Genomic DNA, 72089 nt, shown 5'->3' on the forward strand with positions numbered 1-72089 from the left:
TTAAAAAATATATATATTAATTTTGCATGCAGATCTGAATTGTGAAACGACACTACTTTGTACTGTTAACGAATTGTCGGCTTCGAGTCCCCTCTCCCTTTTCTTTACTTCCAATCATTTCACATTCACATTTCCCACTAAACTATCACAATGTATTCCAATTAATTATGAAAGATCCGATCCATTCTCTTTTTTTATTTATTAACCTATATTATATATATAATAACTTACACTTACATACACCATTCTTAATATGGTTTAGTGCTCATATATAAAATTAATCCTCATAACTACACATCTCTACTCTCTCATTTTATAACTCTTAATAATATTAATTCTGTCGTTGCCAAAAATAAGATAGTACAAATGTTATTAATATTCACGTGACAACCCTAGGACATACAAAACAAAGAAAATTTGTTCAGATTCCAAATTCGTAAATGAAAAACTGTATAATGAAGATGAAATCAAAAATTTAAGTTACCTCATATGAAGTTATAATGATATCTTTATAGAAAATTTGACATATGGTTCATTTTTATCCTCTTAGGATTAGAATACAAGTTTTCTTAATTATGACTGGTTAAGACTAAATCTTAATTAGCCTAATGATTACTTCGTTTTGGACTAATTTGAGCCCAAGTTGAAGGATAATTGAATTGGGTAGTATTTTTAGAGATAATAATTGAGTGTGTGACAACATTTTTAAAGAATTTCAAATATAGAAAAATCTAAATTTTACTATATCTACAATTTTTTTGGTATTGTGCTATATCTGCAAATATTTATGACATGATTGCTATATTTACAACTACTCCTATATTGAACTTATTTTCTCTAGCGTTTTTTTTTTCTTATGACTTTTGACCTATTTCATCAGGCCTAAATTTACCCCTAACAAATTCTATCTTGGTAAAAAAGGAAAAAAAAAAAAAAAAAACAATGAGTACATGTCCAAATATGTTTTAAGAAAATAATTCATTGTCATATTCAAACCTTTTAATTTCTGGATCCATTATAATTTTTTTTTTCTGACTTCAGAATTTTGCAGCTTAAAATCCAACTTTGTATTCAAATTTGATCTTTTTATTTATTTATTTAAAAGATAAAACTTAATATCTCTCTTTATTTTAAAATAACAGCGTAAAAAATTGATAAAAATAACTAAAAAGCTATCATTTATGGAAGTTTGTGAACTAAGATATTCGACAGTATAAAAAATCCGAAAGTAAACAAGTCCAAGAATCGATGAAGTAAAATAAAATTTAAATCAGAGAATAATGAGTGGCAATAATGTGTACAATGATGATAATAATAAATAAATGAGGTTGGGACTGCCCAATAATTATAAATATTTAGAAATTAGAAGAGTTTGACTTTTTTTGTAATGGAATAATGGTAGAGAAATGACATACAGTTGTCAAAATTAAAAACGAAAATATTTTTTTTTAAAAAAAACGAGATCTAACCAGATTTAATTACCCGATTAATAATATTATTTTTACAGTTCATTAATTTGAATGAGAAATCCTCAATGGGCATGCAGACATTATTAAATTACATGAATTATGGGAGATTCGTATGATTACATCAATAAGAAATATTACTTCATTAACGAGTAAAATAAAAAATAAAAAATAAAAAATAAAAGTTTTTTTTTTCTTTTCCCCTACACTTCATTTAAATATCTAATCCACGGCACAAGGTTCCATGTCACACCTAATTAAGTAGGCTTAATTATGTAAGTAAGGACATAAGTAAGTTTATAAAAAAAATAATCACATTTAGATTTTGAATGATATGCAAGTTGATACATATGTACAATTTGCAAAACCGATTAGTTTGTATACAAAAACCAGCCAGCTGAATATAAAACGCCGTTGATTTATTAACATCAATCACATACTGGTTTATAGACATTGACTTTTGTCAATTAGATTGAATATTTTATTTTCTTTTGTTGTCAATAATGAATAAAAAGTGTTTTTATTTTTACACTGTCTTAGGTGCTATCTAGTTAAAGAGTGTGTAATTCCATCAAAATGATTTAATGATTAAAAAAGTCAAACAATTAAGCAAAAATCAGCTTAGGTAAGGCCTTAATAATCTCTCTTAAATTTGAAAATATAAAATAGTTTTACTAATTTAAAAAAAAAAAAAAACAAAAGAAATGGAAAAACAGATCATAAACTTAGCTTACATTACATATAAGCTGTTATTTAGAGTAGATTTAATTAAAGTTTTAATTTAGTAAAACACAGACAATGATAAAAGTTATTAATTGCTGATGTGGGACATTTCAATGTAACCAAAAGTACTTATTAAATTTGTTTGTATGAATAGATATCATATGGATAAGATGGAGCCACGTGTACGTTGATGCGACGTCTCTTTTACAAATTATATGTAGAATCCGCAAAACGTATATATGGGAAGGTAGCATGACAGATAATACACAAGTAAATATATATTTAAATGCATGCATGCCAGCACCAGCATTTTCTTTTATTATTTTGTTGGGATTTTATATCTTTTTTATTATTATTATTATTTTTTTCCTAAGTTTTTGTTTCACATTTTGGACTTCTATGTGACTTCTGTATTTTTTTTTAAAAAAAATTCTTTAATTTCATTTTTTAATCAATAGCATACAAAATATAAAAATTTTCCTCTTATTTACGTATACGGAATTATCTAAAATAGAGAGACAATTTAATATGAAGATTTCAGAGATGATACACACCTATAAAATTCAATTTATTAAGCAACAAACCTCATCAAATCAATTGAATGAATACGAATCTTAACAAGCCATGAATCAAAATATTTGATGGATTTTTAAAAATCTTTTCATAATGAATAATATAGTAACAGTCAATATTTATCCGTCTAAACTCTTAACGAGATGTTTGGATATTTAATTGACTATTATAGTCAATGAGTTAAAATAGTATATATTTGGGGTACAGACTATTTAATATAAATAGAAAATAATAAACACTTTAATAGAGATAGAGATGATAGGTAAAAAATATTAAATACGGTAAGAAAGAGAGATTTCAAATAATATTACTATAGCTAATTATGGATTATATGAATTTGAGACACAAACTATTATATTGGAAGACCAAACACTGAGTGCCGACTCCACCAATTAAAGTTGGGGCCTAAACAGACTCCTAGAGAAAATTATAGCTTAAATAATATGAAATTAATAAACATATATATGGTTGATGTCACAAAATAGTGAGCAACTAGTAAATTTGTGATTTAGAGAGAAAAACCATCAATTGCCCTATCAGTGTGGTATGCATCGACACTCTGATGCTCGAGCCATTTATTGGTTAAGATGAGTGAAAGTAGTAGAAAATAGTCGTCAATGTTTTTCAGCATAGTTTTGACAAATATGACTTCAACCACTTATATAAATTTAGTAAAGTGTAACCGATACAGATTCATAATGTCCTCCACCTCCCCCGATTAATTCGTGAAGTCACCGAGTTGTTATGCTTCTTGGGTGGTTACAATACCACTACCCGTAACCGCCGTTGTGCCTCAACTACCTAACTTTCCACTAGCTCCCTTAAGTCTAATGGCAATGTTATGTAATTGATCTTTCATAGTACTAGTAGGCAACCTATGATACTACCTAGGTGTTGGGTTTTATGTCCTAAAACTCGTGGTTTGTGAACAATGGAACTTATTCTGAAAGTTCAATAAGGTGTTATTAAATAGATGTTTTGCTTGATAGAAATCCAATAAACCTAAAAGCCTCTTGACTATTGGATGAGTACTTAAACTTTATGTGGAGACATAAAGGTGGATCAAGTTCGAGTAAATAGTCAAAATGATCGATAGTATATGAATAAGGTTAGGTACCTTATTCTGGTAACACTATTGGATGCGGCCTGCTTTGTAGTTGTTACAAAGAGTTGTAAAGTGTTACAAACGAAGTGATCCTAATTCGTTTATGTTGGGACATGAGGAGTGGGGGTGTCCTTGTGCAAAAGGGTTTGTACAAGATCAGAGCCACGAAATCAGTCACTCTTCACTTTATAACGGTTGTTATTGTTTAAGCAGACTGTACCATATATTTCAAAGCAGATGACCTAGGTACACTCTTTGAACTCTTAATCCTGAAGCTAACTTAATGAACTCCTGTTTTAGTTGTGGAATTATCCTTTAGCACTTGTGCATAAGGTGAGGGTTGGCTCAAAAACAATGCTGGCTCAATAAACCTCCATTTTCAGGGGTAAGACTTGGATAGTATTGTGGAGGACACAGGGTTCATAGATTAAATTCGCATCACATATGCCCTCTACGAATTATCTATGTTTAGTGGTTCCAATAGTTTGTCTAGAATCTTTCTATAAGTTGTGATTTCTAAATGGGTTATTTGTAACAAGGAGGACTTCAAGCCTCTCAATGTTCGACTTTTGGTCCGAGAGGGACTCAATTTTGTTGATTGGATCATAAAACAATTGTTCATTAGGGGATCAGTGGGGACTTAAAGAACAAGAGGTAATTTCGGAGGTAAAACGGAGATTTGACCCAACCGTTATTACGAACAACCTATGAAGGGTTAACTTACTAATCATGGTTATATCGAGTGGACATAATATATCTACAGTGAGGGGAGTTCAACTATGGGTTTTAGTGGAGTGACCATTAGTTAACAAATGGGGTTTAGATCGGTCTAATGAGTTTAGCCGATTAATCTCGGATAGTTGGAACCCATGATCTGTAGGTCCACGAGGTCCCCTACTAGCTCGAAAATGGATTAGCTCTAGAGTAGCGTGATAAATAATTTGAAACATTCAAATTAGAATCAAAACGGAATTGGAGAATATATTTAAATATCATTAAAATCTATGAAGATGATTTGTATAAAATTAATTTAATATTATATATTAAATTGTTTAAATAAATTATTTATTAATTTTATTAGAAAATTAATTTGTTAAATAATAAATTTTTAATTTTAGAAATCAATTATGATTTTAAAATCAAAATTGGTTTTTTCAACTTCATCCTTCAACTAGCTCACAAAGAACGCATTATCTTCAACCTTCGTAACTCCAAGCATGAGTTGCATCCCATGCAGGCATGATAGTCTACAATATATTGAAGAGATTGGAGTGATTTTGGAAGATGGTAACCGAAAGAATTTTGGCTAAAAATTCGGGTAGAAAAAGGTGTTCTTCATTGGGTTGCTGCTGTGAGCATTCTCCAAGTTCCCTTTGATTCTAGTTTATTTTGAGTCCCACAACTCAATCTTGAGCACCAAGAGAATAGTAAGGAAGATCTTGTGATGGTCTGTATAAAGATTTGGAGGATTTAGTAGCTGGAAATCGAGATTTCAACGGTTCTTCAAAGGTATGTCTTGAAACCCATTAAATTTTGTTTAAGCATGTTTTCGTTTCTGCCAAAATTAATCAATTAGAGTGCTTATTGATCATCGTCGCCTCCACTGCGTGCTAGTACCATCCCAACACTAGGACCTCCAATTGTATCACTACGCACTACTGCCTAGAACCTTAATGGTACCATTACCAAAGTCCTACACATTACTAAACCTAAACTCCCCCAAGTATCCTTTGAGCTACTTTGAAGCTCCTCGTGGATTCTTTGAGCTACCACTAAACTCCCTTATGGGTTCTTTGAACCATCATTTGAGGCTCCCCATGGATTCTCTAAGCTACCATTAGGCTTCCTCATGGATCATTTGAGCTACCTCTAAGCCTCCACAAGTTTTTTGAACTACCACTAGGCTTCCTAATGGGTTCTCTAAGCTATCTCTAAAACTTCTCATGTATCTTTTGAGTTATCACTAGGCTCCTTATAAGTCCTTTGAATTACCATTAAGCTCTCTCATAGATTCTTTGAGCCACCATTAAGATTACTCATGGATTCTCTAAGCTACATCTAAGCTCCTTTATGGATCCGATCAATTCACTCGAATTGATCTCCTAAAGCCATAAGTGACTATTAGCCAGGTGTGGTCCCATCGGCCTTGTTTTACCATCTCGGACATCTATCTATGTCTAAAGGTTTCTTATCCCTTTAGACTCTCAGTCGCGACTAATCTCAATCTATCCCAAACATATAGCTTCTAATATAACATAAAGTTTGAAATTTAAAAAATATGATGTACTCATCATCAAACTCAAATAGGAAAAAAAACCCATACAAGAAAAAAATGAAAAGTTGTGACATGTAAGATTCTTAAAATGGGTGTGAATTAATTATATAGTTTCAGACATTCCTACCATTTAAAATTTTGAAAATCATATTATCGTATTATATATTTAGTCTTAAGGAAACTTGATATGAAGCCATGTGTGCTAATTCTTTTAACAACAACGGAACAGTTGGAGTATAATTTTTTTAAATTTTCACTTAAAAAAAAAGGAAGAAGATTTGAAGAGGATGAGTCAAATCTTTGTTGGTGGGAAAATTAGGAGAGAAATAGAAAGGAAACTTCGAGTGCTTTTCACAATCAAAGAAAAAGGCTAAAAAAATTAATTAATATTCTTAAAAAAAAAAAAAAAAAAAAAAGCATATCCATCCAAAGCCTCCAGCTCTGCAAATATATAATCCAGACTCCATTTTGACTTTAATGCACCAAAGATTTTCAATCATATTTAATGGAAATTTTAAGGAAGAAGTGTTTAGGTTTCGAAAAAGAAGGGACAAAACTTATATTTTTTTTTTAAAAAAAGTGAATTTGCCATATAACAAATAATGATGAAACAATTTGTCTAAATGCAAAAAATACTCAAATTTTAAGTTAATATGGTTTGGTTTTAGGAATATAAATGAGAGTCAGTGACATAAGCAGTGGCGATTGTGGTTTACGAAGAAGTCTTTTTCTTTTATCTGTTTTCTTTGGAGGACCCAACGGAGAAAAACATTAAGAAATACTTGAAAATGACTTTCCCAATAAATTTGAAATTGTCACACAAGTTTTTATTTTTTTTTCTTTCAATTTTCCTACGAAATTCATCTTAACTTCACCTGCAAGCTTCCCTCTTATTAATTTCTCCAATTCATGTTTATTACCTCATTAGGTCTTTAAAAATTGTTTAAAAATACATTTATTTATTTAATTTTTTAATATATATATAGATAGATAGAAAATCAGACTACTTGAAAGTTAAGCACTATACCAATTAAACTATACTTCTTTTGACTGACATTTGATTTAATTGATTTATATACATTTAGTAAATTTTTGTCGATTTAATATTCTTTTTGTATATAAAAAATTAACATGTTTTTACATATTCACAAGCGTATTGAATAGAGAATTGAAAAAATTGAGGGACTTATTAAATGTTTTTTACGTTAAAAAACCTCTTAAGCGCAACTTCAAGGGGACGTTTAGGATAAGAAGTTGGTTTTTATAATTCTAGATTATTATAATTGAGTAATAATTTAAATTTGGAGTTTAGATTATTTAAGTTTGAGTTATAATAGTATGTGTTTGAGATGTAAAATATTTTAGTTTGAGAAGAAAATAGTTAACTCTGTAACAAATAATGAAAAAATAATTAATGTAAAATAGTAAAAGGAAAATTATTTCAGATGGTAAAACTGCTGAAAATATTTACAAGATATAGCAAAATTTTAGAACTATCAATAATAGACGTTGATAGACACTGATAGAAGTCTATCGATGTCTATCGATATCTATCAATATCACTGATAGTACTATCAACATTCATCATTGATAGCTCTAAAATTTTGTTATATTTTATAAATATTTTGATTCATTTTTCTATATTTAAAAACAACCTAGAGTAAAAATTGTAGCAAATAAGAGTTTTGAAATAGTGTTAACTATAGTTAATTGGAGAATATAAAATAATATTTAAGGTAGAAATGTGGTTATTATAGTTTCAGGATAGTCCTTCCCCAAACACAACCTAAAAATTTAAAACGTATTTGTTTCTTTTTAAATTATAATTACTCACAAATCTTGAAGTCAGCAAGCTAACATTAAGGTTGTTTTTTTTTTTTTTTTTTTTTTTAATTAAAAAAAACTAAGATAAACTTAAGTTTATGTCAAAATGGTGTTTTAACTTTGAAAGATATTTAATAAATATTTAAATTTTATGTCTAATAATTCATAAAATTTCAAGATATATGTTAAGACCATTGAAACTTTCAAAATTATATCTAATAGTTTCCCGACATATGTGAACTATAATGAAATTAACTAACGAGGACATACAAAGTTTGATAAACTTTTCAAACACAAAATAGAAAAATAGAAAGTCCAATAACTTACCAAATAAACCTTATAAACCTTAAAAACTAAAATAACATAAAACCGAACATTGTTTATACAAAATTTACCATTTAACCTAAAAATAAAACAACAATAGCAACCAAATAACTCAACAACGTTAAACTTTGACTAACCTATAATATCTAAGGTGTTGTGTTGGTTAACATACAACAAATTTTGAAAGAGACTAACGAAAAAAGTAACGACTTTTTTTATATATAAATAATTCAATCCTGAACGATCAAAAATAATAATTAATGGAGAGATTCTAGTTTGAATTTGAAAATTTGTGCTACAAATCCAAATGTTTGTGAATTTAATAGCGAATTGTTAGCCTGTTTCCCAGGAAAATTGTGAATGTAAAATTGAAAAAAGAAAAAAAGAATTGAAAGTGAAAAAAAAGAGTAGGAAGTCAAAGTACACATGGTTGGAATGGAATTGAAAAGTTATGGCGATTATAAATATTGGTAGTGGTGTACGCAGTCCTATATAAACCCCCAAAAGCTTAGAATTATTGTCATTTCAGATACCGCTTTCTCCATTATTTTCTCTCTAATTTGAGATTCAAAGTTTCATTGCACTTTTTTTTAACCAGACCCCACAAACAACAAACCGGAAATCAACAATTCCGACGCCGGAAAACTGTACCCATTTCCGTTAATCGTCAAGCTCCAGTTCCTCATCGCTTTCGTTTTCAAGGTCAGTACTGAACATTACTGTTTGAAATTATTGTTGTTGTTGTTTTTCTTGGGTTCCTTTCTGTTGTTCAAATTGGTTGTGTTCATTTGCGTTTGTGGAATAGAATTTCTCTGTCTGTTTCTTTGTATTTAGCGAAAGTGGTAGTTTACTCTGTGTTTTGGAATTTATGATGAGTTTCAATGAAATGGGATTTGGGGCTGCCATCTTGATTGCTTCACAGCGGCGGCGGCGGCTGGAAGGAGTTTAAAAAAGAGATGAAGAGAGATAGAATAATGGTACTGCTTGGTTAGGCAGATCTATGGTGGTAGTGGAATAGGCATTGAATTTTATTATATCTGGATCTCTTTTGCTTTGCTTTTTGTGAGCAACTGGAGCCACTTTCTTTGAACCGGATAATTTGTCACTTTTCATTAGCTATTATTAGTTAATAGAGTTACCCACAGAGATCATTTTTCAACTTGATAATGCTAGTGCCATTTGTTTTAGTAGCTTGCTGTAGCCTATAGACTATAGATAGACATCTCTTCTGATTCAACATCTTGTTCTTACAGGTTATTAAAGGATCTTGTTATGCCATATGGGTATATCTAGTTCCTGTCCATTTGCAGAGTATATTGATTTGGGGAATAGTTTAGAATCTATTCTGATAAAATCCACAAGTTTTGGAGATGAAGAAAAAACTCTACTGCGGTCCATCAGTTTCACAAGCAGAGATTCAGAATCTAAAGTGTTGAAATCAGCAAGTTCTCAAAATGTATCTTTGGAAGGATCTATTAGCTTCAAAGGGAGAGATTTGGAGAATCTGTCCTCAACGGAGGCTTCTTCATTAGAAACAGGAAATGATATAGGTGTTGCGTCCATCAGCCCAAAGAGTGAAGAGTTTGACAATCAATCTCTAACTTCGGATAATGATACAGATAGATTCCAGATGTTACCAGTTTTGGATCCAACCAATCCAAAACATGCTGCTGCTCTAAAATTGCAGAAGGTGTATAAAAGCTTCCGCACCAGAAGAAAGCTAGCAGATTGTGCTGTTCTTGTTGAACAGAGCTGGTAATTTTCTTCCCTTCTCTTTTTCTAGGAAATGATAGTCATGCTGCATTTTTTGTATAGGTTATCTTTTTCTTATATCATTGTTTGTTAAACTGGCAATATCTGTAGGTGGAAACTCTTAGACTTTGCTGAACTCAAGCGAAGTTCTATATCATTCTTTGACATGCAAAAACGTGAGTCTGCCATTTCACGCTGGTCAAGAGCGAGAACTAGAGCAGCTAAGGTGAATTCAGAGAAATTCCTAAATAAAACTTGTGAACAATATTTGACCGTATTTTTGTTTTAGAAATCTAACCAGTCTTTTGTTATTATAGGTTGGAAAAGGCTTATCCAAGAATGCTAAAGCTCGAAAGCTTTCTTTGCAGCATTGGCTTGAGGCGGTAAGTAAATTTGCTTTTAACCAAGTATTTTTAATATATTAACGTCATTTTGTACTGATGTAATGATTTATTGTTTATACATACAGATTGATCCGCGACATCGCTATGGCCACAACTTACATTTTTATTACATGAAATGGCTTCACAGCCAGAGTAAAGAACCCTTCTTCTACTGGTAAAATATCCTTCTTGCAGCACAATATGTTTTTTACTATTTTTTCTGCATATTTTTCTTCCTTCACAGAATTTGGAAACATCATGCTTAGACCTTGGACTCAAATAAAATCTCCCGTCTCTGAATTCAGGTTGGATATAGGAGAAGGGAAGGAAGTAAATCTAGTCGAAAAATGCCCGCGATGGAAACTCCAACAGCAGTGCATCAAGTATTTGGGTCCTGTAAGTATATACTTCTTGATCCAATCATCCTTAACTTCCATATTTTTAACTTTAGCACATTGAACTAAATTTGTCTCTGCTTTATTTTAGATGGAAAGGCTTGCATATGAAGTAATTATGGAAGATGGGAAACTCGTATACAAACAATCAGGGAAACTTGTCCACACAATTGAAGAAGCTAAAAATACAAAATGGATTTTTGTCCTAAGTACGTCAAAGACCATGTATGTTGGGAAGAAGAAGAAAGGTACATTCCAGCACTCGAGCTTCTTGGCTGGAGGAGCTACAACTGCTGCTGGGAGATTGGTTGTGGACAATGGTGTTCTGAAGGTACCAGCTCTACAGCATAAAATCCTGAACTGTTTTCACCCTCCAACTACTGATCCAATTATCTATTATCCATTATCTATTACTTATCATCGTGTTTCTTTGACAGGCTGTTTGGCCTCATAGCGGACATTATCGACCCACGGAAGAAAACTTTAAGGACCTAATGTCATTCCTTAAAGAAAACAATGTGGATCTTACTGATGTGAAGGTAATCTTGCTTGAAAAATGTACTGGGCTTTTACGTTTTCCCCTCTGATATCATTTTTGGAATTTCAATTGTTTTAAATATCGCCTGAAATCTATCTTTTATCCCATTCAGACAAGTCCTGTTGATGAGGGGGATGATTATCTGGACAACCAAAAGAGTAGCCGCCACATTAGGAACAACTCATCAGAGGAGGACTTCATAGAAAAGCTGAACGGCTTCGAGAGTGAAGAGAACAATATTGAAGAATCCACTGAAGGAAAATCTGATTCATTTGAGCAAAGACAGTCATCCATTGAAATATCTGATTTAAAACGTCACAACATTGGGAAAAAGTTGAGCAGTCTTGAGATACCAAACAGGGCTGAAGTGATTGCGATGTTTGAGAAGGAACAACAAGATGTGGAAACCAGTGGTAATAATGGTTTTCTATTGGAATCCCCTGTTGTTGATAGTTACCAGTATACAGAAAATTATTTCTCTCCAAAGCCAAACGTCTCTGGTGAAGATCAAGGGAATACTGAAGTGAAGATCATTCCTGAGGAGTCAGTCCTTAGAAGGTTAAATTCACATAAAGAAGCCAATTCATACCAACTAGGGAAACAGTTGTCCTGCAGATGGACAACAGGAGCCGGTCCCCGCATAGGCTGCGTACGAGATTATCCATCAGAACTTCAACTACGAGCACTGGAGCAAGTGAGTTTATCACCAAGATGCACCGTACATTCTAGGCATCACTGCTATCCTTACATCGCCATTGAGATGAGCCCGAGGTCAGTAATACCGCCAACTTCACAGGCCAGTTAACAGGAAACATAAGAAGATGATTGACCATTCCTAGACATGATCCTCTTGTTTTTTTGTCTTTCAGAGGAACATCAATGAATGGAGCAGATAGTACACCGGAATGGCTATAGATTACTTATATGTTCATTCTTTTGTATATACACAAAAAGATGATGTAGGAACTCTTCACTGATTTTTTCCTACTAACCTATTTTTTCCTTTTACAATTTTTGTGTAACAAAGGGAAACTGCACACATCTTTTCCCATTCCATTTCTTCTTATAATGAATAGAAGCAGAAATTTTGGAGTTTCATGAATTTATGGCTTTTCTGGTGTGCTATTCTACTCTTTCTGTTCTCTATGGTCAACATTTCCTCGTCCTCAACAGCCTGCCGGTGAACCCCACTTCAATAATCAGGATTAAATTTGAAGTCACGTCAAACAGATATGAGATATGAATCATTGAATGTGCAACCAGTTTGCGCTTGTTCGAATGAGCTGTCTAATAATTTGTTGGTGCAACTTTAAAATTGCTGTACTGGTTTGCAAGAACTGAAGAATGACCTCAGTTCGGTTTAATGAGCGTGAATTCTTGAGAATATATAGGAGATATTAGATCAGACAAATATGAAAAGAATATATATATAGTACAACAATTTGCCTTTGAAGTATAAAGACTTCTAATTAAATGCTTATTAGTATGAGAATAGTGAATTACACATTGTTTTCCAGTAAAATATCATCTGAATGTCAAATATTTACAGTATCATATCTAATTAAAACTTAAGTGATGTTACTTCAAGAAAGAAATTATACTATATTCTATAACGCGAACCTCTCTCTGTCTCTCTATCTCTTAATAACAAAATCAACCCCTTTCTTATTCTCACAGTTCTCTCTACATTTTTATGATATTATAAGAATTGATAGCTCTCCAAATAAATTACTACATTCATTTTTTTTTAATTATTTACTCTAGTAAATGGCAATCTGGGATGGAAGATTTTTTTTTCAGACAATGGATAAAAATTATTTATGAATAGGGTAAGACAAATATGTTATATTAAAAACATCAACTCACAAGTTTTAAAATACTGAAGCATTATTATTTATTTAACTTCAACAATGTTAAATAGAAATTTAATTTTAAAAAATTGAGATATCGGAGATAAAGTTGGAAATTTCTTGAATGTTTATCATAAAAAGAAAAGTTCAAGAGTGGAAGGATATATGTAATCGAAAATAATTGGCAATAGAGAACCAAGACATCATGCAATTGCAAGGCTGCCACAGACTGTTAGAAAACAATGAAATATTATATTATGGGGAAAATGGATTGACAAGATGTAGAAAGAAAAGAAAAAGGAGAAAGACAAATGATGAATTATGCAATATCTTTTTAAGGCGGCCTTTGACGATGCTGATCGAGGAATGAGGTAAGCGAGTTCGTAAACTAAAACTCAGCAACCAACCTGTTTATTTGGAAATACAAATCGAATTAAAAGTCCATATATAAGATTAAATTGTAAATTTGAGCTGTTTAGTTCCTCAAATTCTGAAATTTCAAATTTTGAAAGTTTTAGATTTCGTTAAACATACAATTCCAAAAAAAATAATTGCAATTAATAACACCTTTAAGACTAATAATTATATATATAATGAATTTTGTAAAGAATTACAAATATGACAAAATTTATCCGTTAGAGACTATTATAATATACTCCTATTAAAGACAAACACTATCTGATAAACTTCAAGAGCTATATCAAAATTTTGCTACATCTACACATTCTTTTATATTGTGTTATATCTGCTAAAGTATTAAATGTTATATTTGTAACTGTTTCAATTCAAAATTATATCTAATAAATCGATTATTTTTTTTTTTTTAAAAAGAAATCTGGAATTTGTGTCTCAAAGTTAAAGAAATATACTTTATTTAACTATACATTAGTGAAAAGAAAACCAAAGACAGGTCTTCTACGACACACATCATTCGGGACAGAAACCATATCAACTTTCAACGTTCTTTTTGGGTTTGGAAATGTCAAACTTAGTCTCCGATGAAAACCCATTACTTATTTGATGATTCTCAAGTCCAATTCAACAAGTAACAAAAAGTGTCTTTTAGAATATTTATGTTTGACTACGAATTCCAAGTTATTGAGATGAAAGGGGGAAAGAAAAGGTCCACAATCTATTTGAGATAAGTTTGGAATTGGAAATCTGGAATGACTTTTGCAGAAGATGTACAATGGCATGATGAAAAGCTGGAAACTAAACAGATATTAATCAACTACCAGACCACAAAACCAATTCCAGTCTATGTTTCTCTAATTACATGTACAAATCAGGAGGGGCAACTACTCAAAAGTTACCATTAGAGCGAAGTTCTTCACAGCATAAAACTTGCCATGTCATCTAAAACCCAACATTATCTATTTACATCCCTAAATTTTCACACCAATTTTCATTAATATTTCAATGAGTGGATCGGTGTCGTGTATTTCCATTCACACATTAACACAGCATACTTTCAAGATCCAATGAGGACCAAGTGCCTCCTCCAGGGATCTTTAACCACCTATGAATACCAATAGCAATCTTATCTCTCCAAATATTATATTTTGTAAACGAGTCGGTCAATGAAAAAGTGGAAGTTTGAATAGAAAAATCTAACCTTAGTTGTGACTTTGGTCCTGCTCAATAAAGTTTAGAGCTTCTTCCTTGGTGACAACATTGACACGGCTCACCCTATTTTTATGGGTTACACCATAAATCTTGTCGGCAACCTTCACAAGCTCTGGCCTAAATGTGGTTGTTATAAATTGAGTATTCGCCATGTCTGCTAGCCGGCGAACCATATCTAGAAAGTAATTAAGAACATCAAAACAGGAATTATGATTAAAATAAAAGGGAATATATGACATAGTGCATAGTCAACAACAAACATAATAGCAGCCACCCTTTAGAGGGGAAAAAAGGAAACGTGTTTGATATCTCTCGGAGGAAGCCATGACAAGACAAACAAATCATAAGTATAATGTGAAGGATACTTCCAACTGCAGTTCTATATTGAGGATCCAATGCTGCATCTATCTCATCAAACAGGTAAAATGGAGCAGGATCACATCGTTGTATGGCAAAGATAAGGGTTAGAGCAACAACAGTTTTTTGTCCCCCAGACAACTGCTTCATAGACTGTGTCTCTCCTTGCCCAGTAAAAGAAACCTGTAACAAACACCATTTTATTTAAGAACTCGGGATAGGGCATCTTGTTGAACAAAATAGAGATGCTTGTACATGCCTTCACTTTCACTCCAATGTATTTCTCAACCCTGCCTCCAGTATCTGCTTCTGGAGGCCCAGCTTCATCAGGATCATCATCAGCATGATCTCCATCCTGTGCGAATGAAGGAATTTTTCAAAAAAAAAAAAAAAAAAAAGAAAAGAACTCTTGATGCTGCAATAATTCATAATTATCTAGCCATGGTCCCAAAACGCCATTCTAACGCATAAATGTGAATTAAACCACAGATAGGACAGTATCATACAAGTCTTAGAAGTGTTGTTGGCACAATATCATACAAGTCTGGTTCGTTCTAGCTATAGGTCCTTCAAGATATTATAGTGATAATATCACCTGAGTAGGTTTTTCAACAATTCAGCTTCCTTAGTTGTTGGTAAGAAAATGCATGTTTAGACCTGTTAATGACTAACAAAACCACAGACGAGAGTTCTCAACTACTCATGTCTAATGTGGGCTTTAGACATTTTGAAAGGTGGATTAGATGATCCAATTTCCCCATTCAGTTATAATTATCCTCATTAGCTTAGAACCATTTCTGGCTGTTCAGCTGTGCAAAATTCCATACAAGAAATACAGAAGATTATTGTAAACAGAGCATCGGAATTTGGGGGGAAGAACCTCCAGATGTAGGCTAACATTTCCCCAAGTATAAGGTTAATGTGATTGGAAGGTTCTCAGAATTGTATGGAACTCGACTCCTCAACTAGGGGTGTTCACAGTTTGATTTGGTAGCCAAACTGAATTGAACCGAACCGTAAATATTTGGTTCGTTTTTCGGTTTTATATATATATATATATATATAGCTCAGTTTTCTTATTATTTTAAACTGACCCAAACCGAATTTTTAGTAAAAACCAAATTTTCTGTTCAGTTCAGTCCAGTCGGTTTTAGTTTTCACCCCTACTCAAGAGAAATAGATTGTAAGGGAGAAAAAGGGACCGAACGTCCTCCCAAGAATTGTCAATCCCTTGAAAAAGTATATCATTCCTCCAAAGCCAAATACCCCATAAAACAACACAAAACTCAGACTGCAAAAAAGGAAGGAAGAAGAAGAACCCTCATTACAAAAGGGTGAATAGAGAAGAAACTCCTCCATAGAGCTATAATCTCTAGAACAAACCAAGTGAACACCAACCGTTTAAAGAAAAAGTCCCGCACCACAAAAGCAAACAGACAGAAAGAAGAAGATCCATATTCCCAGCCAAAATAATACAACACCGCAACCCAACTACAACTAGAAAGCAAAACTTGCTCTTGATGATGGAAGACACCTACCCATTCAGTCATGTCTTAGAACAGAGATCTTGAAGAAATTGTCTCTATTAAAGCTAGTCTCAAGATTACCCATAAGTCAGTCTAATCATTCGACTCAGTAAGGTTTCTTCTATCCTCAACATTCCAGGCATCTTATCAAGCAGAATGGGAAGGTCGGATCAGCTCTTCCTTTTTTGCCCTGCTTACTCGAAGCTGTAGAGGATGTTCCTTGACATATTTAGTCAGTTCCTAACCTCCTTCAGAATTATTTCAAAACTTCTCGAGTATTCTTGGTGGGGATTAGCTCGAGAACAAAACTCAAGTCCAATGGTTTAATGCTCTAAAATCTTTTCTGTTAAAAGTTTGGTTGGATAGAAATAGAAAACCGTACTCAGGAGTGGAAAATACTTAAGTTTCTTCTTTCTGGACTTCCACTGAACATTTTTGTAAAATGGTCTGACAAAGAATACAAACTTTGATATTTTCTATGCATCGGTAAAAAGAAAACCTTTTCTTAATGAAAAAAATCAAGGTCCACAAAATGGCAACCAAGCGAACCACCTGATCAAAATGACTTGTCATACCGCAAACTCAACCATTCGTCAGCATAATACCCCACAAGGTCCATAGGCCACAAATATACAATATGAGTGATAAAAAATGCAGCCAACACAAACAGGAATGCATGCAATACAATCACAACTATACCTTTTTCTTCATCATAACTAGATATCCATGGCCACCTTGAACAAGCTCTGAGAAAACTTCTCGAAAGTGCTTTGCAACTCCTTTGAATGTACGTTCAATTGATTCATCTTTCCTCTGATCTAATACTCCTATGAGCTCTTGAATTTTCTACAAAATCCAGAAGAATCATTGCTTGGAAAGAGTTTGACACCCAAATTACAAACAAAACAATCTGAATTGAATCCAATTTAATTTCGCAATACCTCATCACCTGCATCCAATTCAGCTTGCCTTTTCTGAAGCTCTTCCCTTTGTTCTGTGAAATTCACATACTGATCCAATGCTTTCTTATTAACATGGCTGAATTGCTGCAGTTGTTCATTGCATCTATGCAACATTTTATACAGTTCCTTGATGTTCCTCCTCTTATACCTAAAATTTGCAACAGGAAAGAAAACCCAACAAGGATCAGACAGCTACCAAGAAAATGAACCACAAACAATAGATTAAGGTACTGAAGAAAAGTATTGTCAAATAATCTCAACTATGATCACCAATCATTTGTCAAGGACAAATAAAAATCAGACTGAAATCCTAATTCAAAGAAAAAGTTACGTTTCAAATGCATCAGATGACAGTAGCCCCAGATCTGTAATTTTCTTTGAATACTCTTCTTCTTTGGCAAGAAGCACACTTCTTTTGCTTAATAGTTGCTCCAGTTCTTTAGCTTCGTCCTGAAGTGTCCTCTCGTAGTTGTCCTCTAAAGTCTGCATTGACATGGGATCAACCAAGGAGCATGGAGTTGACAAGCCTAATCCGTGGTTAACGTGTAAAAACGAAATACCTTTAGTTTATTCTTTTCATCTTTAATCTTTTTGACTTCCTTAGATCTGTCGTCCATATTTTCAGAAACTCCTGAGAAATCACAACTTCAAATCAGTATAAAATAAAATTTAAAAATAAATAATTAAAAAAATTAATAACTAAATAAATAATTTTTTTTTTTTTTTTAAAAAAAACTAAAACTAAAACTATAATGAACTCCGAAGAAATTTGGAAGTTTCTGAATCAAAAGTCTCACTTTTAAGCTGTTGTTTTGCTTCTTCGACTAATAATTTGGCATCTTTCAGTTCCTGTCTCTTCAATTCTGCTTCTCCCAGTAAAGAGTCTGCTTCTGCAGATGATATTATAGCTTCTAACTCTTGTTTCCGCCGCTTGAGGTTAGTTGTTAAATTTGTATCAAGCTCTGCTTTCCTTGTTTCAGTCTACCCAATAGCAAAATGCAAGCACAAGGACAAAAGTTAATGATATATAATACCAACATATGCACACACCAACATACTAACCTCAATGCGTTCTGTCTTGCATGCAATAAGCTTCTCTTTCAGCTCTGATATTTCAGGGTTCAATCGTGATAGAAGATTTTTCTCCTCTGGTGTCAAATGATCGATAAGATCTGTGCCCATTTCAGCTTGTTTCATGGCCATATTACCCCGAAGCTGGTCAATCTGACTCCGAACATCAGCAAGTGATTTTTCCTATTTATACAGGAATAAGAGATATCAATAGAAAGAACTATATTTCTTAACTAACTAAGGTGGACCAATAAGTTATCTAGAACTAGTCCTGATGATACCTTATTCAAACGAGCCTTGGATATTGATTGTTTCTGCTTTTGAGCATTAGCAATGTCCTGCTTAAGCTGTTCCAATTCTGATTTATCATGACCCTGCTTGGCATCAATTTTCTGCTGCTCTGAAACAAGTTCAGTGATTTTCCTGTCTATCTGTAAGATAGATTAAGCAAAAGAAGACAATTCTATAGACAAAAACGTAGTGGGTGACTGATCGTGATAACAAAGAACACACAAAGTGGAGTAAGATTGTCAAATTTTGATAATTGACACGTTTTCAGGATAATCAGTCTGCATTGAATAATAGGTTTTGCACAATATTTTTTTTTAGAAAAAGAATGAATTTGTAAATATCAGACTTTTTTTTATGCCAAAAAAACATTGTTATTGCCCATGTCCATGAATATGAGTTTCTAATCCTCATCTAGAAGTTGATATACTAAAGAATTCAATCAGGATATGAATGAAGATCTACTATTCTTTTTCCAATTATAATCTGAAGAAATACAAAAAACTTTAGATTGACATTGAATTATTATTTTCAACAGAGATTCCTTTTTCAGTAGTTAACAAAACTTTTAATTGAGAACTTATAATAAAGGTACAGATGGAGCAACATCATGGTCTTTCATTCTAACCGTACAAAGGGAGCTGCATAAAATACCAAGCTGAATCAAACATCTGTATTAGCAAAAACTATAAATCTTGTCTAACAGTGGATAAGAAGGTGTATAAGGTCAGTATATGGATGTTCTTCCCCCTTTCTCGTGACAGGATATGAGGTAACCTTTCATTAAAACAGCCAACAAAATGCATGGAATTTAGTCTACTGCTTTACTATGTATGTTATTTGGGCTCAATCAAATTGAACTTAATCCATGGAATTTAAATCCCTTGCTTATCGTAAGTGTACACGTTGGAGGAAACAACAAAAAGGATATCTTGAAGTGCTGATCTAACTTTTGCCAGGTCATCTTCCTTCGTGTTAATGGCTTTGGTATTTTGCATAATTATATTCATAAACTTCAATTTTGAACGTCGGTGATCATAAAATCCCCCTGTCATACCACCTTTTTTGCTAACTTGGTCACCTATTGTAGAGTCAAACGGAACTTGTCAAAAAAAAAAAAAAACAACATGCACGTTAAAGCAATAAAAAATTGGCAAAGATAACTGCAACACTCACCCTCTAAAGTTATACAGTCCAAACCATCCATACGAGCAACTTTTGTGGCCACATCTAAATCTCGACAAATCACCGTTCTAGCAAATACCTGGTAAAACGTATAAGAATGAAAGTACAGGAAAATAAGCACGTCCATAAAATATATATATATATATATATATATATTGCACATCCATAAAAAAATATTGCAGGTATTTGCTTATTTGCATCAAGCTAAAATGAGAAGCCTACTAGTTGAATATTTCTCTCATTTTCTACCTATTTATGCAACTTTAAATAACTAGGTGTAAATCCCAAATACAATTCATCTTCAATTGCTAGGTGTAATTATTATATATATGAATTATTGCTTCAATTATTGGGGTTTCCCATTGGAGGAAAGCATGGTGTGGCAGTGGCTTGGGAAGCTCTTAAGGAGAAATTCAACATGAAGATTGACAAGTGGTGTGGTTTGTCTCTCTTGAAAGGAGGTCGTCTAACTCTTGCTCAGTCGATTCTCAACAGCCTGCCTTGTTACTTTTCTCTTTTGCAAGCTCCGGATAGAATTATTAATTGTTTGGAGAAGATTGTTAGAGACTTCATGTGGGATGGGAGTTTTCCAGTCCAGCTACCCATCTTGTTAATTGGAACCGTACCTCTTCCAACTATATATGGAGATCATTGTATTAGCTCTCTTCGTTCAAAAAAAAAAAAACATTGCTATGTTGATGAGATGGTTGTGGAGATTTTGACACAAGGAGAATGCCCTTGGAGACGTGTCACAAGCAACATTTATGGTGCTGACAACCGAGGTTGGACCTCTAGTATGCCAAGAGATAAAACCAAGTTCAGATTGTGAGCTGGAATTATGAAGCGTAAGGTGCAATTCTTTAAGTTCACTGAGTTTGTTGTAGAAGATGGGAGGAAAATCAAATTTTGGGATGATTGTTGGTGTGCCTCTCAACCTCTTGCACAGAAGTATCTGTACATTTATACTATATCCACTAAAAAAGTGGTGATTGCAGATTGTTGGTATGACTCCAACCAAACTTGGGATTTGGGCTTTAGAAGAAGACTCTTTGATAGAGAGATGAAATGCTCGTGTGTTCTTGCCCAATTGCTGAACTCGTGGGTGGTGAATGAAGACCGAGATAATTTGCGTTGGAAGATTGACCCCTTGGAAAGGTTCTATTACCAACTCTACATTTTTAAACCTATCTAAGAGGGCTACGGAAATTGCTTTCCTTATGGTTAGGCTCATTTGGAGGCTCAAGATTCCCAAAATAGTTAAGGTCTTCCTGTGGTCTCTTGATTACAGGGGCCTAAATACTCATGAGAAGCTTCAAAAGGAAGTTTCCAAATTGGGTCCTTTCTCCTTCTATTTGTTGTCTTTGTTATAGAGAGGTGGATCATTTGTTCTTGCACTGTGAGTTTGCTTCTAAAGGGTGGGATATTCTATTTAATATCTTTGGGGTGGCTGGGTGCCTTCCTAAGAAGGTTGATGAGTGGATGATTGAATTATCGGAAGTGTAACAATTTGTTAAAAACATTTCTAATCAGGTGAACAAAAGAAAAAAAAAAAAAAAAAAAAAATTTAGGCAGTCCCTGCACAATGACTAAGCTCGATTCTTCAGCATTCTTACATCCAAAGGTCTCTGCCTCTGTATCTCATTAAAATTTTACTTGGTGTTCTTAATCAGAATATTACCATTTTCTTAAATTTTATGTCATTTGGAGACCTCTGGCTTTCTCACCGGTTCTAGCTTTTGTACGAGATTTATGCCCTAGTAGCAAGGGACCTTTTCTTTCTTCTTCATTTCTCTTTGAAAAATTCCCCTCCTACAAGTAATTCATGATATGGATGGACAAAATAAAGGAAATACTAGAATATTTTGGAAGAGAGAGGAATCTTCAACTGACATGGTGAAGTGGAGTAGAATTTAAATCGTTTTTGTTATTGTTTTCGTTTTTTTTCCCCCTTTTATTCAGGGTCCCAATAACAATAATCAGTGGAACATCTATTTTCAATTAAAAAGCATTGGAACTGTTTTCCGTAGGACCAGACTCCTGGTTGTGATTTTTTTTTTCTTTTAATAGCAATGAAATTGACTAATATAAGAACATATGAATTGCAAGCCACTCCTGGAGGCTGGAAATATACAATGGTACTTGAAACTACCTGAGAAAAAGCTGGTGTGTAATTGGGAGAGAATTTTAATTTCTTCAACAACGGTATCACATCAGAACTCTGTGGATAAGTAATTTGTGGGGCTTTCACCCTGTTAAGTGGTATAAAAGTAACCCTTCCGCCTTTCAATGAATTAAGGTGTCGTATGATCTGGGTTGATATTTCATCATTTTCCACCACCACATGAAATAAGCTGATAAGAAAATGAAGGATATCAATCAAATCTTGATCTTTATCAAGGTGCACAACCCACAACAATGACACGATTTCTATATGTCAGCTGACAGCTAACCAGTTCAACAGAAAAACTGACCTAATGAAACCTTAAAGTCAGAATATAACAAAAGAATATTCATTCACCTGTTTCCAGCCGTAACTTCAACAGCAGTAAAAAATTTATCATCACAATCGAGCAACTCAATAATTGGACCATGCACCCCAGAAATTTTGTACTCTTTACAGATCCTCCGAACAGAATTTAGTCCCCTTCTTACATCCTAATAATATGTCAAACAGAACATTGAAGAACTTGGATCAGAAATACAATCCAGTCATTGACTAACCATACATTCAGCATATCTAATAGACAGAAGGAGAAAAGAGTGAAACAAAAAAAGACAAAATAATAACCAAACTACAGAAAACAAAACAAGAACCGATTGCCTGTGCCAGTGCTGGAAATCATGAACTTGATTATCTTCCTGGCCCATTGTAATTTAGTTCCATTGTGTGTCTGAATTATTCGCATAAATCCTAAATCTAAATATGCATATGAGAGAAAAGGGAAGAGGAATGAAAAAGGAATGTTGTATTAAGTACAGCAGTTAGGCGTTATTTTGACCCATGAGTGAGAGAAACGGAGAGCTACAAAGTTACTTGATTTGAGAACGAACTGACTAATTGGAAAGAGTGTTCTGGTGGTGGGCAGATAACGCTCAAATTCTCCCTCACTCTTTCTTTATTCATTGAACTACCAGTCTGAATTCTATTATAGCCTTATTAAAGCAGCTGGATCCTTGGGGGACGGTGGCATACAAAAAGATGGATCATTTGGAATCTCTGGGAGGAATTTACTTTAAAGGAACGAATGAAGATACATTTAGGAAATGAACCAATCAACATAATGCGACATAGGAATGTATGGAAAAGAAGGGGAGAACATGTTCCATCACGCATGATCAGTTGCTCGTACAAGACCTGGTAGAGAGGACAAAGTCAAGAACTATCGGAACATCTTTTCCTGGCACCAACTGCAATGGCAGAAAATGAAGGTTGGAGATGCCAATTTTTCAATGAGCAGGAACCTAATGAATGGTTGTTACAAGAAAGTAGCTGAGGACCAAAAGGCTTGAGATAGGGCATACCTTCTGAAAGAGGATTTAGCTCTAATGAAACTACTAGGGCAGTTTCATCGGTACTAACTAATAAGCAATGTTAATAAGTGAAATAATTGCAGTTGAGGTAAGTTCTCTCTTCTCTCTCCTCCCTCTTTCTTCTCTCTCTCCTCCTTCTCATCGTCTTCCCGTCACATTTTCTCCGGCAACTCTTTTCCGGTCAACATCCCGGCGTGTTTTCCTCCGGTGATTCCCCTTCCTCCTGAGGACTCTTCCCGATTGTTCGCAAGCATGGAAATTCAAAGTTGCAAGGTGAATGGGTCTTATTATTGCATCTGACACGACTCCGACAGATTCTTTGTGGAGGACATGGACGTCAGCAAGGTTCTCCCTCTGGCATTGCCTCATCTACAATGGTGTGTGGAACGACTTTTAGAGCTAATTCAGGGATTGTGTAACCGGTTCTTCCTTCATAGATTTAAAGACGACTACGGGGTTATAAAACTTTCTAAGTTAAAAGGCTCCAACGGCTGGTTTTTGAGATGCGTAGTTTGGCCTGCGACCCGTGGTCAGTTCGTCATACACATCTCTGTGGGCCCTCTACAACAAGGATGGCTTTCTTTCATTTGAATGTTGAAAAGCTTTCTTCATAAGATCGTTAGTGATGTTCAACATAAGTCTTCAGTTTCAAAACCGAGTATTTTCCAAAGCAATGTGATTCCACCTACAATTCCCCCTTCAAAACTCAAAGAAATATGTAGATGTTTTAAAAAGGAAAAAGATTGACCAGCCCTCTGCAACTCCTTCGCCATATAATGAGTGTTCATCCCCTGTTTTTGCATCGATGAAATAGAGTCGTGCGTCTTTCTAGGTAAAGAAGAATCACGAAGTGTACGGCGAGGATTTTAGCAATCTTTCCATTGTTTCAAGGCTATTTGCGTTTAATGATTGGAATGAAATAGCTAAATCGTTGGAGGATTTCTTCCAAACCAAAGTTATAATTAATCCCCGGTTTATTGACAATGCTCTGATCAAATTAAAACAAGGAACTTTGGAAGATCTGATAGAGTCTCTAGAGAAATGGCAGTCGATCGGTCGTTTCCATATTTTATTTGAAAAATGGAATAGTATGAAACATAACAAACCTACATGGATTTCTCTTAAAAACCTCCCATTGGATTATTGGAGTAGAAGGACATTTGAAGCTATTGGTGCCTACTTTGGAGGTCTTGAAAGCATTGCACTTGAGACACTGAATTTTCTAAATTGCCCGGAAGCCAAAATTCAGGTAAGGAAAAATCTTTGTGGACTCATGCTGGCTACGGTTGAAATCAAAGATGAATATTGTGAGAATTTCTTTTTAAATTTTGAAGATTTTGAACAACTTGAAGAGCCTAAATTTGTTCATGGTAATCTTTTTCTTAAGGATTTTTCAAATCCAATTGACTTAGTCAAATTAAATCAAGTTTCAACAGATGAAGGCTATAAGCTTAATGTTATGAATTCGACCGGATGTTCCTAACTTCTCCTCAGTCGAAGCCGGATATATCAAGGAATCCTTTTGCAGCCCTCAAGAAAGAATCTCACGAGAAAACGGCCGGAAGTACTGATACTACTCCTCGAACTATTCACTCTAGGAAAGTTGTGTTGGAGAAGACAAACCGGATTGGTGTGAACAAGCCAGAGGAAATCGAAGAGGCACCTTTAATGAGGAAAGAGACTGTTGCGGCTACTTTTTCGTTCGCGCCCAATGAAATATCAAATAATATCTCTCTCAATAAAGACATCTTAATTAATTCTCAACCACAACCAAATGATTCCCAACCAAAAATGCCTGTAACGGCTTCGGAGGCAGCCCAAAAGTCACCTGGTCACACTTCCGCCGATTCATCTTATTCTACCAATAGCTTACTGCACCTCGTTTCTTCAAGAAAGTTGGTTCCTCTCTCCACTAACGCTTCAGTATCTAGAACTAGCCTCTCCATACAAAACAACAATGGCGACTCGATTAACCACTTGATTTCCTCATCAGTTGAAGCTTCCTTATTTGCAGCCAACAAAATCTCTTCAAAGGTAAGAAAAATAAGAACTTCTTCCCATCTTTTTAAGCCATTCCCCAAGCACTTTGCCAGAAAAAAGAGTTCAAAGCTTTTCTTTAAGAAAAAGCTATACATCAGAAAGAGAGTGTTGGAAAGCAACCCGAATCAAATTGAAGAAAGTTGCACCCGTGTTCAAGCCCCTGTTCTCTCTACCAGGCAATCTTTCTCTCACTCTATAAAATTTGATCACTCGACTTTCACCTTGCCCAACTCTAAGGTAAAATTTTTTAGAGGAACCCTAAGTTTTTCCCCATTCCCTACTCTAAACAAGAAAGGTGTTGAAGAAGTTGACTCTCCCTTTAATGTCAGTAGTGAAGAAGCCGAGCAACGTGAGAATGGGGAAGACCAAGTTGATATTGCACAAAAGGATTCCTTTGAGACAAATCTTGTTAATCTATTCCAGACTGAAGAAGACCAGATTGCAAATGTAAAAACCATTGTTAGCTTGCTACCAATTATGCCTTTAGAAATCCCAAGTCACCTACAAGCTATTGTTGCAAATTGTGGATTAACTTTGGGTTGATCATTTTCTTCTAGTCACTTTGGGAGTCTCCATATCAGTAATTGTGATGAAAATAGTGTTGTGGAATACAAGAGGGTTAAAGGATGTAAATAAGAGGCAGATCTTAAAATAATTCTTGAAAAAGCATAATCTGGACCTTGTTTTGATCCAGGAATCAAAGAAAGATGATTTTGATGTTGCTTTTATTAAAACAGTATGGAGCTCTAAGGATATTGCCTGACAATTTGTGGAATCCTTTGGTAAATCAGGTGGCATCTTGACAATGTGGGATATGAGCAAGCTTCATGTTGTTGAAACGAAACTCTCAAAGGTGGTTACTCGTTATCAGTTAAATGTATAACTATTTGCAAAAAGACATGTTGGGTTACAAATGTCTATGGTCCAAATGATTATAAAGAGAGGAAATATGTTTGGCCTGAGCTACTCTCCCTTTTAGCCTATTATACAAAAGTTTGGTGTATAGGAGGAGATTTCAACATTACTAGATGGGCACATGAACGTTTTCCCTTTGGAAGAACCACAAAAGGCATGCATCTCTTTAATACCTTTATTGATCAAGCTAACCTTTTGGAAGTTCCTCTTTCAATGGTAGGTACACTTGGTCCCGAGAAGGTAATTCAATTGCAAGATCACTTATTGATCGGTTTTTCATTACTAAAGCTTGGGATGATGAGTTTGAAAACACTACCGTCAAGCACGTTTATTCTCGTATCATTTTCCTCTTGTTCTTGAAGCTGGTTCCTTCAACTAGGGACCATCCCCTTTTCGTTTTTGTAATAGTTGGCTGCAAAACAAGGAATGTTCCAAGATCATTGGAAGAGCTTGGAAAAGTTGTCGACCCTCTGGATGGCCTGGTTTTGTCCTAAGCATTAAATTGAGAAAGGTGAAAACGGCAATTAAAGCTTGGCATGTGATTTATTAGGAGAGGCAAAATAGAATAGAGGAATTGTTAAAAGAAATTAATAATTGGGATGTCTTGGTTGATTCACTTCAGTTATCTGACTCTGATAAGGATTTTCAAAATTTTCTGAAGACTGAATTGTTGGCTTTTTACAGGTTAGAGAAGGTAAATTTAATCCAAAAAAGTAAGCTAAATTGGATAAGGCTGCGTGATGAAAATACTAGTTTTTTTCACCGGTTTCTTGCAGCTAAAAAGGGGAGAAATCTAATTCCTAAGTTGGTAAATAATTAAGGAGTGCCAACCAATTCATTTCGAGAAATTGAAAGCTTAATCCTGGGCTTCTATGAGAAGTTGTTCACTAGAATGCCCGGGATATCCCTTTGAACTTTGTGTGGCCATGTGTTTCTCCAAATCAGAATGCCATCCTTAAAGCTAAATTTTTAGAGGTAGAAATTAAACAATCGTTGATGGCTCTTGGTAAGAATAAAGCCCCAAGTCCAGATGGTTTTACAGTTGAATTTCTACTAAAGTTTTGGGACTTAGTGAAGCTGAATTTCCAATCTTTATTCGAAGATTTTTATAAGAATGGAAGATTAAATGCATGTGTTCAGGAAAATTTCATTTGTTTAATATAAAAGAAGGAAAACTCCATTGTTGTTAAAGATTTTTGACCAATCAGCCTCACTACCTTAACTTATAAGCTTATTGCCAAGGTCCTTGCAGAAAGATTGAAGAAAGTCATGCCTTCTATTATTGCCCCAACCTAATGAAATTTCATAGAAGGTAGACAAATTTTAGACCCAATCTTGATAGCTAATGAAGTGGTGGACTATCGAGTTAATAAGAAATGTTGGATTCTTAAATTAGATCTTGAAAAAACCTTTGATCATGTTGATTGGAGTTTTCTAGAGAAGGTGTTATTGAGTAAAAATTTTGACCAAAAGTGGATTAAGTGGACTATGGGGTGTGTTAAGAACCCTAGATACTCAGTCTTCATTAATGGGAGACCAATAGGAAGAATTTTTGCATCAAGGGGAATTACACAAAGTGATCCCCTTTCACCTTTCCTTTTTCTTCTAGTTAGTGAAGTCTTGGGAGGCTCTTATGGATAAGCTTTATGAAAATGGACTTTTCGAAGGCTTTGTAGTGGGAAAAGAGAAAATCCATGTTTCCATCCTTCAATTTGCAAACGATACTTTGATTTTTTTGTAAGTATGACAATAATATGCAGTAAAACTAAAGGAATCGATCGATTTGTTTGAATGGTGCTCAGGTCAGAAGATTAATTGGGAAAAATCTGCCTTGTGTGGTGTGAATATGGAAGTGAAATGAGTTGCAGTACACTGCTACTAGTTTGAATTGTGAAACTGTCCATTTGCCTTTTCTCTACCTCGGTTTACCTTTGGGAGGCTACCCTAAACAAGTCTCTTTTTGGCAGCCGGTAATAGATAAAATTCATGTCAAATTAGATAAATGGAGGAGATTTAATATGTCTAGAGGAGGAAGAGCCACTTGATGTAATCCAATACTTCCTAATCTTCCAATGTAGTACATGTCAACCTTCTTGATGTCGGATACTGTAATTTCAAAGTTAGAAAGAACTTTGCATAATTTCTTTTGAGGAGGTCACAATGGTAGCAAGGTCAACCATTTAGTGAAATGGAGCTTTGCTAATAGATCTCTAGCAGAGGAGGTCTTGGTTTGAGAGGCTTCAATTCAAAAAACTTGGCTCTTCTAGCAAAGGGGGGATGGAGATATTTGGAAGAAGAAAATTCACTTTGGCACCAAGTTGTTAGAAGCATCCATGGTCAAGATTCTTATAATTGGCACACGGCCGGTAAAGTTGGAAGAAGTTTGAGAGGTCCGTGGATAAGCATTTCTAGGACTTGGCAGAAAATGGATGTTCTAGCTAAGTATAACCTTGGAAATGGCAGCCGTATTGCTTTTTGGGAGGATGCTTGGGATGGTGTGGTTCCTTTCAGCATTCTGTTTCAAGACTCTTTAAAACAGCCTTGTTTCCAAAAGGTTCGGTTGCTGATCATTGGGATTACTCTTTGACCTCTTGGTCTATGACTTTTCGCCGTTTGCTTAAAGAGGAGGAAATTATTGAGTATCAGAATTTGCTCGGGCAAATCTCAACTAGAAAAGTGACAGAGAACTTTGATAAAAGATCTTGGTCACTAGAAGGGAGTGGGATCTTTTCTGTAAAATCTCTCTCGGCTCACCTTTCTCCTTCTTCCCCTTTGGACAAATTGTTATATCATGCATTATGGATGTCAAATTGTCCAAGATGTGTCAACATCCTTATATGGATAATGGTCTTTGGTTCACTAAACGTCTCCTCAATTATTGCAACGTAAGATGCATTTAAGTTGCTTGGTTCCTTCCATGTGCTTTCTTTGTAAACAGAATGGAAAGGATTTACAGCATCTATTCTTCAATTGCAATTATTTAGTTAAGTGTTGGTGGGAATTATTTAACATCTTCAATACCTCATGGGTGTTTAGCAATGATTTTAGAGATAATGTACAGCAGATTTTAATTGGTCCTCATTTAAAGAAAAAGCCTCATTTGATTTGGATCAATGCGGTCAAGGCTTTGGCTGAATTGTGGTTTGTGAGAAACCAAAGGGTGTTCCATGGTAAATTCCTTGGTTGGTCAGACTGCTTTGAAGTTGCCCATCGAAATGCTTCTTTGTGGTGCACTCAATCCAAGCATTTCGAGGCATTTTCTATTCAAGATCTTTGCTCAAGCTGGCGGGCATTTATCTTTACTACTTAATTTGCTCTTGTTTATGTCCATATTGCTAATTGTTCTAGTGTACTTTTTGTTTGGATGGAAACTGCCTTTTTGTAATATTTCATCGATTATTGTAAGAGAAGTGATTTTATATTGAGATTAAATTGTAGGAAATGATGTGGGCGCTAAGGGGTATCAACCTAGTTGAGATATCCGGGTGCGCCTCCTAATCCATAGGTCTTCTGTCGTTTGCTCTTTGTATAACTTTTTTGTACTTCAAGCATTTGTCTCATTTTTATTAATGAAGAGACTTGTTTCCATTTAAAAAAAAAAAAAAACTAATCAGCAGTGTTCCAGTCAAGGGTTGGGACTCCTCAAGTCTCCCTTTCTTCTCTTTAACTTTTTATATAACAAACTAGCACTGAGTTCTATCAATTTTCTCCAAAAATATAATTAATTTAGGCACAGTAAAACCATATAAATGTCCTGAGGTTGATCAAAATTAAAACAGAAAGAAACGAGGACAATGAAAATCCTCACACCCTAAAGCTAAAACCAGATGGAAAAGACACCATTCATTTTGAATGTTTTATTGACAAAAGTGCTCTATAATTGTGAAGTTCTAACAGTTTATGCAGAAGTAAAAACACTATCAAGAAGGGTTATATTAACAAAACGCTGAAGGGAACATAGATGCATTTCATCCAGAATTTAACCAGCAACATTTTCTGTACTGTTATCATATTGATACCAGTATGTTTGAATTTCATTCTACAACGGGAAAAGAGGGGAGGGGAAAAAATAATAATACCTTTAAAATTGAGACAATTTATGAACTAAAATTACACAAAATTAGTTCTTCACCTGAAGTGGCGGGCTAAAAGTTACAACCAAGAACAGACAACCTGTTATATTTGACAACCAGCTGATACTAAGATGGTTTAGTCATGAACTGTTGTAACTTATCATTCATTTCAGAGGCTTTACAGCATAATATGGTGCTATCCCACAGCATTATTTTATCCGTGTCATGTAGATATGGTTTTCATAAGTACTATCGAAAAAAAGATATGGTTTTCATAAGTAAAATGAATAAGGTGATTCTATCAAACAACAATTAAGTAGCTAAACAAATTATAGACCAATTACTTACACCAGGAGTAGCATGATCAAGACTTTTTTCTGCCTTCTCAACTTCAGCTTTCAACCTATCAATTTCAGCCACAAGTTCACTTTCCTTGCTCCACAGCGACCTATACATTGATCAAAACACTGAGAAAAAGCTGGAAGATTGAGCAATTAATTGCGCTTTCCAGATACAAATAGTTGTTAACTTTCAAAAAATGGACATATGAGGACATACTTCCTCTCATCCTGTAGTTTGTCTCTCTGTGCTCTAAAGGCATTAAACCCATGGGACGACTCAGTTATGTGGGACTGTAAAGTTGCGATGTCCATTTTGCGACTCTCAATAAAGGCATCTCGCTCAAGTAACTCAGCATTAAGCTTATCAATTTCATCCTGAAGCTTCTGTTCCTGTTGTCCAAGAAGATGAAAACCCTTAAGCAAATTACCAGAAATCCAAAGGCAAGGAAGTGAGCAATGAACCACACTAACTCCCAAGATTCAACCATAACCTGAAACACCTTTATATTCCTCTACAACCAAATATTTTCCAGATGGTAAAGAAATTTACTGGCAACAATAGCCTACCTTTCTCATGGAAAGCCACAAAGATACCTTGAACAAGCCATAACAACTCCAAACCACAATAAACATCTATACAATAAAGGGCCTCTGGATGAATCCAGGGAATGTGCCTCTGAGGATACAGAACAATTGAGGTGGAAATTCAAGATGTTATTATTCAATCCCAACCAAACAATTTATTTTCCTTCAAAATCTTAACATTCTATAATTTGGAAGCAAAAACCAAGTGAGAGAACAAGGGTTTACAAGAAAGGGTTACTAAGGACTCAGTATCCAACTTCACCGATCCTTGACAATAAGAGACGATGGAACCCATGTAAACATGAAAGCAATGAAACTAACTGAACGCCTCCTATCATTTGACATTAATGCTAAAAAATATAATAACCTTCCAGAGAAGAGAGAAACGGGAGAGAAAAAAAACAAAAACAAAAACAAAGAAACAAAAGAAGACAATATTATTGATATACAAAGAAGAGAAGACACCAAAAAGCAAACACTTAAAATCTAACAAAGCAATTCTAGAAAAGAACAAAGCTAGAGAATGCATAAACTTTAAAGCCAAGGCCAATTGAAGATCATAGACAAAACGTCAAAAGAGAGCCTAAAGTCCTTGGGGATGAGAAGTCCCTACGCCTGAGGAGGAGGAGTATTCAAAAGAGGCCTCCAATCTATGTTAATGAGAAGAAAGGGAATATAACAAAAGGATTTGCGGGTCACACTCCAAGTGGAACCCATATACTGTACATAAACACAAAAAGGGTCAATAAGGGTGAACTTATCCGAGAAAATTCTCAAATTCCTCTCTTTCCAAGTTTTAAAGTTTACATTTAGAAGTTTTAAAATATTTAAAAAAAAAAACGCAATGAGGAACTCCTCGCAGGAAACAAATGATGCAGATGAGCGAAGTAGGCCATTATTGACCAATGGTCCTCCAAGAAACAGAAATCCACACAAGGAAATGGATTTCCAAGGACTTTGAAAATGCTGTTGTTGACAATGTAAAGTTCCATCTATTGGAATGAGTACCATACTCAAAATGACCAAATGCAACAAAAAAATTGACTCTAACAAGAAGTGTCATAACCATCTAAACATAAGTGCAAGATTTACATTTTTACAACCTAAACACAAACCCTAGAACGCCCTCTTGAGTTCTCCATTGGCATCAAGACTCGAGAAAAATATCTTTAATCAAAGAGAGAGACAAAAAGGAAGAAAAACGTTTTTGTTGGGTAATAAATGTCAGGTACCAATAGACAACATTACTCAAAGGGTCCAAATAATCTTAATATCTTTAAATAAAGAGAGACACAAAAAGGAAGAAAAATGTTTTTGTTGGGTAATAAATGTCAAGTACCAATAGACAACATTACTCAAAGGGTCCAAATAATCTTACATTCTAGAATGTTTTAAGCGAAATGCTTAGAGGATATTTTCTTTCTCAAACTGCACTGTCCCACTCTATTTAAAGTTTCCAATTCTTTCACTTCAAATGAAAACTCCTTCTCACCCACCCTCTTTAAGAACTTAAACTTATTCAGACTACATTAGTTTTACAAAAATTGAGCTGAAAAGTGACTCTGGTTTCTCAATATGCAAAGTAGTTCCAATTTTCAATTGTAATGAGATGTCTGTTGGGATATATATATATATATATATTTTTGGCAAGATGTGGAGATTATTTTGATGGAGGGGGATGGGCTCCTACGTTATAAAAGGAGCCTACCTCCTTTGTTTTTAAATGTTCCAATTAGAGATACTTAGAGTTTATGTGTACTTATCTAATTAAAAATTTTGCATTCTCTAGTTTGAGAGTAGGAAAAAGGATGTGAGTAGTCAAAAGCTTTGAAGAGAGTGATTTTGTAACTAGGGTTGGGGAGAGATCTCTGTGTGATTGTAACAATTTTTCACATAGTAGATTTTTCTGGTCCGTGGTTTTTCTCCGAGTTGAGAGTCTTACATGTAAATTCTTGTGTTCTTAATTTTTATTGCTTTCTTTTAATTTCTCTGTTATTTTCTACTTATTCTTGTGGTAGAAGTGGGAGGCTCTTTCCCAACAAATGGTATCAGAGCATTAGATTCTTAGTTCCTTGAATTTCTAAATCTCTATGGTTGCAGCATTGTCTAACCTTCCACATCAAAAAAGAATTCTTGAAACAGGCTACAGTATTGTGAATAGTGTGGGTTGTTCACTATTTGCTGTTTTGTTAGGAAAAGAAGCATATATGTCAAGCTTTATGAGTTCAGTAAAGTTTGATGTGGAGAAATTTGATGGAAGGATCAACTTCGGCTTGTGGTAAGTGAAAGTCAAGGACGTGCTGATACAAGTTGGGTTTCACAAAGCCTTGAAAGGAAGACCAAACAGTGGTACTTCTAAAGAGTTAAGTGGTGATGGTGGTTTAGGAGAGTCCAGTGGCGATTCCAGTAAAGATTCTAAGAAGTCCAGTATGAGCGATGAAGATTGGGAGGAAATGGATTTGAGAGCTGCAAGTGCAATCATGCTAAATTTGGCTAAAAATGTTCTTACAAATGTGCATGGAATTTCAGCTGCCAAAGAGCTTCTGGGAGAAGCTTGAAGCAATATATCAAGCAAAAAGCATCTTAAATCAGTTATACCCGAAGGAGTAGTTTCACACATTACGAATGGTGAGGTACAAAAATCTCAGATCATGTGGGTATTCTCAATGGCATCATTTTTCAGCTGAAGATGATAGGAATGAAGATAGAAGATGAAGGTAAGACACTCCAACTCATCTGGTCACTTCCTCCCTCCTATGGACAGATGCAGAAAAGAAACTTTTGATTTTGTTGAGGTTACTAGTAAACTTCTGTCAGAGGAAAAAAGACTAAAGAGTGAAGGGCATACTTCACAAGAGAGTTTAGTACTAGTAGCTGCCAAGTGCAAGAAGAAAGAGTTCGTGCAGAGAAAAGATTTTTTGGGAATGTGGACAATCTGAACACAAGAAAAAGGATTGTCTTAACAAAGCAGATTTGTCAAAAGGCTCTGAGTCTGATGCTAATGTCATCTCCATCGTCACGAATAATGAAAATCTACTCTCCTGAAGAGAGATGAAATTCATCCTCTTGGTATATATGCTTTACCATGATAGTGGATGTGATGTTAGCGGTTCCACAGGTTTGCACATGAGGCATTGACTTCGCGGTTATGCAAGATGTGTGGTGGTAGTTATGTTGATGGTTGAAGGACTTTGAGGTGAGCCAAGTAGGTGGAAGTTGCACCATACATATCTGAAAGATTTATCGACATGTGACAAAAAGAAAATTCTTGAAAGATGGTATTCCAAATGGTCTACTCCTTATGGTGGTGTAATTTATAATTCTCTGTGTAGGAAATCAAGCTAATTATGCATTTGTAAATTAGAGAATTAATTTAGATTATTTCCTTATACCTTGTAATTTTATTCTTTCCTTATAGGTGTAAATTGCCAGCTTAATTTCAACACACTAATTGATAATCCTCTTGAATATATCGAATCTTTCTCAATCACTCAAATATAAGAAAAACATATCTTTTTTCTATACCTAACTTCATGGTATCAGAGCCACACAAATTTTAGAAGTCTCAAAAACCCTAATTTTAAAAGAAAAGAAAAACCCAGCCACATCTTCTTCTTTTCTGGCCAAGCATCTCGTGCCATCTCTACAACCGCTGCATCAAACTCCGATCAAAAACCTTCTATCGCCGTCATTCGCGCCATCGATCTACTCGTTCCGCTCAGCCAACCGCGTCATCAATCGAAGCACCTGTCCGTCTGATCGACCACACCTGCTCCTCGTTCACAGTTGTTGCATCAACAATCTTCTATCTCCGCTTCTGTCTGATCAGCATGGTGTGGATTTCTATCCAGTCAGCCTTCTGCCCACGTCTGCTTGAGCCTCCGTTCACTGTTGCCTCTGTACCTCAGCTCTGGAGCCGCTGTTGTTTTCTAAACTAATATTTTTTTCTCTTTCCCTCGTTTCAATGGCAGGGGAAGAACCTCGAGTTATCAGCTTCACTGAGCACGACAATACTCAAAATAACATGTCACAAACTCAAGGGCCCTAATTATCTCCAATGGTCCCAATCCGTGATGATGTTTATATATGGTCGTGGACGAGAAGACTATATCACAGGAAAGGTAACTTCACCCAACTCCGAAGATCCAACGTTTTGCATATGGAGGGCTAAAAACAATCAAGTTATGAGTTGGTTAATCAACTCCATGACTACTGAAATTGGAGAGAATTTTCTCTTATGTTCAACCGCCAAAGAAATTTGGGATGCTGCTCGAGATACCTTCTCAAATCAAGAGAACACTACTGAACTTTTCCAAATCGAGACCACTCTTCAAGATCTTAAACAAGGTGACTTATCGGTTACAACTTATTACACCACTTTATCTCGCTATTGGCAACAGTTGGATTTATTCGAAAATCATGAACGGAAATGTTCTACTGATGGAATTCTATTTTGGAAAATTGTGGAGACAAAAAGGATTTTTCAAGTTCCTTATGGGTCTTTAATAAATCTCTGGATGAAGTTCGTGGTCGAATCCTCATACTAAGCCATTACCTAGTCTTCGAGAAGTTTTTTCTAAAGTTTGTAGAGAAGAGAGTCAAAAGCAAGTAATGATGGGCCCAACTGAACATTCTCTTACTCCAAGTAGATCTGCTCTTATTTCCCAACAAGATCATGATCCACTTGCTCTTGTTGCTCGAGGTGATAGTCGACAGCACAAAGGACGTCCATAGTGTGACCATTGTAATAAATTGGGACATGTCAAAGACACTTGTTGGAAACTACATGGAAAACCCACAAATTGGAAGCCAAATGTCATAAGATCAGATCGCGAAACTAGGGCCAAAGCTACTGTCTCTAAAACTTCAAACCAACAACCACTGACGAAAGATTTGTTGGACATGCTTCAACAATTGCTGAATAAAACAAATCAACCTTCAGTAAGTGGTTCTAAGACTGGGCAACTACAAGGTAACCAAAAGCCTCATGCTCTTCATACTCAAAACCCTTCCATCCGAATGGATAGTGGACTCTGGAGCATCAGATCATATGATAGGCTATAGATCTTTATTTTCATCTTTCTCTCCCCATACGGGAAACCTCTCCGTTCGAATTATTGATGGTACACCTGCTAAAGTAATTGGGATTGGCAATATTCAAATTTCAAGCTCCATAATCCTTAAATCGGTATTATTTGCACCATAATTGGAGTATAATTTGTTATCTGTGAGTAAGTTGAATAAGGACTTGTATTGTGCAACTAAATTCATTGGCAACTCTTGTATTTTTCAGGACCTGGGATCGGGGAAGATGATTGGCAATGCTGAATTATGTGTCGGATTGTATCTTCTCAAATGAATGATTTTCCCACCAACAACGAAATGCAGTAAACTTGCAGTTCAATCTAATAATTAGTTTGCGTGTGTTTCTGAGTCTTTAAATAAAGAGAGTCTTATCATGATGTTACACTATCGTCTTGGTCATCCCAACTTTGTCTATCTCAAGAGTTTATTTCCAAGTTTATTTCTCAATAAAAAGAGTCTTTCCAATGTGAAATTTGTCAACTCTCCAAACATATACGTGCTCACACCTCATACTTACTGCCCATCTCAACCATTATCTCTCATCCATGGAGACATATGGGGATCTTCAAAGGTAAAAAATATCAATGGGGCACGTTGGTTTCTTCTTTATGTTGATGATCACACGCGTTTAAGTTGGACATTTCTAATGAAAGAGAAATCTGAGACTAGCCAACTGTTCATAATTTTTCATAAAATGATCCGAACTCAGTTTCAAACTATTGAAAGTAAAGGAGAAAAGAGATAACACAAGGTTTACGTGGAAAACCCTAATTCAGGAAGAAAAAACCACGATATAGAAGTTTTTATTATTTTAATGTCATACATACAAGAGAGCCCAAACTCAGATTAAATAGAATGAGGCAAACCCTAAATTTGGTAGGCATAAAAGGAAATGATAAATATGCCCTAAGGGCTAATGCACCATATTTCAACACTCTCCCTCAAGTTGGGTCGTAGATATCAACAAGACCCAACTTGCTAACACAAGCTTCAAACGTCTATCTTGGTAATCCTTTGGTAAGAACATCTGCAACCTGTTAGACTGAAGAGACATAGGGAATACAGATAACCCCGTGATCTAACTTCTCTTTAATAAAGTGTCTGCCAATTTCAACGTGTTTGGTTCTATCATGTTGTACTGGATTGTTGGCAATACTGATGGCAGCCTTGTTATCACAATAAGGCTTCATGGGACCCGGACTCTGTCGATTTCAACGTGTTTGGTTCTATCATGTTGTACTAGATTGTTGGCAATATTGATGGCAGCCTTATTATCACAATACAGCTTCATGGGACCCGAACTGTCCTTGTGAAGATTAGCCAAAACTTTCTGTAACCATATTTCTTCACACACTCCCAGGCTCATAGCTCTATACTCTGCCACAGCACTGTTTCTAGCAACTACACCCTGTTTTTTACTCCGCCAGGTCACCAAATTTCCCCATACAAAAGTACAATATCCCGAGATTGACTTTCTATCTGTCTCTGAAGCTGCCCAATCTGAGTCAGTATATGCTTCAATGTTCCGTGTGTCATATTTTCTGAAAACTAAGTCCTTCTCTAGGGTAGACTTTAGATATCTCAAAATTCGAGTCACTGCTTCCATGTGTTCCTCATACGGATTCTGCATGAACTGACTTACCACACTCACAGAATATGAGATGTCGGGCCTAGTATGAGACAAGTAAATCAGTTTTCCTACAAGGCGTTGATACCTCTCCTTATTTACAGGCACTTCTTCCGTAATGTTATTCAGTTTGCCATTGACCTAAATAGGAGTGTCAATGGGTTTGCATCCAGTCATTCTTGTTTCCTTTAACAAGTCCAGAGTGTACTTTCGTTAAGACACTGATATTCTTGCTTTCGATTTTGTCACTTCCATCCCGAGAAAATAATCTCAAATTCGCCTACCATTCTTTGTTTTAGTTTAACAATTTCTGCCGTATCATCCCCTGATAAAATGATATCATCGACATAAACTACCAAAACAGCAATCTTCCCTGAAAGTGATTTTTAATGAACAATGTATGATCAGAATGCCCTTGAACAAACCCTTGGGATTTAACAAACACTGTGAACCTATCAAACCATGCTCTCGAAGACTGCTTCAACCCATATAAGGACTTTTTGAGTCTGCAGACATGGTTTCCAAATTTAGCTTCGAAACCTGGAGGGGGACTCATGTAAACCTCTTCTTCTAACTCACCATTCAGGAAGGCACTTTTAAGCTTCCAATGATGTGAGAGCCAGTCCCTCTATTCACTGCAACAGACAGAAGAACCGGATCATGTTGAGCTTAGCCATGGGAAAAAAGTTTCTGAATAATCTAATTCCCATAGCGTTTGAACTTGAACCCTTTAGCAACTAACCTAACCTTATATCTCTCGAGCATATTCCGTCAGACTGTATACTTCCAGCTGTGAACACCAGCATTTGCACACCACTAGGTCTTGTGAGCCCTCTAGAGAGAGCCACTAAACTCCCAAGTCCCAGTTCGCCTCGAGAGCTCTCATTTCTTCCATTACTGTTGCACGTCTCACTCGAGAACTCCATGGCGTGCCATGCAACACTGGTAGGGCTATTTTGCTAGGGGCATCCAGTTAAGTAGTGAAAGCTTCTTAAAACAAGAGACAAGTTACTAATAGGATCAGTAAAACTGCTTTGCATGGGATTTAACAAAACACTGCTTAAACCTTGGGATGTTAAACAAACACGGTGAACCCTATCAAACCAGCTTCTCGAAGACTGCTTCAACCCATATACGGATCTTTCTGAGTCTGCAGACTATGGTTTCCAATTTAGCTTCGAAACTCTGGACGGGACTCGGCATAGTAAACCTTCTTCTTCTAACTCACCATGTCAGGAAGGCACTTTTAACTTCCAATTGATGTAGTAGGCCAATCCTATTCACTGGCAAGCAGACAGAGAAGAAACTCGGATCACTGTTGAGCTTAGCCATCGGGAAAAAAGTTTCTGAATTAATCAATCCCATACGTCTTGACTGAACCCTTAAACAACTAACACTAACTCTTATATCTCTCGAGCGTTCCGTCAGACTGTTTATTTACTTCAACTGTGAACGAAGCCATTTGCAAAACCAACTGTCTTGTGACCTCTTAAGAGAGCCACTAATCCCAAGTTCAGTTTCGCGCTCGAGAGCTCTCTTTTCTTCCATTACTTGCTCTCACTCGAGAACTGTCCAATGGCTGCATGTCACACGATGGTAGGTATTGCTAGGGCATGCCAGTTAACGTAGTGAAAGCCTTTAAAAACAAGAGTACAAGTTATATAGGTCAGAAAACTTGTTGTATAGAGGATTTAACAAACACTGTTAAACCCTTGGGCATTTAACAAACCACTGTGAACATCTATCAAACCATGCTCTCGAAGACGTGCTTCAACCTCATATCAAGGGACTTTCTGAAGTCTGCAAGACATGGTTTCCAAATTTAGCTTCGAAACCTGGAGGGGGACATCATGTATACCTCTTTCTTTCTTAACTCCACCATTCAGTGAAGGCACTTTATTAAACTTCCCAATTGATTGTAGAGGCCCAAATCCTTATTCACTGCAAACAGACAGAAGAAACTTCGGATCATGTTGATGGCTTAGCCAATCGGGAAAAAATTTCTGAATAAATCACAGTCCAATACGTTTTGACTGAACCCTTTACAACTAATCGCTAACCTTATAATCTTCGAGCGCCGTCGAGACTTATTACTTCACTGAACACCTCATTGCAACCAACTGCTCTTGTGACCTGCTAGAGAGAAGCCACTAAATCGCAAGTCCATGTTCGCCTCGAGAGCTCTTCAATTTCTTCCAATTACTGTTGCTCTCCACTCGAGAACTTCCCATGGTGCCATGCACACTGGTAGGTTTGCTAGGCATCCAGTTTAAGTAGTTGAAAGCCTTAAAAACAAAGAGACAAGTTATCTATAGGTCAGAACACTGTGCATAGGGTACCTTTGTACATAACCTGGTCCCTTTCCCGCAGAGAGAATTGACATATCCAAGAGTGGTATCATCAATAACTGCCTAGTTTTCGTTGGCCTCTCTACAATTATCAAACTTTTTGAGACAATTTTTCGACACTTCCCATTAAGTCTTCCAACACCTTCATTACCGTCTGCTAATTTCAACCTTCTCTCGAGTCCCGATCTCACCACTTTCTATGCATCCAGCACTTCTTTTGCAAGAAATCTTAATCCTTAAATACAACAGGATACTTGAACTTGAAGCTTGGTTCCGATGCTTGGACACTTTCTGATGGAACAACAGGAATTTTCTGGGTTCCCTTTCTGAGATTACTTCCTATATGTAGTATGTTTATCCAGGGCATTTGTGCTAGTGGGCGAGTGACAACAGCTGGAATATGCAGGGACATGAGGTTCGGACAAGGTTAGGCTGAGATTTCAGGAACAAGTTCCGGACTAGGTAGACTGGTTCAGGAACAGTAGGACTAGGGCTCAAGACTATGAAGCTAATAGGTGAGGAGTACGGGAGACTGTGAGTCTCTTCACCTCGTGGTCTCCCCCTGAAGAGACTAACCGCGCGGGAAATTTCCGATATGTCCGATCCTTTATAGGATGTATACATCCATGTTGACTACAAGTAAACTTTCTGGAAGGTGGGGAAACATTTATAGTCCTCGCTGATGAAGGGCGGATACCTCGGAAAAACACACACACCTTTGAGCCTCTTCCGGGCAAACATTAGTTTCGGCTGAGTGACCATAGGTGTGAACAAAGTTGTACACCCAAACACACGCAGAGGAACTTCAAGGATAAGACGTGTAGACTGGCAAGACTTCTTTAAAGCACCTCAAAGGGTGTTTTGAAATCTTAGTAAAGTGAGGCAGTGATCCTATTTAATGAGGATGGGCCTGCAGTGAGGACCGCATCTCCCCATAGGTATGATAAGGGAGAGACGCAAGAATCATCAAGGAACGAGTCAACTTCAATGATGGCGGATTTTTTCGTGTCAGCAACCTGTTGTTGCGCGAGTATACCACCAAGAGTTTTTGATGGATAATCCCTTTTGCCGTTAGAATTCCCAGCGATATGGTGTGATTCACACTAGTCACGCCGCTATTGGTCAATTCCGGACGATGGGCAATCTTCGTATTAAACTGAACTAACGATAGTGGTAAGAATGTTGAAAGGTAGACAAGACTTTGGATTTATCAGGCAAAGCAGTGTATAACCCGATGTAAGTCGGGTATGATCATCGATGAATGTGACAAACCATCGTTTACCGGACAGGGTAGAGATGTTTGAAGGGCCCAAACATCATTGTGGATCAAGTGGAAAGGTTGAATAGGTTTATAAGGCTGAGAGACAAAAGAAGCACGAGGTTGTTTAGCACGTATACAAACATCACAAGACAAAGAAGAAATATTCACATTACGGAATAAATGGGGAAACAAATATCTCATATATTGAAAATTTGGATGTCCAAGTCGAAAATGCTACAATAAATAATCTTTTTCAGACATAGTAAATGAAGATAAAAGACTAGTCCTAAACAAATTCCTGGAGGAAGTATCTTCAGAAAGGAAATAGAGGCCCCTGTCATATCGGCAGTGCCAATCGTCTTCCCCGAGCTCAAGTCCTGAAACAAAGCAGCATCTGGTGAAAAGACAACTCTATAGTTCAAATCTTTTGTTATTTTACTTATTGATAACAAGTTGTAAGAGAATTTTGGCACATGTAGGACATTTTGTAGAATTAATCCCTGAAATGGTGACAATCTGTCTTTTCCAGCAACAGGAGCGAAGGACCCATCCACAATACGAATCCTCTCATTTCCAGCATTCGGATAGTACAAGAGGAATCAATCAGATGAGCCAGTCAAGTGATCGGTCGCTCCTGAATCTAGAATCCACAACTCATTCCCTTCAACGAGAAAACTAAAAGATTGAAGGTTACCTGATTGAGCAACTGTTCCGATCCCTATGGTACCTAAATCGCCTGGGTTGGTCACCGGAGGTTGTGTCTGAGGTTGTATCTGAGGTTGTGTGGTCCCCCTCAACCGATTCACTCACCAAAGCATGCCCAGATTTTGACTTGTCATTTGGGGGATGACATTTACCATTAGAAGGTCGGCCATGCAGTTTCCAACACTAATCCTTCGTGTGCCACTGTTTTTTGCAATGCTCACATACTGGGGGTGTTTTGCTATTTTGTTTGTCACCATCAGATCCAGAGGATTTCACCCCAAAGGCAGCTGACTCTACAGTGGTAACCCCAGACCCATTCATTGCACTTGATCTATCCTCTTCCAATCTAACCTCTGAATAGACCTCCATGAGGGGGTATCGGTTTCTGCCCTAGTATTCGACTCCGAACCGTATCAAATTTGGGGTGCAATCCCGCAAGAAAATCATACACACGATCAACCTCTTCTATCTTCGAGTACTAAATTCCATCATGTGGCCAGTTCCAGATGATCTCCCGACATAGATCCATTTCTTGCCATAACAAAGACATTTTGTTGAAGTAGGACGTCACATCCATGCTCCCTTGTTTGCACTCATGAACCTGTTTACATAAAGTATACATGCGAGATGCATTCTGCCTTCTAGAATATAGCCTACGGACCGCATCCCAAATATCCTGCACAATGGCTGAATATAACAGAGGTTTCCCAATTTGAGGTTCCATGCTACTTATCAACATCGACCGAAGTAAAGAATCTTCTGCCGACCCACTCTTGGGGATCCCCAAGGCTTGGTCACGGTATTTATCCAGTTAAGTACCCAAATCTATGGAGCCCTTCAAAGATCATTTTAATTGTTTGGGACCAAGAGAAGTAGTTTTGGTCATTCAACTTCTCTCCTATGATCATTCTTGCAGAGTTTCCCAAAGTACCAGTTAACAAATTAGTAGTAGGTAGAGTAAGAAACACTGTTACCGAGTTTTCTGAATAGATTGGAAGACTGGAAAACTCATGGCCATTCAGTTTTTCCCCAAAATTGCCATCTGTTGTTGGAAACTCGCCAATTGCTGTTGGAGTTCCCCATGGGTCTCTAATCTCGACTATTTCTACTCATAGGAGATGGGAATAGAATTCTCAATCATAAAGTCACCCACTTGATACCGAGGCTGAACCGGATACACGTTCGGGAGGGACCCCTGTTGCTAGAAGGAACCAAAAAACTGGTCAAAGGCTTCAATCGGATACTACCCCAACACCTCTGCAGTGCTGCTGGAAGCTACACGGCCAGGTACTACTACGGCTGAAGGATAGGCGGTTGACTGGTGTGAGAACGGCTCGGGAGGATGTGCGGCTGACAATACGGGAGGAATTGCAAACGGCTGGCGCGGGAGTTGCTTGAATGCGACGACTGGTTGATGGACGGGTGCGCGATCGTCTGACCCGACCCAAAAGCTGGAGCAAACCCACCCGACACCTGCTGCAAATGTGCGAGAAACGGCGCGCCGACTGGGTTTAGACCGCTCGCCGTCTGGATCGTCCGCGGCTGCTCGACGGCACGGCTCCTACAGCTATAGGGTTGAGGACGATTGGCGACTACTCCCCAGTCGGCTGTTATTGCGCTGGGTTCAAGATTGTCCGGAGATACCGATCCACGGCCGCTTGAATCATGGCCATATTAGTTGGGTCAGCTATTGCTCCATCATCAACCACGTCCGATGACTGAATTTCTTCTATCGAGGCTAGGGTTTCATCGCCTTGCTCTGATACCATATTGAAAGTAAAGGAGAAAAGAGATAACATAAGGTTTACGTGGAAAACCCTAATTCATGGAGAAAAAAACACGATAGAAAGTTTTTATTATTTAATGTCATACATACAAGAGACCCCAAACTCAGATTAAATAGAATGAGGGAAACCCTAATTTTAGTAGGCATAAAGGAAAAGACAAATATGCCCTTAGGGCTAATGCACCATATTTCAACACAAACCAATATCAAAATCCTTAAAACTGACAATGCCCGTGATTTTTTCAAGTCTACTCTGGGCCCCTATCTTCAATCTCATGGTATAGTTCACCAAAGTTCTTGTGTCGACACACCATAACAAAATGGTGTCATTGAACGCAAGAATCGCCACCTCCTTGATGTAGCCCGACCCATAATGCTTACTTCTCAAGTTCCAAAAATTTTTTGGGGTAAAGCTGTCCTAACTGCTACCTATCCCATAAATCGATTGCCCTCTCGCATCCTAGAATTTGACACACCGTTACATAGTCTACTTAAACTATACCCTACCTCCCACCTTGTATCTCCTCTACCACTGAAAGTTTTTGGATGCACTGCACTTGTTCATATACATCCCCACTATCGTAGTAAACTTGATGCAAGATCTATGAAGTGCATCTTTCTCGGGTACTCTCCAAACAAGGAAGGGTACAAATGTTATCATCCTCCAACTCCCAAATTCTTTCGCCATGGATGTCACATTTTTTGAAACACAGTCATATTTTCCCAATTCTATGATTCGGGGGAAGCATTTTGATCTTGAATCACAAAATTGGGACTGTATTCTTGACTTTCCTCTAATCTCATCTTCTGAAAATACTCATGTGCCTTCCTCTAAGCAAATTCCTTCTGAAAATGTTCACGGGCCTTCTTTTGAGCAAACTCCTTCTGAAAATGCTCACATGCCCTCTTTTGAGCCTGGACTACAAGTATACTCACGAAGAACAAGGGAACCTGAGAGAAATAAAGTACAATCTACACAAGTTCAACAAAGCCAAGATCTAAACCAAAATCCTAGCATCTCTGAAATAGTACATGAGATTTCAGAAGAAGACATGGACAAACCTATTGCTCTAAGAAAAGGTGTTCGCTCATGTACTCAACATCCTATACAGTACCACTTATCTTATACTAATTTGTCAGCATTTTTTAGAGCATTTGTGACGTCACTAGATCAGGTAAAAATTCCAAAAACTGTACAAGAAACTTTACAAAAACCTGAATGGAAAGCAACTACTTTAAAGGAATTGCAGGCCCTTGAGAAAAATGGAACGTGGGTTATTACAGATTTGCCCCCAGGTAAACGCACAATTGGATGGAAATAAATTTTTTCAACCAAACACCGAATGGCAATATAAAGAGATTCAAAGCTCGCTTTGTGGCCAAAGGATTCACCCAAGCTTATGGGATTGACTATCAGGAAACCTTTGCACCAGTCGCCAAGTAAAATACTATCCGAGTACTCCTTTCTATTGTTGCCAATTTAGATTGGCCTCTATTTCAACTTGATGTAAAGAATGCATTATTAAATGGTGATCTAGTAGAGGAAGTGTACATGAATATACCCTCAGGATTTGAGGACAAATATACTAGAGGAAAGGTATGTAAACTCAAGAAGTCTCTTTAGAACTGAAACAGTCACCTCGAGCTTGGTTTGAAAAGTTTACCACTGTATTGAAGCATGATAGCTATACTCAGTGTCAATCTGATCATACTCTATTCATTAAACATTTCTCCCCAGGTAAGATCATCGTGTTAATAGTATACGTTGATGATTTAATTCTTACTGGAAATGTTTTTGATGAAATAACTCGACTGAAGCAACTCCTGTCAAAGACATTTGAGATCAAAGACTTGGGATATTTAAGGTACTTCCTAGGGATGGAGGTAGCAAGATCAAGTAAAGGAATTTTTGTCACCCAACGAAAATACACTTTAAACCTCTTAAAGGAGATTGGAATGAGTGGATGCAAACCTGTTGATACACCAATGGATGCAAATTCATAACTTGGTATTAATCCCGAAGATGAATCAGTTGATAGCGACAGGTATCAACGGCTGGTGGGAAAATTGATATACTTGACTCACACCCGACCATATATTAGCTTTGCAGTTAGCGTGGTAAGTCAATTTCTGAACAAACCTACTAAGAAACATATGGAAGTTGTGTATAGAATATTGAAATATCTCAAACGCGATACTAGAAAATGCCTTATGTTCAAAAAAAACCATGACCAGATCTCTAGAAGTCTACATTGATGCAGATTAGGTTGGATCCCCTATTGATCGTAAGTTAACATCAGGATATTGCTCCTACGTATGGGGAAACTTAGTAACCTGGCACAGCAAGAAACAACAAGTTGTGGCTTGAAGTAGTGCTGAAGCTGAATTTTGATCATTGGCCTATGGAATTTGTGAAGGAATTTGGCTAAAATGCCTTCTCGTTGAACGTCAAATTAAGACTGAAGGTACTATAGAAGTATTGTGCGATAATCAATCCGCCATAGTCATTGCAAGAAATCCAATACATCATGATAAAATGAAGCATGTCGAGATAGATCGTCATTTTATCAGTGAAAAGATTGAGACAAATACTATCAACTTGAGGTATGTGTCGTCCCGACAACAAGTCGCCGACATATTAACTAAGGCTTTGCATCGAACAAACCTTGGTAGACTAATTTCCAAGCTTGGAATGGCTAGCATATACTATTTGGCTTGAGGGGGAGTGTAGGAAATCAAGCTAATTATGCATTTGTAAATTAGAGAATTAATTTAGATTATTTCCTTATACCTTGTAATTTTATTCTTTCCTTATAGGTGTAGATTGACAGCTTAATTTCAGCATACTAATTGATAATCCTCTTGTATATATTGAATCTTTCTCGATCACTCAAATATAAGAAAAACATATTTTTTTTCTATACCTAGCTTCACTCTGAGTTGGGAATTATTATTGTCAGTGAAGATAATGGATGTTTCAGAAAATATGGATTCTTCAAATATCTTGCCAAGGTGGAATTTGTTGGAATTTTTTTCGGCAAGATGCGGAATCCCATATCGATTATTTTGATGGAGGGGAATGGGCTCCTGAGTTATAAAAGGAACCTATCTCCTTTGTTTTTAAATGTCCCAATTAGAAATACTTAAAGGTTATGTGTACTAACTAATTAAATTCCCTCTTTGCATTCTCTAGTTTGAGAGTGGGAAAAAAGGGTGTGAGTAGTCAAAAGCTTTAAAGATAGTGATTTTGTAATTGGGATCGGGGAGAGATCTTTGTGTGATTGTAGCAATTTTTCACGTAGTAGAATTTTTCTTATCGGTGATTTTTTTCCGAGTGGGGAGTTTTCCACATAAATTCTTGTTTTCTTTTAATTTCTTTGTTATTTTTTGCTTATTCCTGCCATAGAAGTGGGAAGCTCTTTCCCAATAATGTCTTATATGAAGCTATTGAATGTATAACGAACTATTGACACGAAATAACAGTGAACCTGCTTTAGAAAAACAAATTGGTGATATTACCTGCCCCATATTTGAAGATAACACTCGTTCATATTCATCAATTTCCTTCTGAAGCCACCTATCACGAGCAGCTTTACTTGCAAATTGGGTGGCACGACCTTGTTTTTGATAAAGAATACTGAGCTTTTTTTCCCGCTCCATTATTCTACAAAATTCATGAGATATGCCAAGGTGCAACAACTTAGCCACATACAACAAATATGCAAGCGTTGACTTGATATATGAGTCAAATTGAGCCATTATCTAGAACTGAAAATAGAAAATGTGATAACTAAATATAAACTCAATGGCATCAAGGTTTGAACCCAGTCAATTCTTTATTATCTATCGTCTCTCCTCTTCTTTCTTATTCTTTTCCTTGGGGTGGAGATTCATGAAACAAGAAAGGGAACTTAATTAAAGCACTAGAAGAATCCCATATACAAACCCTTTTGATATTTCCTTCTCCTCTATGATTTGATTATCGTAAATTGGACTTATTTTGTCAAGCTCATCGGAAGAGTCTTGGATTTCTCTTTGTAGCATCTGAAGCTGCCTCCCTGCATCCTCCTAGAAGCATGTTAAAAAATATTTTTTAAAAAAATTAAAATGATCGTATGGATATTTTCAGTGGAAGTGGATGACCCAAAAGTGATTGAAGAAAGGTGTTCCCATAATAATACCTTAGCCCTCATGTTTCCAGAGATTTTCTCTTCAAGGTCTTTAACATCAAGTTCAAGCTTTGTGTGCTTTTTTATAGCTTCTGTTCGCCTCTTCTCCATTGCCTCTTTCTCTTTAACTAAACCTTGAATTTCCTTGGTCAACTCTTTCAATTTTTTGTCAAAGTCCTTGGACCTTTCATGAGCATCCAGAACACTGTTATACATTTTAGTAGATGTTTCAGAAACCTTGGCTCGAGCTTCATCTACCTGAGTATAGTTAAATTTTGAAGTGTTAGCATCATTACGTGTATATGCACATGACAAAGAACAAGAAGATTTGCATAATGGACACCACGAAGATAACCCCTGTTACCCTCAAGGTAGCTAGACATGTCACACTTGATTGGCATACATTCTAAATCCATGTCAAATAAGTTCAGGCGAGTAAATTGCTTCCCACGAGTCACCCCATGAATGAAAAATAGATTACTGGCTAACAAGGTCCATCCCAATCCAAAGTTCCATAACAGCTAACCTCCAAAAGTTTCTGACGAGCATCATGAAGTTCTTTGTCATAAATAGTAAATTCCAGGGCTTTTCGCTGCTTATCCAACTGTTGATATTTCCTAAGTTCTTCTTTTTCTTCATCTAGTTCTTTCAATCTCTCATCGAGATACTGAACAACTTGAATTATCTGCTTTCTTTTATTGCCTGATAAGCAAAGAAAAACCGAACGTAATTAAGTGTAAAAAATATCACTCAGTTTATAATAACATCATGGTGAAGACGTACTGGTGTCATGCATTATTTTCAAACTTTCCCGTCTTCTCTCCTCATAAACTCTAGTACCACCAATTTCCTTGAGTAAATCCAATCGCTCGGAGTCCTTCATCAATGTCAATGATGCTATCTGTGCACAATTAGAAAGAAAATAGAAGTTTAATTATAGGAAATAAGATCAACATAAAAACTGGAGTATTTATATTTAACATGTAATGATGTAAAATTATACTCCTACCTTTCCTTGCTGCACAACATAGTAAGGATTTGAGCGAGAAAATCCAGCACTTTCCAATAAATTCATAACTTCTGTTTTCCTATAAACCATTATTGCTCAAATCATAAACAGATAATGAAACAATTCTTCTGAAATCGATAGGGAAGGGGAGGATGAGAGAGGGGAAAAGTTTCTAACGTAATATGCTTCCCGTCTAAGAAATACTCATCCTTTTTCAGCCCAATCGTTCGACGCAAGCGCACCTCTTCCTTGTCTACCTTTAAAAAAACAAATAAATACATGTATGGCTCATCAGTTAATAATTTGGATGGATGTGCAAATGTTTAATTTGCAATACCAAAAACCGTGGAGAATGAGATGTACTGCAAAAAAGAATTATATACACACACACACATATAACCATGAGGGAAAGAAGATACTAGATGGGGAAAACATGGATTTGTAAAAGTTCAAAAAGAGATAAGCTTAGGAAAACTTGAAAATAAAATAACATTTACAAACTAAAAAATATCTAATTTGTTAAACTAGCAGCAGACAAGTATAAATAGGAAACCGACATAAAAATCAATGTTTGTTTGTCACAAACAATATGTATCAATAATATGACTATTCCACACATACGAACTATAACTTAAAATCTAAACTCTAAAAGAAAAAAGAAAAAAACTGTTTGTACAAGAGAGGATAGCAGGCAGAAAAATCTTACTGGTATGCGGTTATCAGTATTATCAAACACAATTTCCACAAAAGCAGTTAAAACTTGGTGCCCCGCACCTTCCTGTACAAAATTTATCACAAGATATGTAAATTAGAGAATGAAGAAAATCTATAGTTGAAAATAAAATATTTATTAGATTTAAAACATGAAAACACATACGTGGAGCAAAGCATGCCTCTCTTCACTCCTCAAATTTTGGAAGAGGTCGCTGAGTACAAACCGTATAGCTATACGACATCCAGACCAAATAATTAAGTTAACAACCACCAATATCTTAGCATAAAAACTACCAGAAACTGAAAGGTAAAAAAAGAGCAAAAATGGTGATGCTCTTACCATGGAAAAAGTTAGTCTTCCCAGATCCATTCGCACCAACTGCATAATATGTTGAACAGGAAGATAAGATGTTCATAAATGACAATTCACGAAGTAAGATCAAATTGGAGTCTCAAAAATCAGTGAAAATAACAATTACTAATACCGTAACAAATTTGATGGAAAAATTAATTTCCATGAAAGTGAGAAGTTTTTCCAAACAAATTTTAAAGGAAACGTTAATATCCATAAATGACATTTCCATGATTATGAGGTTTGGTCCTTGGGGAGGTTTCATGTATCACCTTGAGCTTCGACCTTGAATATTTTCTTTTTTGTAATTACTCGTTAGACAACATCTTACTTAGTCGGTACCCCTTTCTCTAGTAGAGTGTTTTGTGGGCTTGGTTTCTTTTTTGTACACCCTTGTATTTTTATTTTTTTTTCTTTTTTTTTTCCCTTGATGCAAGCACTTGATTCTAAGGGAAAAAAAGTGAACACAACATACATAAGATGAATCCAAAAATATGTCAATAACACATGTCATGACTGACTGATGAATAGAAGTGCTGCAATGTCTTGATAGGCATTTATAGAAATCAAGAAGAATAAAAATAAAATGCAGGTCATATCAGGTGAGTGGACGGTAGTGGCACTAGGAAGGGAGCAACAAGCATTTGAGACCATACACCCAATTGAACAATCACAATAAACACCAAAGAGAGAACTTTAAATAAATGTAAGCATACACCCAAGATTATTGTGTCCTTACCAACACAGTTTACTTTTGAACTGAAAGGCTCGGTAGCAACTTGTTCTCTATAGCTCTTAAACCCTTCAATAATAACCTAAAAGAGAACTTGATGATTATTTACATGTATATCGGACCAAAAAATTTAATAATAACGATAATAATGTTCAATAAAATGATGCACGACAGATCGACTGTTAATTACCTGCTTTATGTGCATCTTGCAGTAGCGGACTACTCAATTTCTATGAAACAGACGGGGAAAAAATGTCAGTAACTTTCATACTGAAGACATCAGTAAGATGAGCTTGAAACTAATACTATGTCAACCAAAATGGAAGAAATCCAACAAAAACAAGCTACATCAATGCAGCGTAAGTACAATAAACCAGCGCCAAAATAACAATGGAATTAGAAGACAAACCGGTCAAATTGTAGTGTAGGGTTCAGTTGTAAATCAATTTGAATTTCCTCGCGAATTCACTTACACCGGAAAACGTCGAGCTCTCTAACAGTTTAGAAACAGAAGAACCGTGCTGCAAATTTTCAGTTTGAGGCAACAATAAGAGCTCACGTAGACTGAGTGAAATGGAGCAGTTTCGGCTGAGCTTATACATAAATTACAGTAGACGAATTGGCTGATGGTGGAGTGATAGAGTGGAGTGAATCAAATTATGACGTTACCTTGTGATTCCGCAAATTAGGGCGTATGAGAAATGTGCTGACGGTCGCGTCGAGGTTGAGAGCGTAGATTCAATTGGGGCAGGAGAAGGCGCGAAGAGCAAAAGGCGGCAAATCGAGAGCTGCCGGAATTTGTTGTAAATTGTAATTTACATTGCGTTTCGTCTGTGATATGCGAACCGAAGCATTGACCGGTCTTGATTTTCTTTGGTACACAATTTTCGGGAAGTTAATTTTATTGTTTTTTCATTTGTGTCGGGAAGAAAAAATATATTTTTGGATCATTATTATTCAGTGTTTTTCATCTGAAAATTAGTTTAATTCACACTTCAATCTTCTGTGATGAATTTTTCTTTTATTACTCTCGTTCGTTTTTTTCGCGACGAGTTTATTAGGATGGACTGGGCATTGATTCTCCAGTTTAAGGATATAATTGATTAAAATATTCATTTTTAATGCCTAAAATGATTTTTGTCCACAATTTAAAATTTGAAAATTTTGACCTACTGCTAATATTATCGTCAAGCAATTTTACCAAATTATCCTGGTTTATTTTTCCTATTGTCCTTCTTCTCTAACACGACCAACTTACTTCTTCTTCTCTCCCTCTATTCAGATTTTATTGCATAGTGAGACCACTCGTCGAAGAACAAAAACACGAGAGTGTAAGAGAACGAGAGAGAAGAAATGGAGCAATAAAGCGAGAAAATGAGAAAACTCATTTCGCATGCACAATAGTTTCGTTTTTGTAATTTTACCTAATTTGACGGCAACAAATGGTTAAAAATTTGGGGAGGGGGTAACCTCATTTTAACAAGCCAAATCTCATTTATTACCCAAAATTTGGGTCATCCATACAAAAATCATAAGTTTAAACTATTGTATGTTTAAGTAGGCAAGACCATGATTGGTAACTATTTGATTTTTTTTATTTTTTATTTTTAAACTTGTGTTTGTTTACCCACAAATTCTTACTAATCTTTATGCTTACTATATAAACTTTTGAGTTCAATAGACAATTATTAAAAACAAAAATTTTAAAAATAAATTTAAAAAAAAAACTCTTTTATATATTTTAAAAATTGGCATTGATTTTAAACCCACTCATAAAGTATAGAGAACGAAACTTGAGTGATGTTTAATTTAAAAATAAAGATAAAGGGATAGGACTGGATGTTTAACTTTCAAATTTTATTGTATATACTATTAAAAAAATTGTTAGTATTCACGAATGCATAGAATTATGTTTTTTAAAAAAACAATGTGCTATTGTTGTCATGGCTTTACGATGTAGAGCGGTCGATGTTGTTCTAAAAATAAAATAAGAGGTTCAGGAATCTTTTGTATATGAGAAAGGTATAACACCTAGGACACTCATTCCAATAATGAAATTAGTACATTGTATTTGAGTTTAATTTGGTATCTTGACTTCCTAATAGAAACAATTTTAAAATATTTTTTTATATTGTTTTCTTAAGAATATTAGGCAAACCAACATCTTAACCTCTCAACTTTTGTGACATAAAAGTCATAAAAGTTTTTTTCTGTTTAATATTTTTGGAAGATGATTTTGGTTTATTTAAAAAGGTGTAATCTTTTGCAATTTTTTTTTTAAGAAAATCATTATTTATGAAACCAATTTTAATTTGATTGATTTATTTTAAAATAATTGGGGAAAGAAAGCTTTTCAAGGAAAACTATGATTTAAGAAAATAAATTTATGGAATCCAATTTCTTTTAGGTATGTTATTGTTTAAGAAAATATTCATCAATGGTTTTAGAAATATTTGAAGTTTATTTTTATGGAGATAAATTCTTTTTATGAAAATATTTTTTTAACAGATACATTATATTATTGGGATTGGTGGCCTAATTCTCCCAGAGTCCCGTAGTTTGTAAACTGTGTACACATTGTTATTAATAAAATGAAAGTTATTTTATTTGCATTTACTCATATCCAAAAAACAAACATCTATGGTTATTTTATGTAAACTTAAGCATGTATATGAGATATACAAGTGGATCGTGCCTTAAGTAATAACCTAAAAAGTTTGTAGTATAAGGATAAATGAGAGATACCTTATCCTGGTGATATTACGGATACGACCCGCTTTGTAAAGGTTTACAAGTGTTGTGAACTACTATAGATGGTCTGACCCTGACTATTCATGTGGAGACATGCAAGCGGGGGTGTCCTATACAAAGAGTTTGTATAAAACCAGACCACGAGTGATTAGTCTCTTTATATAATGCCGTTGATAATGAGACTTACATCTCATTAAAATGACCATAGGTGACATAACCTTAATCCTGAGTGTTTTGGGAACTTCTGCCTGTGGGGGTAGTCCTTTGATTAGTATAGGTAAGAATGACTAGATTGCCAACTCAATAAGCCTACCTTTTTTGGAATTTGTCTAATTTGGGAGTTGGGAACTCAGTTACACAAGATGGAATTCACTCATTCCCTAAAGCATATGTAAGTAGATAGATTGTTCCCTTAAGGGCTGATTTCGGGTCTTGAACATGGTGGTCACGTCCTCTCTTTGGAAGATAGGACTCAATCATAGTAGAACTATGACTCATTGTTCATTAGAGGAATTAGTGGTACTTAAAAAGTTAGATGTAACTACTGGGGCAAAACGGTAAATTGGTCCAGTTGTACTTACGATCGGTCTGTGAAGGGTTGTCGCATTGTTGATATGGACACAAAAATATATTTGTAGTGAGAATAGTGCATTTGTCGGTCTTTAGTAGAGTATCTAGCAGTTAACGGATGGTGGATCTCGTGACTAAAAAGTTTAGTCAGTTATTCACATACCGAGCTTTAAGCTATAGGTCCATAAGGTCCCCTTGGTAACTCAATGGGTTCTAGTTGAGAATCAGATTTTGGTGTTTATTTGAAGTGTTCAAATTAACAAAAGGAAATTCAATTATATGTGATATAATTGGTGTGATGTATGAGATACATCAAGTGGAGGTATTAATGTAAATATGATTTACATTAAGTACCATAAAATAGAAAAAAAAAACTATCGTTTGTATGTTTCATGAGATGAAATATTAAAACCATAGGTTATAAATATGATATGATAAGTTGGTTATCGTATTTATTTATAATCAATTAATTATATGATAATTAATTTATTTTTTCTCTAATAATCAATTGAGTAGTAGGTTATTGGAAGTTTTATGATAACTATGACATAAAAAGAAAATTTGTTTTCCTAAATTTAGAGAGTTGCCTCATTCAGAAAGTACTCACGAAAAAATTATCAAGTGAAAGAGTTCCATTAAGTGATAGCATTGAGAGACTAGACGATCGACTAAGTGATCGCTTAGAGTTGATTACACGTTAGTCATTCAGCTAATCAATTAATTAGTCTATACGATAGGTTGTCGTTTACTAAACGATCGAGCACGTCGTCTATACGATAGACCAACATCTTATCTTCCACTTGCTCGATCGTCTACTTGATCGTAGACCTCTAGTCTCTTCCTCAAGCCAATATCATATATAACCCACAACTCCTGGATTCTCTCAAAGAGAATACCAAGGTAACCATTGTGGTGGTGTCCTCACTCAGTTCGTGGATCGAGTTAAACTCGATTTGGTTCATGGAGGATGTGTTTATTGTTCATGCTGCTGGTGTTGCTGGTCGTTGCATTCGTGTGCTCGTTTGGATGCTTGGAGATTGATCGAGGGATTCTTGAAGAATGGTTCTTCAAAGGTATACATCCTCTATCCCTTGTATGATCGTTTAGCATTCTGTGATTTCTGTATGTGCATGACCTATTAGTTTCCATATTAGATTGTAATTGATTATGTTCACTCGAATGGAATTTGGAATGATCCCTTCTACTACTCATGGAAATCCTCGTGTTTGATTTCCTCCACACACACACACGCACACACGCACACACACACACACACATATATATATATATATTATTTATAAAGAATATAATGAAATTAACATCAAATCATGGCATCACAAGATATTGACTTTCTACCTCAAGAATCCAGGCATCGGTATATCAGGTTGAAAAGTTTAATTTCAAAAAAATTGAATCAAATACTAAAAAAAAACATAAATATATATCATAGATCGAATACTATAAAATATGAAAGATATTTGAAGAATCCACCTCAAATGTTTCCAAAAACCAAACAATAAGAATGTGAAAACGACATTGACTAAAAAAAAAACGAGGAAACATAATAATCTAAGGATTTAATATATAAAAATATATAAATCAAATATACGCGAAACTTCACAAAATTTAATATTGTACATACAAAAAAAATATGGATCCAAACAAGTAGTACATAACTCAACAATTCAGAAAGAAATAATATGTAACATGTATTAATGTATACTTAAACATGCTAACATATTAAATGAGATAAGATGTTGATAATAATTATATAAATAATTTTTTTTAAAAAAACTTAGAAATAGATGAATGAAAACGTGAGAAATTAAATTATGGAAAAAAATTTACGGTTAGAGAGGAAGATAAATATGGTTGAGAAGTGAAATAGGATATGGGTAAAAGATGGGATGGTTTTGGCTTAGTGAGTGAAAGAGAGAAAATAGGTTAGGATTTTGAGAAATTTATGGTAGACGGAGGCTTACGGCAACGAGGGAGAAAATTTAGAGGGCTAGGTTTTTTTCTTCTATTAGGTCTATAATGTGTCTATCATCCTCCAATTCATGGAATTTTCAATCATTATTGATTAGAAACGAACAAATCTAATCAAATATAAAAATAAAAAAAAATAAATAAATTCCTTTAATTCGTTTATTGGCACCTCAAACAGCCAAGTACGGGCCCAGTCAGTGAGTTAAGGTCCAGAGTCGGTCTACGGGACCATCTTGATCAATTACATAAAATCTTATTGGATCCGCATACCGTAAAGATTAAGGTTGATGATGAGGATGTTGCCTTAATTTTGTTGACATTGTTGCCTTCGTCGTATGTGACTTTCATTGACTTGTGTATTGGAGAGAATGAAACTATGACCTTAGAAGATACAAAGTCCACGTTTCTTATGAGATTGGATCGTCATAATGCAAAAAGTCAGACATCTGGGTAACTACTACAGGGAGTAAGGGACATAGGAATTTTGATAAGCAGAAGTTGAACCAGAATAATAAATCTTTGAAGTCGACGTATTATAAGTCTGATGATGTTTGTTACTGTTGTAAATAAAATAGGCATTGGAAAACTAGATGTTTTAAGATAAAAAGGTGTCAATGAAAGAAGGAAAATATTGATGAAAAGGAAGCATCTACCTCTGTTGCACAAGTTGAGATTGACCCTAAAGAAGTCGAGATCGTTCCGGAAGGAAATATAGCTCTAGTTGTGAATGAACATTCATTTTCTGATGACGTGTGAGTTATTGATTATGGGACATATTATCATATGTGCCCAAATAAATAGTGGTTATCGATGTATCAGCAAATGAACGGAAGGAATGTTAGCATGGCTAATGGTGTTGTGTGCAGAATAGTTGAAATCAACTTGCTCGAGATACAAATACATAATGTTGTCTTGTACACTTTGAATGAGGTTTGACATGTTCCATTAATAATAAAAAGTTTGATATCCTTTAGAGTACTCGATAGTAAGCGTTACAGTTTTAAAGGTAAAGATGGAGCAATGTATGTCTACAAAGGTTCTGAGGTAGTTCTGAAAGGCATGAAATGTGGAACATTATATTTCCTATCAGGTTCCACGATAACAGGTTGTGGTGGTGTTGTATTGTCTGTCGTTTACAATAACGATATGACTAAATTATGTCATACGAGACTTGGTCATATGAGTGAAAATTGGATGTAAATTCTGTTAGAAATGGATATTTTATATGGGCACAAGGTGTAGGGTTTTGAATTACGTGAACATTGTGTATTTGGGTAGCTTCATCGTAGCAAGTTTCCAAGAGGTGTTCGTTGTATAAAATGAACAATTGATTACATTCATTCAGATTGTTGGAGACCTTCTAGAGTCGAATCTATAGGAGGTGGTATGTATTTTATGCCTATGATTGATGATTACTCAGGAATGAATTGGGTTTTTATGATGAAACATAAAAGTGAAGCCTTCGAGAAATTCAAGCAGTGGAAGATATTGATTGAAAATCAAGCTGGGAAGAAGATCAAAAGGCTGCAAACTGATAATGGTTTAGAATTATGTGGATATGAGTTTAATGAGTCATGTGAAGCTGAAAAGATTATTCGTCATCTCACTGTCAATGATACTCCACAACAAAATGGGGTTGCAGAACGTATGAATCAGAGTTAGAAAGAAAAAGATGCATGCTTTCTAATGCAGGGTTGGCTATAAGGTTTTGGATAGAAGCGATAAATACAACATGTTATTTGATCAATTGTGGACCTCACACATGTATTGATTGTAAAACACCATACGAGATGTGGTCTGGTAAGCATGTAGATTATTCTTTATTGATAGTTTTTTATTGTATTGTCTACGATCGTGTTACTGAGGGTAAAATTAGATCCGATAACTAAAGAAGGTATATTTGTGGGTTTTGGAGACGAAGTTAAGGAATATATAGTATGGTCATCTTATGAGAATAGAGTTATACTTGTATGAATGTGCTATTTGATGAAAATTTCATGTTTAACTTAACTGTGAAGTCTCTTGTGACGTCTAATAATATTGGAGAAAATAGTAGTGTCGATAAACAGGTGGTGATACAATTCAGTTCGACTGTGAATGAATTACAACACCAGGGTGGAAAATATCAACACGTTACTAGAAAAATTGGCATGCAACCAAAAATTAATGTGTCTGAAACATCAAAAGTTATTTTTTCTGAGAATTATAGTTCACAAGTAGATCAACCGAGTATAGCTCGTGACATAGCTAAAAGAGTTGGTGTTCGACCTTCTGTGAGGTATGCGGATTTAAAGATATGGTTACTTTTATGATACAGGTTACTGGAGAGGTGGATCCTTATGAGCCATCCACCTATAGAGAAGTTGTGTCGTATAGTGAGTCTGCTCAATGGCCTGCTGCGGAGGATGAGATGGAATATCTTAACAAAAATCAAACTTGGGAATTAATTAAACGACATAAGGAAACAAAAATTATCACTTGTAAATTGGTTTTCGAGGAAAAAAAAAAGGAATATCATCTTTAGAGGGCATTAAATATAAAGCTCACGTTGTTCCTAGAAGGTTCACACAAAAATGAGGAAGTTGAATATAATGAGATATTCTCACCAGTAATCAGACATACTTCTATTAGTGTGTTACTAGTCATGGTAGCACATCAAAATTTGAAACCCAAGCAACTAGATGTGAAGACAACTTTTTTACATGGAGAGTTTGAGGAATAGATTTATATGACTCAACCAGGTGGGTTCCAGTGTCCATGTAAAGAACATTATGTTTGCAAGTCGAATAAATTTTTGTATGGGTTAAAGAATTCTTCAAGGCAGTGATACAAACAATTTGATAGCTATATGGTTGGACTTGACTATAACAGAAGTTCATGATTGTTTGTACATCGCAACAAAGTTGATGGTGGTTCAATAATTTATCTACTTTTATATGTAGATGATATGCTTGTAGCTGCAAGTCAAAGTTTGATATTCATAAATTGAAGAACATTCTCAATGCTGAGTTTGATATAAAGGATTTGGGTGCTGTTAAAAAAATTTTGAGTATGAAGATCTATGGGAACAAACGTAAAAATAAGTTTTTCTTGTCACAGAAAGGCCATATTAAGCAAATATTGTATAGGTTTGGTATGTCATTAGTTAAGCCCATAGATACTCCCAGTGCTGCAAATGCTCGTTTGTCACATGTGCTTTCACCACACTCTGAAGCTAAGAAGGAGTATATGTCTCGAGTTCCTCATGCCAGTGCAGTGGAAAGTTTGATGTATACTATAGTATGTACTATGCATGATATTGCCCATGTTGTTAGTGTTATCAGTAGGTTCATGGGTCAACTTGGGAAGGTGCATTGACAAACTGTTAAAATGATTTTTCATTACCTTATAGGTACATCTGATGTTGATCTCATTTACGGGAATGACACGAAGTGTCTAGTAATCAGTTATTCTGATTCTGACTATGCTGGAGATGTTAACAGTAGGAAGTCTATGACTGACTATATTTTCACTTTGGGTGGTTATATTGTTAGTTGAAAGGCAATCTTACAACCTATAGTTACTTTGTCTACTATTCAAGCAAAGTACGTTGCCTTAACAGAAGCTGTTAAAGAGGGAATATGGCTGAGAGGGTTAGTTAGTGATCTTGGTTTGCATCATGACCAAGCTATTGTATATTGTGATAGTTTGAGTGCAATATGGCTAGCCAATGATCGAGTTCATCATGAGAGAACTAAGCATATCGATGTGAGATATCACTTATTAAGAGGTGAGAAGATAGTTGAAGTGATGAAAATTGGTATTGCTGATAACCATGCTAATATGTTCACCAAATTGATTCCACAAGACAAGTCCCAATATTGTTTGGACTTGCTGAATATTTTGAATTGTCAGTGGTCTCCATTGTGGGACACTTTGAAGCATGACGAAGAAGTCTGGGTACGTCTGGTAATATTGTTTATGTTGCATCTCGTATATATTTTTTCTGAGAGATAATTCAAGACACGATGGAAATTTGTTGGAATGCATTGAATTTGTTTGTTGGCACTTCAAACAACCAAGTACGAGGGTCCGATTATGATTCTAAGGTTTAGAGTGGTGCGCTATATAAACTCTCGAACCCCAAAAACGTCATTCTTGTATTTAGCAAATATTATCTCTAATAATACTGTTCTCCCTCTGCTATATGGACGTAGCTAATACACTGTTAGTGAACCGTGTATGTGTGTATGTCGATTCTTCTACGTTCTTTTATATTCTTTAATTGCCAATTTCGTAACAAATTAGATATAATTTCCCCCCCACAATATATATATATATATATATACACAAAATATAAAAATTAAACTTCAAAATCGTATTATCCCTAATTGCAAAAAAATGAAAAAATAAAATAAAATAAAATATTTTATTTTATTTTATTTTACGTGGACAATAATCTTCAAAATTTATTTCCTCTTAAAACGCAAAGATGAAAAAGATATTAAAAAAATCATTTTACATACGAATAATAAAATGAAACTTATTTATTTTATTTTTATTTAAAAGTTGGTGAATTTTAAATTAGTGAAACGAATACAAAACTATATATAGTAAAAATGATGAAATAAAATTTCAGACAAATTTAGGGGTCTACACGCGTCAACTAAAAGAATAAGAAAAAAAACCAAATTTGCCCAAACTGGAAATAGAAACTAAATTTCGTTTAAATGACGGTACAACAAGAGTCTCGTTTAGATCAAAATAACAATAAGTTTTTAAAAGTAATATAAAAATCTCAATAGTTTCACCTGGAATTGCTTTGTCATCGCCCATGTAGATTAATCTTTCAGCATCACTTGGCGGTCCACTCCACATGCATGATATACTTATGTGAGTAGTAGCACCAAAATCTACACACCAAGTATTTGTAGGTAAACAAGCTAAATTAACTTTAGAACAACCCATATTAAGAAGTTTACTCTTCTTTACACGCCACTTGGCGTATTTGGGACAATCTTTCTTGATGCGACTTTTATTTTTACAGAAAAAACAAGGAATTTCAGTAGTCCGTCTCTTGCTCTTAATCTGCTGAGATGTCTCTTCTGCATCACTCGTAGATTTCCTTTTCTTCTTATCACGGGAGTCAGTTACCAAATGAACACATTTTGTCCTCTATCTTAATTCTATCTTCTTCTTTCACACATTGTGAGATATGCTTATTAATACTTCATTTATCCTTGTGAGTATTATAACTCATCTTAAACTGAGTGAATTGGGCAATAAGAGAGATAAGTACCAGATGTACGAGTAAATTTTCATTTATCTCAATATCAAATGCCTTTAATTTACCTGCGAGATTGGACATTTCATAATATACTCCCTTGTGTTCCATTGCCCTTTATATCTTTCAATATTTCCATGTGAATCCCTTTTGGTTTTAAATATCCATTTACAACCCATGAGTTTCACTCCTGATGACATTTTGACAAGTTCTCAAATTTCATTGTCTTTCATGGGTTTTATTTCCTCTTCCATAACATTTATTCACTTCTGAAAGTTATAACTTAGTAGAGCTTGTTGGAAGTTGATTAGATCATCTTCCATTACGCCCACATCATCCTGATGTTCTTGAAGAAACATGATATAATCATCTGTAATTGCACTTCTTTTCTCTCTAGTAGATCTTTTTAGTGGCACTTCTCGAGGTTGTCGAGTTTGAACTTCAGGTTCAATAACGGGGACTTCAATGTTGTCTTGTTCTATAATTTGTTCAATAGTGAAATCGAGAGTTGGAGCCTTAAAATCATTTATAACCACACGAGGAAGAGAAACTAATTTCTCTTCGAAGACAACTTTCATTATGTTATCTTTCCTCCCAAATTCAAATTCCTTAAGGAATCTAGCATTTCTCGTCTCAAACAATGATCTAAAAGTGGAATCACGAAACTTGAAACCCTGAAAGCACTCAGAATACCCAACAAAATAACAACTAGTAATTATTGAACTCAATTTTCTTTCATTAGGTCTATAAGACCTAGCTTCAGCTAGATAACCCCATACGTGAAGATGCCTAATACTAGGCTCATTTTCTGTCCACGACTCATAAGGGGGTTTAGCTACTACTTTATTAAGTACCCTATCAAGGACATATGTTGCAGTTTTCAGTGCCTCGTCCCAAAAGGATTCCGGTAGAGGAGAATGACTAATCATATCATACTTCTTATCGTATTCTTGAGTGTTATGTTTTGCCTTTCCGATACATCATTAATGTTAGGTTTAACCGACATAGTGTATTGCGGGACGATTCCATATTCCTCTAGGTATTTGGCAAAGGGCCTTGGACGTTGTTCACCTGATCCATCATATCTACCTTAGTATTCACCACCACGATCAAATTTGACAACCTAAATTTTCTTTCCATGTTGAAGTTCAACTTCAGCTTTGAAATACTTGAAAACATCTAAAGATTGAGACTTCTCATGAATTAAATATAGATACCCATATATTGAATAATCGTCTATGAACGTAATAAAATATTGTTGTCCATTCCAAAAAGCCGTAGGAAATGGACCACAAATGTTTGTATGTATTATTTATAAGATGTCTGAGCATCTGTTGACACCTAATTTTCTCATGTTTATTTGTTTTCCCTTAATACATTCCACACAGACGTCGAAGTTGCTTAAATTAAAGGGATCTAGAATTTCATCTAATACAAGTCTCTGAATTCTCTGGTTAGAGATGTGACCTAAATGCTTGTGCCATAACATAGCATAATTCTCATTTAATTTATGCTTTATACCACATGAAGTAGATAACAAGATCTTGTTAAATGAAGCAAACGAATCAAGCACATGTAGATTATCAATTAAAGAATCAATACCAATAAGCTTGGAATATTGAAAATTTATTATTTCTAAAAGAACGAGAAAAAACAAATTTGTCCAAACTGGAAATAGAAACTAAATTTTGTTTAAATGACAGTACAATAAAAGTCTCATTTAGATCAAAATAACAACCAGATTTTAAAAGTAATCTAAAAATCTCAATAGTTTCAACTGGAACTGCTTTGTCATCGCCCACATAAATGAATCTTTCAGCATCACTTGGCGGTCAACTCCACAGGCAACCCTATATCAATATACTTATGCGAGTAGTAGTACAAGAATATACCTACCAAGTATCTGTAGGTACAAAAGCTAAATTAACTTCAAAACAACCCAAATTAAAAAGTCTGCCCTTCTTTACACGCCATTTTGGACAATCTTTCTTGAAGTTACCTTTATTTTTGTAGAAAAAAAAAGGATTTTCAGTAGCATGTTTCTTGTTCTTATTCTACTAAGATGTCTTTTCTGCATAACCCGTAGATTTCCTTTTCTTCTTGTCACGGAAGTTAATTGCCAAATGAGCACTTTCTATCATCTCTCTTAATCCTATATTCTTTTTGTACATATTGCAAGATAAACTCATTAATACTTCATTTATTCTTACGGGTATTATAGCTTGTCTTAAACTGAGTGAATTGAGCAATAAAAGAGATAAGTACCAGATGTACGAGTAAATTTCCATTTATCTCGATATCAAGTGCTTTTAATTTACCTTTGAGATTGGACATTTCGATAATGTACTCCCTTATGTTTCCATTGTCATTATACCTTATAGAAGTTAAAAAAGTCAAAAAAACTACTTACTTCCCCTTTTTCATTTTTAGCAAAATATTTCCCAATTTGAGCAAAGAACTTATTGATATTTTCACTTTTTGTGATAGAACCCCGAAAAAACTCCGGAATGGAGTGCGTAATGATCATCAGACACATGTGATTTGACCATTCCCACTTCTCTATATTTATTTAGTTGTTCCTTAGTAGAAGTAGGTTCATAGGTCCTTGATAAAAGGTCCAAATCCATACACCCGAGAAGCATCTATAGACTTTTCTTCCAAATCTTGAAGTTCGATCCATTCAACTTAGGGATTGAACTCAGATTTCCATATATTTAAGTGAGACCAACTGAAACAATAAATAACGAAACATATACTCATAATTAAAATATAAACAAAATAGTTTCACATATGTGATGGACCCTTTTAACAAGATACCTAGTACAACATTGATGTCTGACCATTGAGTAAAAACACCAATTGTAAACGACACTCTCAACGCAGTAATCAAAGTACTGACAATAAATTATGTAAAAAAATAGCATTTCTTTAGACCGACTATTTTTCACATGAACAATCCTTATAATTGTCACATATTCATTACCACATACATACCCACAATTTGGCCAAATTATTATCTTCCTTTAAGCCAACAATTATCTGCATAAGCCTATGAATATGCATATCTTATATTTTAAAATTAAACTAATCTAAATAACAGATGCTACTTTAGTAACATATATTTTGATTAATTTAATAAAAAATATAAGACACAATAATATAATAATCTTAAATATTATTATTAGTAATGGGAGAAAATTATAAAAGTTAACAACTAAATTCATACTTAAATACATAAAACGATGAATCAAGTGGATTGATCAAATTCAAACTTAAATTCATAAATGATTGATCAAAATTAATTATCCCGAGTACAATTAAAGCAACATAACATTTGTTTCTCAATGCAATTCCACCAAATCAAACTTAGATTGAACATTAAGAATTTTTTTTTTAGAAAAAATCAATTACTATACCGACGGCATGATTTGGAATAAATTTGAAATCTGAAATTTCCAATATTTTTAACTATGGCAGATTGAACTACAATAATTACTTTGAATTCACAAGTTATAATCTAAGTTATTGACCAATTAAATTTAAACAATAAAAAATAGTTTTAACTTTTACTTGACTAACTTGCATGAAACAATGTCCCTGGCGTGCGCAATCGAAGGTTTTTGTCCCTTTTTTTGTTTTTAATTATTTAAATTTCTTAAACTCTCTTTAATTCTTTAACCACTATCAAAATTGAATCAAAATCCTAATGAAAAACAAATATAAACCAACGATCCAACATAAAATTCATGATATTACTTGTTAGCATAAATACTTTAATTTTTTGTTAAATAGATATAATCCTATGATCATTCATGCTAAATTATCAAGAATAACATATCAGGTTCCATTGCAAAATTGACGGCAATTATAAGACAACTATTGTCTTCCTCATCAAAATTCCAAATATTCTAAGTGGGATATTTCTCTAGATGAAATTTAAGAAAGATTGAGTGCTTATTGCTATAGCCCTAAGATCTTTTTGTATACTAATTCAATTAGAGTGTCATTAAACCCTAATTAATTAGGAATAAGCTTCTATCATTAAACCCTGATTAACTATGAATGAGTTTCTACGCGTTAAGTCCATACCCAGTTAGGAATCTACGACCCTAATTAATGGTCCAATCTAATAAAATAACACGATATGATAAATTGTTGATCCACATAGCCCATATTTTAATTAAATATATTATTACTTAAATATGTCTAACACTTGTATCTTCCTTAAGTACAACACTTTAATTTTTAACCAAATTTTGAGAGATATGTTTTTTTATTTTCAAGAGTTGTCTTGATTTTTAAAAACGCTGGTTAAAAATGACAATAAAACAACAGATTTATAGATGAAATAGGTGTTTATAGGCTTAATTCTAAAAAACTAAAACAAATAAACCAAATGGTTGCATCATTGTTATTTAAATGGAATGTTATTTATTTATTTATTGTGGATAAAAAAATACACACATTCAACTTCTACTTGACGACCTTGAGTTTAATGAATATTGTTTATGACAACACGTGATCTCTACCTATTTCTACATTGTTGGGATATCATCTACTAGATACCAACTCTTGTTACTTTTTTTCCTCATATAATCCTACTCAAAATGGTTCATACTAATAGAGATTTTCGTTTCTCTTGCGCTCCTAGTTTATCAATGTATTGAAATTTACCTTTATATATAACCCCTAACAACAAATTCTCGATTCACTATACACTTATCGTTTTACATGGACTATACTGAAATTATAAAGGCAAAACCATAGCATAGACAAAGCTAAAGGTAATATATAGCGTGAGAAAGTGTAGTATAGTGTTAACAAAAAGCAGGTAAGTGCCAAAATGAGTATAACTCGATCGACATTAAACTTGTATCATCGACCTCTAGATTCGTGGCTAGAGATGTCCACGAGGCGAGGCGGGGACGGGGAAGGCCTCCTCTATTCCATTCCCGCCATCATTTTTTCTAACAAAATTTGTATTTCAATTAAATATATATTTTTTAACAATTCTTTAAATATATCAAATATAACTTTCATTTAAATAAAATATTATCAATTTTGATAATAAAAACAATAATGCACATTCAATTTAAAAATATATAATTAAAATGCTAAATTCTCATAATTTGTATAAATTAAAATTCAACAATTAGAAATATTGTCTTAAATATCACAACATCTAAGGAATTAAAGTAATAAAGTATTAAACTTAAATAATTAAAACCTTCATAATGATCATAACAAAATCTACAATATATATATATATTCCCCATCCTCGGCCCTGAATTGCAAACGAAAAAAAAAAATTCTCCACTCCCTCCCCTATTCCCCGCTTTGTTCGGGACGGGTCCCTGCAGGATCCCAACCTCATGAGTTTTCTGGACATCTCTATTTGTGGTCTGATTCATTTATCCTATCTATTGCAAAAGAAAAAAGTGAGTATATATAATTCTTCATCCAACAAATCACATAATGCACTCATTTTTGTAATGTCCACATCTCACCACACTGTTAGATGATATGGTATTAAATTTATTTCCACGAGTGTAAACTTTTAGATTAACTAGTCATTTAAGATGGTATCCGACCATAATCTCAACTCAAGTTTTTGGTTGAATCAAAGTTTTGTGACACATAAATAAAAAATAAAATAAATAAATATAGTTTGCAGATTAGATAATTAGATGGAGGAGAAGAAAATGTGTCGCTCCACTATTTTTCTAACCACAATATCCGCTCCTTGAATCGAAACATTGGTGATAAGATACGACTCCAATGGCTGCTTCTCTTTCTCCTGCCACAGCAATTTCACGCCCAAGCATTACAATCCTCAGTTCGATATCTTCCCTCAACGTCTCAAGCAGCTTAAGCAATCGGTCACAACCGCGAAGGCTCGTGAAGTGCGAATCAAGTGCGTCGGCAGCAGACCAGACGCCGCCGGAAAATAGTCGAAAACTCGAGATCGGCTCCCCCGTTATCGTAATCGAGGCTCCCAAAATGATAAAGACCGCAGCTTCAGTTCCATGCCTCAGGGTCAATTCCGGCATAATCAACCCCGGCGACGTTGGCAGGTGAGTGGCCGATCGCCATTCGTCCTCTGTCTTTGGCATTTCATCGAATACATCATGTGCGTCGTTTTGTAATTGATTCCTGCCTGTTGCGTTGCTTTAACGTGTGTGATTGAACAGAATCGTGTCGAGAAAACCTAAGGACGTGTGGGCCGTGCGGCTTAAAGTCGGGACTTACCTCATAGATGGAAAGTATTTTAGACCATTAAAGCTTGATCAATAGCTTGATCCAGCCGCAGGCTTCAATTTGAAGGTTCCGAGCTTCCAAATTCACCTTTCATGGCTACATGTGAATTGCAATGGCGAATCCGTTGGAATGCGGAGTGTGTTTGAATCCGTTTAGAAAATCATTCCGTTCAATGGATGGAGCTTGTTGTACAGATCACCGCCCATATTTCTATCTTGATGGAGCAGAAATGCAACTTAGCCATGGATTTAGGAGCCTCCTGGGCATAATTTATTCGTTGCGAATAAAGTTTAGATTTTGTACAATATTTTATTGCAAATTTGCTATGCATATTCTTGGAATTCACGATGAGACTCAACCGTTGAACCCTTTGGATAGTTTTTAGTTTTTTCAAGGCCCGTTTTTGTTGGTGAAAATTATGTAAAAGAAAAAAAAAAAGATGATTTTTGAGAATCTTTCTTGGTTAAGTTTGGGGATGCACTCTCATTTTTATATTCCCAAGTTGGACCTTTGGATTTGGCTTAAGGGATATCCATGTTTTAGAGGGAGTGAAGAGAAATATGGGTATCCATATAGCAGTCATGCACTCTCCTTTTTATATTCCATTTATAAAAAATTCTCTAATAAAGTTGGTCTTCAACCGTTGTCGCATCGCTCTTGTAGTTCCGTGTTGCCTACGTCGTTCCGCGCACTGGCCACACTTCCCTCTCCGGCAGTTAGGTTTCGAGCCTTATAAAAGGTGCAACCGTTCAAGCATTTCACATCAGATCATTTTTCATTTTCTCAATCCCGCTCTCAATCACTCCCACTCCTCAGTTTTTTTCCGTTTTCCAAGCAATCCATTCTAAAGGTGTGTGTTCTGGTCGGTAACAGTGCATTTCTGATCGAGTTTTCTTTTTGGGGTTGTTTTATCATGGGACGACGTGGCAGTATCTTTGATTTACAAGCACATTTGGGCAGAGCTGCGAAACGTCTTAAAGAGAGCGAGATCTGCGACTCAGCCTGTAACGAGTTTTTGTTTTGCAAGTTTCATACTTTGCTCGACTGTCGGTTCCTAACCCTTCGTTGTTGTCCTGTTCATCGTCTGAGGGTTCCCGTTTACAACAATTTTAAGACGATACCCATATGTCAATTCTATAATAGCCCTTACAAGCAACAATGACATTATGACATCAGACCTCAACCGTCCATTATGATTCAAATGAGTGAACTTCAAACGCTGGCAGAATATGTTTTTTTTATCGTAAAAAAAGTTGTCAATGTTTGTACCACGGATAAGGCAACCGTCCTGATGGAAAATCTAATTGAACAACAAATAAAAGAAGCTGCTGACTGAAATGAGAAATGCTTTTTATGTAAGAATTTTATACTAAATTGTTTGACTGGTGATCTGTATGACTACTACAACACAATGAAGACTGTAGGGGAAGTCTAGGACCCCCTGCAAAAGAAGTACGATACCGAGGAGGCTGGGTTAAAGAGATATGTTGTCAACCGTTACCTTAAGTTTCAGATGACGGGTAAAAAAATTGTGGAGACCCGGTCCCATGAACTGCAAAAGATAGCCCATGATATAATTATTGAATATATGCCTCTAGATGAACAATTTCAAGTTGTTGTTATGATTGATAAACTGCCCCTTTGTGGAAGGACTTTAAGAACATGTTGAGGCATAAGACCAAGGAGTTTTCCAGCTAAGGATTGAGAAAGAAGTTCAGAAACGGGATCAGAGAGAGGTGGTGAACACCGTACCTGGGAAATCTGCCTATACGGTGATAAAACCTGACCAAAAATCAAAAGGGATAAAAAGAAAAGGTCGGAACCGTGGTTTCAACAACCATAACCAATAGAAAAATAAAAAACCCTCATTAAAAAGAAATGGTACAGTTCCTTTGCTTTAATCATAATAAACTTGGACACATGGCTGAGAACTGTAGGAATAGGCATTATCCTGCTAGTCAGGTGAACCTGACAGGAGAACCATTAGTTGTCATGATCACAGAAGTAAATGTGATCGGTGGTTCTAAAGGGTGGTGGATAAACACTGGCGCTACGCGCCATGTCTGTTATAACTTTAGTCTCTTTAAAACTTATACTGAAACTAATGATGAGAATATTCTGTTGGGAGATCACCATTATACGAAAGTTGGTGGAACCAATGAGGTGAAGCTGAAGCTTACCTCCGGGAAGACCCTCACATTGAAGGACGTTCACCACACTCAGGAGATAAGAAATAACTTAGTCTCAGGGCTATCTCCTCAACGAGGCCGGATTTACTCAAACCATAGGAGCAGACTTATATACTCTCGCGAAGAATAATTATTCGTATGGAAGGGTTATGCAATCGAGGGAATGTTCAAATTAAATTTAGACCTTAATAAAATGAAATATTATGTGTATATGTTGTGTTATATGAATGTTTGGCATGCTAGACTCTGTCATGTTAATAAAAAATTAATTAGTAACATGATTAGGCTGGAAATGACACCTAAGTTTTCCATGAATAAATTTGATAAATGCGAGTATTGTAATTAGACTAAAATTACTGAAACTCCACATAAACCTGTACTTAAGATTTACGAGCCTCTAGATTTAATTCATCATGATTTATGTAAATTTGATAGCATCTTGACTAAGAACAATAAAAGATATTTTATTACTTTTATTTATGACTACTCTAATTTTACTTTTGTATATTTATTGGAAAACAAAAGTGGTGCATTTGAAGCCTTCAATTTGTTTGTATCTGAAGTAGATAATCGGTTTAATAAAAAGGTTAAAAGACTTTGAAGTGATTGGGGAACTGAGTACGACTCAGACAACTTTAATGAGTTCTTTAACTCACATGGAATAATATATGAAAAGACTGCACCCTACTCCCCTGAAATGAACGAGAATTCCGAAAGGAAAATAGAACTTTAGTTGAGCTAGTAGTTGCTATTTTACTTAGTTCAGGAGCCGCGTCTTATTGGTGGGGTGAAATCATCTTTACCGTGTGTTATGCCCTAAATAGAATCTCAATGTCTAAAAACACAACTTCACCTTACGAAATCCTTGAGAATAAAAAACCAAACCTGTAATATTTTAGAACATGGGGCTGTTTAGCCTATATAAGGATTCCAAACCCTAAAAGAAAAAAGCCAGCTAGTAAAGCCTATGAGTGCATCTTTATAGATTATGTCATAAATACTAAAGCCTATAGGCTATATGATCTAGTAAACCAAGTTATCATTGAGTCAAATGATGCCGACTTCTTTGAGGATGACTTTCTTTTTAAAACAAGAAATAGTGGGGGCCCTAGATCCAGTAGTCTAACCCTAGTTAGAAATCCTACGTCTATAAAGGAAATTGACTTATAACTTAGAATGAGTAAAAGAGTTAGAACCGCAAAGGATTTCAGGGATGACTTATAGACCTATAATGTAGAAGAAGATCCCAAAGATCTAAAAGTTGTCTTGTCCTCAATAGATGCCAACTTATGGCAATAAGCCATAAATGATGAGATGAACTCTCTTGAGTCAAATAGGTCTTAGCACTTAGTAGATCTACCCCCAGGTTGCAAGGCAATAAGGTGCAAATGGATCTTAAGGAAAAAACTTAGACCTGATGGAACAATTGACAAGTTTAAAGCCAGGTTAGTGGCAAAGGGCTTTAAGCAAAGAGAAAACAGATACTTATTTGACACCTTCTCCGATGTCACTGGAATGACCTCAATCCGTGTTTTATTCTCTCTTGCTGTCCTTTATAACCTCGTAGTACAT

At 35.3% G+C, this 72089-nt stretch overlaps 3 protein-coding genes across 4 annotated transcripts; 2 read left to right on the forward strand and 1 right to left on the reverse strand.

The window, feature by feature from the left end:
• The first annotated feature begins 8784 nt into the window (after positions 1-8784).
• On the forward strand, positions 8785-12460 carry LOC120087674 (IQ domain-containing protein IQM2-like). Its single transcript, XM_039044530.1, has 9 exons — positions 8785-8992; positions 9544-10045; positions 10154-10268; positions 10360-10425; positions 10512-10600; positions 10731-10821; positions 10912-11151; positions 11258-11359; positions 11471-12460. Exons 2-9 carry the CDS (start codon positions 9570-9572, stop codon positions 12161-12163), a joined length of 1872 nt encoding a protein of 623 aa, XP_038900458.1. The 5' UTR covers positions 8785-8992; positions 9544-9569; the 3' UTR covers positions 12164-12460.
• A 981-nt stretch (positions 12461-13441) lies between these two features.
• LOC120087998 (structural maintenance of chromosomes protein 3) lies at positions 13442-52396 on the reverse strand. Of its 2 annotated transcripts, none has more exons than XM_039045023.1 (31): positions 52167-52396; positions 51907-52018; positions 51688-51727; positions 51504-51579; positions 50753-50791; positions 50576-50643; positions 50405-50476; positions 49876-49955; positions 49699-49777; positions 49473-49590; positions 49216-49391; positions 48702-48947; positions 48467-48588; positions 48040-48184; positions 31341-31513; positions 31131-31230; positions 22742-22878; positions 22373-22574; positions 20215-20302; positions 19970-20119; positions 19032-19183; positions 18742-18933; positions 18477-18660; positions 18240-18310; positions 18011-18162; positions 17659-17827; positions 17417-17563; positions 15451-15546; positions 15200-15374; positions 14824-15009; positions 13442-13615 (listed from the first exon to the last, which is right to left on the reverse strand). In XM_039045023.1, the coding sequence occupies exons 3-30, from the start codon at positions 51700-51702 to the stop codon at positions 14825-14827; spliced, it is 3609 nt and encodes a 1202-aa protein (XP_038900951.1). In that variant the 5' UTR covers positions 51703-51727; positions 51907-52018; positions 52167-52396; the 3' UTR covers positions 13442-13615; position 14824. The 2 variants fall into 2 exon arrangements, with proteins under 2 accessions (XP_038900951.1, XP_038900950.1); XM_039045022.1 differs by lacking the exon at positions 13442-13615 and adding an exon at positions 14342-14727 and having other exon boundaries at positions 52167-52395.
• Positions 52397-67712: 15316 nt separating this feature from the next.
• LOC120087887 lies at positions 67713-68795 on the forward strand. Its single transcript, XM_039044891.1, has 2 exons — positions 67713-68144; positions 68262-68795. The coding sequence occupies exons 1-2, from the start codon at positions 67849-67851 to the stop codon at positions 68362-68364; spliced, it is 399 nt and encodes a 132-aa protein (XP_038900819.1). The 5' UTR covers positions 67713-67848; the 3' UTR covers positions 68365-68795.
• The last annotated feature ends 3294 nt before the right edge of the window (positions 68796-72089 follow it).

Source organism: Benincasa hispida, chromosome 10 (assembly GCF_009727055.1).
Source record: "Benincasa hispida cultivar B227 chromosome 10, ASM972705v1, whole genome shotgun sequence".
Taxonomy (NCBI): domain Eukaryota; kingdom Viridiplantae; phylum Streptophyta; class Magnoliopsida; order Cucurbitales; family Cucurbitaceae; genus Benincasa; species Benincasa hispida.

Coding starts and splice junctions, on each gene's coding strand:
- LOC120087674 (XM_039044530.1), top strand. CDS start 9,570: ATGGGTATATCTAGTTCCTGTCCATTTGCAGAGTATATTGATTTGGGG. Junction 10,426..10,511: donor TGCAGCATTGGCTTGAGGCG/GTAAGTAAATTT, acceptor TTATACATACAG/ATTGATCCGCGACATCGCTA. Junction 11,360..11,470: donor TGGATCTTACTGATGTGAAG/GTAATCTTGCTT, acceptor TATCCCATTCAG/ACAAGTCCTGTTGATGAGGG.
- LOC120087998 (XM_039045023.1), bottom strand. Junction 49,778..49,875: donor TTAGACGGGAAGCATATTAC/GTTAGAAACTTT, acceptor AATGGTTTATAG/GAAAACAGAAGTTATGAATT. Junction 22,879..31,130: donor TTGATCATGCTACTCCTGGT/GTAAGTAATTGG, acceptor ACATATTATTAG/GATGTAAGAAGGGGACTAAA.
- LOC120087887 (XM_039044891.1), top strand. CDS start 67,849: ATGGCTGCTTCTCTTTCTCCTGCCACAGCAATTTCACGCCCAAGCATT. Junction 68,145..68,261: donor AACCCCGGCGACGTTGGCAG/GTGAGTGGCCGA, acceptor GTGATTGAACAG/AATCGTGTCGAGAAAACCTA.